General features: G+C 40.1%; 6 protein-coding genes across 9 annotated transcripts; all 6 read right to left on the bottom strand.

The window, feature by feature from the left end:
- Positions 1–10025: 10025 nt before the first annotated feature.
- prkg3 (protein kinase cGMP-dependent 3) lies at positions 10026–23910 on the bottom strand. The gene is made up of 22 exons (XM_082504409.1): positions 23455–23910; positions 21409–21498; positions 19960–20022; positions 19718–19844; positions 19468–19634; positions 19198–19311; positions 18056–18161; positions 17831–17894; positions 17613–17690; positions 17385–17473; positions 16709–16774; positions 16472–16519; positions 16285–16326; positions 16041–16152; positions 14798–14934; positions 14620–14709; positions 14332–14473; positions 14048–14211; positions 13722–13838; positions 12236–12298; positions 11450–11525; positions 10026–10807 (listed from the first exon to the last, which is right to left on the bottom strand). The coding sequence occupies exons 1-22, from the start codon at positions 23462–23464 to the stop codon at positions 10721–10723; spliced, it is 2052 nt and encodes a 683-aa protein (XP_082360535.1). The 5' UTR covers positions 23465–23910; the 3' UTR covers positions 10026–10720.
- Positions 23911–24834: 924 nt separating this feature from the next.
- LOC309688585 (phospholipase ABHD3-like) lies at positions 24835–30160 on the bottom strand. 2 transcript variants are annotated; one of them, XM_082504421.1, is made up of 9 exons: positions 29779–30160; positions 28679–28839; positions 28383–28565; positions 28200–28245; positions 27662–27774; positions 27356–27529; positions 27218–27266; positions 26960–27125; positions 24835–26165 (listed from the first exon to the last, which is right to left on the bottom strand). In XM_082504421.1, the coding sequence occupies exons 1-9, from the start codon at positions 29896–29898 to the stop codon at positions 25957–25959; spliced, it is 1221 nt and encodes a 406-aa protein (XP_082360547.1). In that variant the 5' UTR covers positions 29899–30160; the 3' UTR covers positions 24835–25956. The 2 variants fall into 2 exon arrangements, with proteins under 2 accessions (XP_082360547.1, XP_082360548.1); XM_082504422.1 differs by having other exon boundaries at positions 30011–30159.
- Positions 30161–30310: 150 nt separating this feature from the next.
- Positions 30311–36245, bottom strand: LOC309688584 (phospholipase ABHD3-like). Of its 2 annotated transcripts, XM_082504419.1 has the most exons (10): positions 36013–36245; positions 34734–34894; positions 34438–34620; positions 34255–34300; positions 32969–33081; positions 32663–32836; positions 32532–32580; positions 32274–32439; positions 31880–31978; positions 30311–31430 (listed from the first exon to the last, which is right to left on the bottom strand). In XM_082504419.1, exons 1-10 carry the CDS (start codon positions 36130–36132, stop codon positions 31282–31284), a joined length of 1260 nt encoding a protein of 419 aa, XP_082360545.1. In that variant the 5' UTR covers positions 36133–36245; the 3' UTR covers positions 30311–31281. The 2 variants fall into 2 exon arrangements, with proteins under 2 accessions (XP_082360545.1, XP_082360546.1); XM_082504420.1 differs by lacking the exon at positions 30311–31430 and having other exon boundaries at positions 31445–31978; positions 36013–36242.
- Positions 36246–40085: 3840 nt separating this feature from the next.
- ctsbb (cathepsin Bb) lies at positions 40086–44510 on the bottom strand. The gene is made up of 9 exons (XM_082506587.1): positions 43587–44510; positions 43394–43479; positions 43177–43291; positions 42940–43055; positions 42663–42748; positions 42425–42565; positions 42217–42333; positions 41872–42000; positions 40086–41747 (listed from the first exon to the last, which is right to left on the bottom strand). Exons 1-9 carry the CDS (start codon positions 43707–43709, stop codon positions 41671–41673), a joined length of 990 nt encoding a protein of 329 aa, XP_082362713.1. The 5' UTR covers positions 43710–44510; the 3' UTR covers positions 40086–41670.
- Positions 44511–44565: 55 nt separating this feature from the next.
- On the bottom strand, positions 44566–52764 carry fdft1 (farnesyl-diphosphate farnesyltransferase 1). Of its 2 annotated transcripts, XM_082506586.1 has the most exons (8): positions 52240–52764; positions 50453–50550; positions 49267–49450; positions 49048–49176; positions 48146–48337; positions 46240–46416; positions 45788–45940; positions 44566–45697 (listed from the first exon to the last, which is right to left on the bottom strand). In XM_082506586.1, exons 1-8 carry the CDS (start codon positions 52336–52338, stop codon positions 45470–45472), a joined length of 1260 nt encoding a protein of 419 aa, XP_082362712.1. In that variant the 5' UTR covers positions 52339–52764; the 3' UTR covers positions 44566–45469. The 2 variants fall into 2 exon arrangements, with proteins under 2 accessions (XP_082362712.1, XP_082362711.1); XM_082506585.1 differs by lacking the exon at positions 52240–52764 and having other exon boundaries at positions 50453–51354.
- Positions 52765–59001: 6237 nt separating this feature from the next.
- Positions 59002–67332, bottom strand: gata4 (GATA binding protein 4). Its single transcript, XM_082505497.1, has 6 exons — positions 66546–67332; positions 62035–62201; positions 61797–61922; positions 61325–61406; positions 60912–61066; positions 59002–60727 (listed from the first exon to the last, which is right to left on the bottom strand). Exons 1-6 carry the CDS (start codon positions 67066–67068, stop codon positions 60602–60604), a joined length of 1179 nt encoding a protein of 392 aa, XP_082361623.1. The 5' UTR covers positions 67069–67332; the 3' UTR covers positions 59002–60601.
- Positions 67333–69934: the final 2602 nt, after the last annotated feature.

Here is a 69934-nt window from a genome sequence, read left to right as displayed (position 1 = left end):
CTAGCAGCTCATTGCCCAGATTCTCCTGTAAGTATAAAGCAGGAGGTTTCTCTTAATTTACAGGAAATGCCCCTTTTTTTCTTAGAATGGTAATTCTATAGTAGATTATCTAATTGGCTATTCAATTATCTATTGCTTAGCTATTTTGGTGTAGTATGAATGGCAGTGAGGGAGGTCTTAATTCGTAAGATGAGCTCTAAAATAAAAAATACAGTTAAAAGACCAACATTTACGGCCTCATTCACATTTTCTGAAGATGTCCAGTAGTACATCTTTAGCACGAAAAGGGAAGGTTTAATCTGTAATGAGTTTGAAGGTTTTGGTCTGTAATTAGTTAGTATACTAGTATCAAAGTTTGATTGCTTTAGTGGTTTAACTGTGGTTGTTTTAAAAGTGGAAGTAAAAACTCCAACCTCAAGTGATGTGTTAAGATCATTGCAACAGACTCAGAGATTCAGCAAAAAATGTGTTCCAGAGAAGGAGTGAGGACTGGATCTAGTTGTGAGGTGGAGGACTTGCAAGGCCATACAAAAGGTATATTGCTTTACATCAGCAGAAACACCATCTTGAATAACTGCCAACTTGTCCAGAATGAACTCTGCTGCATTTCTTCTTGATAAACAACGTGTGTTTTCTGTGCACCTCAACAATAAAGGACACAGTAGTGCGATAATCACGTAAGTAATGACGCACACCGTCTGATAATGGACAAGTGCTGACAAACTGATCTGAGTCACAAGCTGCAAAATGCTCGTCATGGTTCACAAGCACAGCATGGACCGAGAAGCCTACTCATGAGTGACTGCACTGACACCTTCACTTACCTCGAACGTTTTGTATTGAGAACTGTTTGTGCAATAATGTACAATTCTTCTCTAGGTCGTCCTCGACTTTCTTCTGTGCTAAATACAGAAATACCGGTACATAAAGCAATTTGCAACAAAAGCACTGACGTCTCTCCGTAGCCTACTACAGTTTCCCTTAATGAAAACTGACAGGTTACTTAATGACTTTCAAGATGGAGAGTGACATTGCACATCACCTTCCAGCCTCTGAGCTGTCAACAGACAGACAGGACTATAAGCACATTCTCGAATGCTGCATTTCACCAAGAGGACACAGCTTCTGACTCTGCTCTTTTAAGAAAGGCTATGATTCACTGCTCCTTGCCTTGCTTTTTATTTTGTAGACTGATAACAAAGTAAGTATTTAAACAATCATAATCCACAGGTTTTATAACTTATTTAACAAACAGGTTGTGTATACAGGAAAACTGCTTTAGCTAGAATTCTGTGAAACCCTTTTTTCAAAGCCCTCTGATCTTGCAGCTGGCGGAAGACTTTAACTGTATATAGCTGTTGTGGACCTTTGTAGTCACTCCACTCTGAAAAGGCTGCTTGTGATGTACTTAATAGCAAAGAGGTAGACTACGGCATCCTGAAAAATGCAGCCACAGAGCCAACTTGGTTGGAAATTCGTTCATTAGTGATTCTGTCTGCAGTGACATCAGAGACAAGCTGTGACTCAGCCACCAACCACAATCGTCTGTAGTTGAAGAGGTACATGTTGAGGTTACCTCACACACTGAAAGCGAGCTGGAACTGTGTGTGGGTGCGTGGGTTGTGTGTGGAAAGACTTTGACAGGTCCTTTGTAGACTTTCAGTTCTACAGTTTTTTAGATTATAATTGGCCTCATGATGACTTTTTCTTAGATATTTCTGTTTCTTCGCACTCATTAAGCGCCGCTGAGTTGTGCAGCTGTGACAGCAAAATAAAATAGAAGGTGGAAAATTGTTTTTAAGATACACAATGTAACACACATTTACTTTTGTTGTTCCACTGTTGCGTTGAACACTGGAATACTCACCTTTTCATTTGGCCTTTAGTCTGTCAATGCTCAATATTCCCAATGCACAATATCTGTAATAGCAACGCTGTAAAGCCTTTTAAGAGCATGCAACATGTTGCATTCAAGACTTTGTTTTTTCCTCCTTTGTCATTCTTTCCATTGTGCATTACACATTGTGAAATGATCAGGACCCACACAGTGTTCAATTGTCACACTGAGCGCCTTTATTTTTTAAATACAGCGTTCCCACTGCTTCAGCGCTCGGAAGCCAGCTTTTCAGCTCCTTCCCACACCCCACGCCACTCCTTCCTGAGTCCAGGCACTAAAAAGGGGCAGATTTCATTAGTTCTAATTCCTCTCACCTGTCACCTTGGTCCTCCCGGCACAGCCCCGTGAGCTTACTGTACCACCCCTCCATTGCAGCAGAGCCAGAGACCACACCCCTGCCACAGACATCCTTTCCCCACTAAATTAAAATGCACTTTGCAGCTTTAAGAAGCTAAAGTGCAGACAACAGTAGTATTCTACTAGTAACAGTAAAGTTTGAGAACTGTATGCAGTGTGATTCCTGTGGAAATTTAGCCCAGAATTGAGAGACAATTTTCAGAAATATTTTCAAAATTAATTCTCAAAAATACTTTAATGGGTGAGCAACAATGCAGTACTCTGATATTGAATCAGTTTGAATGTTTGTTTGTATTTTATCATATTAATGTATTGCTGCTACTTAACACAACAAATGTAGCACGGTTGTATTGTACTAGCTGACTTTTCAAAAGAGTGACCTAACAAGCAGTTAACTAGTTAGCAGTAGGTGCTGCTAGCATCTGACAGAGCCATGCTAGCTATTTCCTCATCCACCTTCTCAATACACTATTGCAAGCAGCAGGAGGAAGACGGCACCCCCGTGCATTTTTCAACAGGTTGCTCTGTGCTGATTATGAAATGTAATTACATTTTACCAGATACTGGGGAAACTGACAAGGTGAGCTATTAAAAAACAAACAAAAATGTCCAGTCATAAGGTATTTAAATGAGATTACGAAGCCAATTATAAAAGTCAAGCAGGAAACAAAGAGCAGCTCTTTAAAGCCAGATTAACAATATTTAAACTCTGACCTTTCTATTTGAATCTCATTTTCCTATCATGTGCTGGCTGTTGCAGAAAGGATATCCTCCCATGCTGGGAAGATGAATAACATCCTGACCTTTACTTCAATACTTGCTGAAGAACACAAATAGATATCATTTAAAGAAGGTGTCCCTGATAAATAGAAATGACAATTATAAAGCTTTTAAAATATCTTTAAAAATTATTCTACAGTGAGCTGATACATTCTAGGATACGACAATTATTCAGTCCAAAAATAGTAAACTTCATAATTTGGATCATGAATAGCCATCAACCCACATAGCAAAATTGGTATGGCCCCGATCTGGCCCACACAATGTGCTTACACGTAGCCCACATACCGCAAAGAATGACGGCCCTTTGGTGGCCCAGATCTGGTTTGCCAGAGGTGGCCCACACATGGGCCAGCACAAGGCCAGTTGCAGACATACTGGTGGTCCTGTGCTGGCCCATGTGTGGATTACCTCTGGCAAACCTTATCTGAGCCACCAAACGGCCATCATTCTTTGCGGTATGTGGGCCATGTGTAAATTGTGTGCAGCCACGGGCCATTTGCAGACACACTGCTGGCCCTGTGCTGGCCCAGAACAGTTTCAGCTCTGGCCCCAGATGTCAGCCTAATGTGTACCTTAATTAATCCATGTAATAACAACGTGCCGGAACATAATAGTGCAAAAGCAACATGACGGAACTCTGTTCAGACATTGAATGGACTGAGTGCTCTACAGCACTTTTCTACTGTCTCAGATTGCTCAAAGTGCTCTATACAACATGCCATAATTACCCAATCACACACACTTTCGTTAAACTGAGTGCTTCCTAACGACATTTATACACATTCAAGCTCTTGAGATGCAAACTGGAGGAGCCAGGGATTGAACCAATCACCTTGCAATCAGTAGGTGACCCGCTCTACCTCCTGAGCTACAGCCACCTGCTGGCACAGATGAGTAAACCGTCACTAGGTTTTGGATAAAGTGTACACTCACAAACCTGTCAAATCTGCATTTGAAACGTTGGCTACTATAGCAGTATAGTATTGCAACGTGGCATTTGGATCTTCTAACTAAAATAGGAAAATAGGAACATAAATAGTGCCATCATTGCCAGACCTGGCCCACATCTGGTTGACATACACCCTGCCATGACACCGGTCAGTCAGAAGTGCCAGCTTGATGCCAGATCCGGGCCAGACCTGTTTGTTATGGGCCTGGGCCACATAAACCAAACCACAATCGAGCCAGATATGGCATGTCATCACATAGACAGTACCATCTATGCCAGGCCTGGCCCATATCTGGATGACATACGTCTTATCATGCCAGAAGTCAACCAGCAGAGCCGGCTTGATACCAGATCTGGGCCAGATCTGCTTGCTATGTGGGAAGGAAGCCAGGGCTTACTTTGCATTCTGTTGCAGCCTTAAAGTTACGCCTGTTTATGAGAATTTCATCATTTCTCTTCAAACTCCTACAGATGTTACTGAGAGGTTAACATACTTCTGAAAGCTCTGCAGCAGGAAGTCTTTGCCCTAGGCATTAAAACAAGATTTCACAAGGTCTGCAAAGATTTTCACTCCATTAGACAGGTTTATGATTTGATACCACAGCATAGATGTCAAGGAGCCTCAGTGACCTTGAAGGTTTTTGTAAACCTGTGTGAAAAAGGCTGAAATGATAGACACTGACAGAATGTCCAATCCCAATTTATAAAAGTGCTTTGGAAACTTTGGAGTTCATCCACCCAGTGCACATAAATACACTGATTATGCTACCAGCCAAAAAAAAGAGGAAACATTGTAGCAAACATTGTTGAACACAGAAAATGTTCTTGCACAAAACATCTGAACTATTGAATGGATAAAAAAAAGTAGTTATTCTGTACCATATTTTTATGATGAAGTGTGTGTGTGTGTGTGTGTGTGTGTCAGAGAGCTGTCAAGGCTGATGTGGAAGTCAGGTGTGGAGTCATAACAGTTGTCACGGTTCATATTTTTCAATGCTTTGTACCACCTTCCACACCAGCTAAGCTCTGCACGTTGAATGGATGGCCTTCAAAAGGTGAAAAGTGCAGTATCAATGGCTGCCTCCATCTGAGCTCCAACAGCTCTTCATGTCTATTTCTGCTCAGCAGAAAATTTCCAGCTAATGAGAAATGTATTCAATTTACATGGAAATGTCACATGATAGTTCATATTATTATTCACAGTTCCAGCTATCTTTCAGAAAAAGAAAAAGAAACTACTCAAAAGAGAGCAAAAGACTGATAATATTCTCATTATATTCTATACATTGTTATAGCAACTGTTATAGTATAAGAATGAATTTCCTCTGAAATGAACCTATTTCTCTACACATAGAGCAGTCCAGTTTCAGTTCTCTGTTAAAGCCAAAAATATGGATACTAAAAATTCTCCACAGGTGTATGTTGGCTACAGTAGGCTCCAGCTCCCATTAACGTTTCTTAATTCCAAACTGGACAACCAAAGAAAGAGTAAACTGAAGCGGATTTTTGAATTTGTGCCATGATGAGTTCTTAACAACCTCACAACAATGACAAATCTAGAGATCACTGTTCCTATCTGTTTGCCAACAAATTGTTACAATATGTAATTAAACAAATGGGATTCAACTTGTTAATTATACTGTATCTGTGGAGATAATTACAGATGTAACTGTGGGTATATGTTTCAAAAATTATCACAGTCAGGTTAAAAGACTTTCCTGGGTTTCCATTGGCTATATTCAGCAAACCTAAGCACTCCATGCACACACACATTCTTATATTTGCTGAACAGTGAGGACTTGGTAAAAATACCTACAAAGTGGGGTCACATTTAGGGTATAAGACATTCCTGCTCTTATACCCAAGTTTTTCTAGGATTGTGGGAGTGGCATGTACAAGATCATTCGTTTCTGTAATGCTGGAAGTGAGGATGATGAGTAGAGTAGGATCCCTTCTGATAAAACTCTTTTAGCCACAGTTTTCATCCTTAGCTCAGTAGATGCACGTGTCATAGCAAGTGGCTGGGCATCATCTAGTTCCTAAGGCCATTCTCTTCTACCAAGGTCAGCTCATTATGTCCATAATCTTCTCATAAGATTGTCACCTTTTTGAAATACATTAGGGCTTTTCACAGAAGATGTCTTTCCTTGCCAGAGCAGGTTACCTGTTTTTAATAATGTCCAGTACCATGTGATGACTAAAAAAAGTCCTTTATATTCTGCTTTTTGAACCGCTCTCTATCCCACCAAACACTTATGCACATACGCATGTACCACATTTACACCTACTCAGCTCCTGTATTTATAACTATAATTGGAGTGTGCTGAAGAACTGAAATGAGACATTGTAGGTACCTATAAGTACAGCTGTTTCCAAGGGCCTGAAGGGCATTCATGCATAAGAGCAACTCATCGCTGAGGCCAAATTAGGAAGGAGCGTTAAATCCATCTGCATACAGAATTCATGCACGACCACACTCAAACTGTAACTTTGATTGCTGTTTTAAAGCACTTGTCACCTGGGAAATTTAAAATAGCTCTTAAGGACAGGAACACATGAAATGTTGGTTTTACTCTGTACATATACAATAAAAAAGGCAACGCTGAAGTTTTAAATGTGCAGATACTGAGTCAGTGCACACTGTTTAGCTACTGGCAGTATACTGTATTTTCAGGTAAATTTCCCAGTCATTTAGAAAACAGGAGATAAGGGGTAAACGGATATGAAGAAAGTTGTGATATAACCTATTACACAAATTATGGTCATTACTACTCTCATTGTGAATAATCAGCATTTTCATCAGAGATAAGGACCTACCTCATAATAGCAGAGCAGGTCAAGAAATACTCAAAGAAAGGTGACTCAGTTATCGTGCTCAGTGTCTGAGGAGCAATAATTTCTTCAAAAGTCAAATAAAATCATGGACAAGACAATAACTCATACATTGACTTCCTCAATTTAAATGTTATATAACTACAGTTATATAATGGTTGCTGGCAGGAAATAAGTGCATGCTGTGGGTTTAAAATACACACAGTATGCTTCTGCATATACCATTATTTTCTGCATACACAAGCAGCTACATTTGGTAAATTAGAGCCAGTCATCACAGACAGACATTATCAGGATATAATTAAAACCATATACTCAGTCAGGAAGCAGCTGAACTATTAAAGGTGAATAACAGCAGTTAATTTAGCAGGATTGTAAAAGTTATACAACAGCAGAGCTTCGCTATTTCTGGCCTGCTGCAATAGGTGTGGAAGAGTCTGATAAACAATAGTTTTTAGCACATGTCATGTAAAAATAAAAAAGAAGGGGGCAAAAGGGAAATCTCAAAGGTAATCTCACACATGAGTTAACATGAGATGAGTCCTGCCTCTAAACAGGAAACACAGGAGAGAGGTGGACACTGAGGAAGAGCTTTCATAGTCCATCACATCAAATGTTAGCTTTCAAGTTCTATTTTTGTTTGATTTTTTTTCCTGCACACACCTACTGGCTGTACCCAGACACATGCAATCTTGTCAGAGAAGTGGAATTTCTGAGTTATTTTTTCTCTGCTTAGTGCAGCTGTACATTTATTTTTATACTGGCAGCAGATCAAGAGTAGTTGTAAACTAGAGTTACAATAGGGAAAATGAAAGAATAACCAACGGACTTAAGTTCCTAATTTTAATTTTAGCTAACTATTTAAAGGTCGTGTTTACGGTTGGTGTTTGTCCCAGCTGTCACAGGGTACATCCTGAACATGTCACCTATCTGTCACAGGGCTAACAATGAGACAGACAACCATTCATCCATCCATCCGTTTTCCTCCCTTTATTCCATTCAGGTTTGGGGGGGGAGGCTATCCCAATTGTCATAGAGCGAGAGGCAAGATTCACCCTGGTCACGTCGCCAGTTTATCACAGAGAGACAACCCTTCGCATTCCCAAGTTCACCAATTAGCCAAAAATGTGTGTGTTTTGGACTGTGAGAGGGAGCCAGATTATCCAGAACTCTGTACAGAAATATCCCAAGCTGGCAGGTGAATTAGCCCTAGGACCTTCTTGCTATGAGGCAACACTGCTCCTCCACCACATCATCGTGTGGAGAAATGGATGGATGGATATAGCTTGAAGCTTAGTATGCGGGTTTCCATTAGGAAAGCTACTACAAACCCATTTTACCTGCATTACATTGCATGCTCAACACTAAAATAAAATGAAAAATGCCCTTAGTTTTAGTCATTTCCTGAAGAAGCTGTGGGTGCATATGTATTCATTGAGACTTGTCTATATATGAGAGTTGACCATGTTCACAAATTGTTGCATGTGTACTGTTTTACCTGTTCAGAACTTCTTAAACCAGCCATACAAATATCAAAAACTAAACTAAACTAAAAATGAGGTTGAAAAAAAAAATACATAATGGAAATAATAATAAAAAAGAATTAAAATTAACAAAATTTGCGGGACCTTTCATTCAAGCATGAATGCAATGATGCAATCATTGTCCAGAATATGACTAGCCAAAGCTGTGCAACAATCATTTCAAATATTTTCCAGTTCTCAACTGGGTACAATCAATCAGAGTACATAATGTTTTACATGTTCTGGGTTTTGATGGTTCATTGGGGTATAGGAAAAAACACACACACACTAAAATCTCCAGACTGGAGTGCTTTTAATAGAGCATCAAGTAGTGGCTCCTTTATGATCCCGTTATGGGAAATATAATACCTGCATGGAGAAGTCAGATCGAGAGTGCTGATTGAAGTGGTTACATGTTTCCTGCACTTTTGTATTCTTTCTCAGGGCAGCCAATCACTCATCAGGGCTGCCTTACGCAGAAACAGATGCCCACTCAGACCTCTCAAACATAAGTGACCAAACAAAGCAGCAAGCAAAGAGAGGGGCTTAAGTAGACTCAGCACAGGTGCAAACAATAATTAATCAGCACAGGTGTTAGCACTGAGCCTAATTAACTCAAGACTGCTCAGTGGAGAAAACACAACCGGGAAGGACATTTAGTGAAAGAACACAGCGAGGCGCAAATGTTTGCTTTTCCCTGGTGTTTCTTTTTTCTTCTTTAGTGTTTCAGGTTAAACTTCAGGCTGCATGAGACAATCCTTTCACATGGAGCTCAGTCAATATTCCTCGCAAGAAAATGAGCTTGAAGACAGAGACACTCACAGACAGGAGTCAGGATAAGACCACATCAATCAACTGTGTAAATGTTCGTTTGAGTCTATCAGCCTCAATCCCCTTTCTGCTCAATCTATCGTTTATAATGAGTCTGGAGATGCATTCAGTGCAGCTGAAATCTATGGCATCATTGGAAGAAATGGGGCTTCAATACACATGAATGTTACTCGAGAGAGTGACAAGAAATCAGAAAACTGTTATGAGTTACTGGGATTGGATAAACAGAGTATATTGTGTTTGCTCTGTTAATCATACCACATGCATCACAGGTAAAACAAAGTGATCTGCAAACAGGAAGTCACGGTTTACTGCTGTGAATAGGAAATACTTGTAACTATACTGTGCATCCTCTGGGCTGCTTCTGTCATTGCTGCTGGGGTATTAGAGTCTATGCTTCAATGTGTTTTGGGTCTTCTGTAGGAAGGAAACATCTGGCAGCGGGTATTTTCCCTCTGGAAGATGTGGTTTTTATTCCTGTGAAGTTTGTGTCGTGATGTGGAAAACTGGTCTCAGCAGGCACATCGTGCGCATTAACAGGAGGGGACAGGAAGACTCCTTCCTCCAGCCCTAAAACCTGCTGCCACATCAGACAGCTGTGCCTTTCCAGACCCAAACAGTCAGCTGCAGCCATTGTCAAGAACATGAGATTAAACCCTTATTATGTCACAGGCCACTTTCCACCCTGATAACATTCTTAAAAACGCATTTCCACCATGCATTGTTATCTATCATAAATCTAATCTCTGAATACTTTGGTGTCAGCAGGAGGAAAAAAAGTAAATCAAATCGGCTCGGTATTTTATTGCAGCACAGTAACAAATTGAGCTGAATCAAGTGTATAAGGGCAATTTTTCTTTATTTTCAATCAAAAAGGTATTCTTCATCATGATGTTCAGTTATCTTTTTATCTAGAAATCAAGGCCTAACACCACAAGAAAGTAACAGTGTAACGTAAACAACTTTATCAAGAGGATAAGCACTTTTTTTTTCTTTAAAACTTTAAAGATTCAAAGGAACAATAGACACAGACATACATTACAGCTATGGCATTAGAAATGATTCTGTTTCCAGGTTTGATAAGGACAGGGTTTTTTTGTTGTTGTTGTTTGGTACAAGTTGTACCATATGACAGAAACTCTCCACTAAACACAGGGATGGGTGTTTTTATTGGAATCAGTAAAAAGTGTTATATAGATGTTGTTATTGGCACTTCTCCACCAGACACCAAATTGACTTGGACTGTATTTGGAAACAAAATGTTGTACCATGTTCTTGTAACACATTTACATATTTTGGCCCCTTATCCACCTTTATGGTTGTTTTAGAATAGCAAAAGAGGAATTTCGGCACACGTCTAAAGTGCATGATTCGATACAGTTTCACTCCAATAATCAAATTTAAATCAACTTGGTTGTTTGTTTTGTTTTTTCCAAACAGGAAATTCTTCCCACCCTCATATGACTTTAGCCCTGTTTTGGCCCCAACTCAGGCGACCTACAATTATCCTATATGGAGATCTCTTCTTGATCCTTTAACATGGCAGAATCAGAAGTCACGGTCCCAGCCAGAGAACTCCTCTTCTGCCTTCGTCTGATCAAGAGGGAAGCGATCAAAGTTGATGTAGCAGGGACCCTGAAAGAGGATGAAATGTTAATGAAGCTCATCAAACAGCCTATCCCGTAATCTATTTCTAATCAGTAATATTAAGCACTCTTAAATCCCCTCATTTTAACAAAATTCGGCTAGTGACGAAATAACACCCACATAGTCCCAATGAAGCAAATTCAACATTTTTGGGGAGTTGATCATTTATTTTAAAGAAGCATTTACTTTTGAATGAAGCATTTAGTAAAAATATTTTTAAATGTTCATTTGAAAGCATAATCCTACAGTTTTGGGGTTTTTTTTAATCTTAACACATGACTAGGAAGAGGATGAGGACAAGAAGAGCAAGAAACTGGAGCAACTACGATAGGCTAATTTCCTTTCTGGGGCCAGTAATGATATGAGGGTGAAAAACTTAGGGTTGTTTTCCATTTGGACTTTCTATTTTTTCATGTTCATGCAGTGTGTAATAACCTTTCAGACCCAGGTTTTGTTAATATAGTCTGAATACACAGTGGGTTTCATGTATCAAAACGTTCTTTAGCCACTGCGAAAACCAGTAATATTTGCTCCACACAATCCTGCCTGCGGTCCTTCTTTTGTTTCACTTTCTCTAAACATAAAAAAAGGTTCTGCTTTCCATGTAAGAGTAACACTGGTTTGACTTGCCTTGCGGATAAGCCGTGCTGTGGGAGCCTCAAGCTGACCCACACGCAGCTTGTGCCAGTTCATACTGCTGAACCACCTGAAGGTAAAAAGGGAGATTTTGTCATTACTATTACTATTATTATTATTAAACATGGTTTTATAATCATAAAATAATAACAAGGTAAAAAGGCTCAATCAGCAGTGTAGAAACATAATCTATAAAGACAAAATCACCATGCTGTTTTTCTGTACAAAGAACTTTAGACTGCTAATCACTTCCCTATTTTTCACATAGTATATATTTATTGTAGTAAATGTACTCACTCTATAGTAATACCGCTATAATAATTACGCAACATCGTATGTGCTATGCACTTGAGGTGGAAAGGTGCATAATGTTTATCATTACAGATTAGTAAATGTATAAAATTACTGTTGCCTGTTCAATATAGGCAAAAATGCCTTGTTGATGCCAAAGGTCAGAGGAGAATAGCTGACCTGCTTCAAGTTAGATAGGAACTCTACAGTAAATCAGATAACAACTGGTTACAACCGAGGTAAGCAGAAGAGCTCAGGAAACTGACATTACAATTCACACCAAAATTGGATGATGGAAGTTTGGAAAAAAGCTTTCTGTTCTCGATTTCAGATGCAACATTTGTATAGTAGATTCAGAATCTGGCATAAACAACGTGAAAGCATGGATACATCTTGGTTGTACCAGTGGTTCAGACTGGTGGTGTAGTGTAATGTACTACAGTACAGGCAGCAGTAGGTGACCAAAGAAGAGAGTTTTGCCATGGTTACCTGTGATGCCGGATATCTTTGATCCCATTTTTGGTGTTTCCTAATCTCTGACCAGGCCGAGGTCTGAAAAAATGCATCATTCAGAGAGAAGGCAGTTCAGAAACTGCTTTTGGTTTCATGAGCTTTCATTTTTCAAGAGGTGTGTTTTATTACAAATATATTTCTATATAAATACAAATGCATCTAATGATGGAATGCTTTCTTTTTCAGACATTTTTGTCATTTTTCATTATTCACACTGTACTTTGAGGCACTGTGGCATTTCCAAACAAGAAAACTCACCGACCAGATTTTGGGGGATTTTTAGTTTTTTTTGGTACACCTGCTTAAGTGCTTGTGAATTCTATTTCAAATCAGCCAACGATATGGAAGCAAACCAATGCATTTAGACGTGCAGTTCAAGCTGAGCATCAGGATGAGGAAGAAAGGTAATTTAAGTGACTTTGAACGTGGTTGTCGGTGCCAGACGGGCTGGTCTAAGTATTTCAGTAACTGACAATCTACTGGGATTTTTTCTTACACATCCATCTTTAGAGTTTACAGAGAATGGTCCAAAAAAGAGAAAATATCCAGCGAACGATAGTTTTGTAATAATTTTGTGTTTAAACCAGGTTGTCAAACATAAGGCCCGGGGACCAGAATCGGCAGACTCCAATCCAGTCCACTAAAAGGCATAAATTTAGAGACTTTTAAACTTTTAATTTCATCAGTTTTACAGCTTATGATAAAGACCTTCCCTACAGCCATCCATACTATACTTAAGTAATTAAATCCACTCTTCTATAGAAATATCAGTTTTTACATTGAATTCACAGTCAGCAAAAACAGACAAAAACACACATTGACAAACTATATTGTATACTTACGGGACAGTGTGTGCAGTGAACTACTAGATATAGTTTTCTGTAATTTTACACATTTCATTGGTCCAGCCCACTTAAGATCAAACTGTGGCCCACGATGTGGAAACTACTTTGAAATCTCTGTTTTAAATGCTAAAGCCTACCTGACTATTAATACTACCCATGTCCATCCCTTTAACACCTCAGTGTACCAATTTTCTCATGGCTGCTTCTTGCAAGCTAATATGCAATAATGTCACAAACCTCAAATCATCTCAAACTGATTACAGTGAGTTCACTGTGCTCAAACGGCCTCCACAGGTACCAGATCTTAGTGTAAAAAGCTCTTCTGGGATGTGGTGGAACAGCAGATTCACATCATGGATGTGCAGCTGACAAATCTGCAGTAACTGTGTGATGCTGTCATGCCAATATGGACCAAAATCTCTGAGGATGTTTTAAGCACCTATGCCACAAATAAGACAAAAAGGGGTCTAATCTAGTATTAGGATGGTGTAGATAATGAAGTTGCCACTGAGTGAAATTTTCATAAGGTCTAATTCCATTTTTCTTTTTTGTACAATTATCAGTGACCTATATGAAAATGTAATCTATGTGCTCTCAATAAACTCAGCTGTTCTTACCTGCACAGTTTACTGATAATGGACTTGGCTGCTTCACTCATATAAGGTGCATAATGGAGCTCCCCATCCAAAATTTTGGCATAAATCTTCTGGGGCTCTGAGCTTGAAAAGGGAGGGCTGACCATTTGAAAACAGAAAAAAAACGTGTTGTTAATAAATGTTTAATTTTTATTGAATGGTATTAAAAAGACTGAAACCTGAAATTGTGAGACACTGAGCTCTGAAAAAGCCATACAGTGCTGCTGCCATCTGCTGGTAAACATTAAGGTTATTTTATGTCTCTGTTGGTTAAAAAAAAAAAGTATTATTATTATCATTGTTATTACCTTCCCGCCAATAGTTCAAAAATCAGGATGCCAAGAGACCAAAAGTCAACTGCAAAGTCATGTCCCTGGTTCTTGATGATCTCTGGAGCCATGTACTCAGGAGTACCAACAAATGAGTAGGTTTTCTCGCCCCGAACCAGCTCCTTTGCAAAACCAAAGTCAACCTGGATGATGACAAGCACCCACACAAGAATCAAATGTGATGATAAAGTCTTCATTAACTGAAATTCACATTAAAAAAAAGTTTGTTTGCTTTAGAAACTTGTTTACAGCTAAAGACGCACCAGTTTGACGTAGCCCTTCGCATCCAGCATCAGGTTCTCAGGCTTTAGGTCTCTATACATGATGTTCTTCTTGTGGAGGTAAGCATAGGCCTCCACCACGCAGGCAGTGCAGAACACAGCGACAGGCTCGTCAAAACGACCTCTAACATTCACAAAGATGCAATAAGTTGGACAACGGTTTTCTTAAAAATTTCTGTAAACTTCCATCTGCTACAGCTTCTACAAAAAAGTATGTATTTTAAACTGGGGAACTCCAAATATAGAGCATGATTTCACTTTTCGTCTTACACTTCTTTGAGTTTGGTCCAGATTTCCCCACCACTACAGAACTCCATCACCATGTAGATGTATCGTGTGTCTTTGAAAGCTCCATGAAGTCTAGAAACAGCGAGAGCAGAAAACATTTTCAGGTGCTCTGCGCTCAACCGATGGATTTAAAACACTGCAGTCCACATATCTTTGATACCTGACAATGAATTCACACTGCACAGCTTTAAGGATCTTCTTCTCAAACAGCATGTGCTCTTCCTGTCTCTTGGCAACAATGTGCTTCTTGCTGACTCGCTTCACGGCGTAATATTTTCCATGGGGCAGGGTGGTCATCTTAGAAGAGCAAAAACAGTCATCAGTGCTAAATATTTTACAACCCCAGTTCCAAAAAGAGTCAGGACAATGTGTGAAATGTTTAAGTTCTCATGTCAGGTAACAATGTAACAAAGTAATATGGTTGGGTATAAATCGAGCATCTTCGACAGGGAGAGATTCTCAGCAGGGTAGAGGGGCAGAGGGGCAGTTCACAAGGAGGATGGGGTTCAAGCGCTATCATGGAAAGAGTAAGCCATACATGAACAACATCCAAAAACACCAGTCTTCTGCAGGACAGAGCTCATTTAAAATGGATAAAGGAAAAGTGAAAAACTGTTCTGTGGTCAGACGAATCAAAATTTAAACTTCTTTTTTGGAAAACATCCTGTACTCTGGACTAAAAAGGAAGCAAATTATCCCAACTTTTTCAAGACACATTGCAGCCATGAAATTCAAAACAAGCTAATATTTTTTTCTGAAAGTCGTACATTTCCCTATTTTTAACTTTTGATATGTTTTGCTTCTTTTATATCGTGATTAAAATACAGGTTGTGAGATTTTCAAATTATTGCATTCTGCACTGCATTTCACACAGTGTCCCCACATTTTTGGAACTGGGGGGTTTGGATTTACTGCAAATGAGAGAAATATCCATATATGTTAAAGTACATAAACGTTTAGTGGCTAATGCGACCGTAACTAAAATGAGGGGTTAGAGCTGAGCACAAGTTAGCTGAACAACAAATTATAAATTTTTTCTGACTGTGGGAGTAATTACCTTTAGCAGTTCACAGACTACCTTATACATCACATCAGTGTTTACAGTAGGCTGACAGAGCCTCTCTTTACAACAGCAACTTCCACATGCCAGTGCAGGGTAAACATGGCTATAATTATTATGTCCTTTTTCCATTTCGATAGCTCAAACGGTTGTGACACATGGGACCATAATACATCATCCATTATGACTGTGTTAACCCTGTTCTGGTGTGGTGGTGAAAACTACCTCTGTAGTTTCTACCTTTCTAATAAATGTTTAATATATATATATATATATATATATATATATATATATATATATATAGTGTGTGTGTTTTTAAACCCAGACAAGATGCACAACTGACCAGCGCCACACGGCCAAATCCTCCAACTCCAAGTGTGACAGGATCTCCTTGATAGCGACCCTCCTGATAGAAGACTGGAACCAGATCCTTCAATCTCAGAGTGGAGCTGGGGCTGAGAAAGAGTGGTGATTTTATTTTTATTTTTTAGATTTGTTTTCACTAATAACTGCTTATTGAGCTTATTCTGGTGACTGATTGTTGGTTTTGTAACATATTTTAACCTTCACCTTCAACAGCCCCTCACCTCAACTTTTCTGGAGGTTGCGCCTCCTGCATCACTTTGGAGCTGGAAGTGAAAATAAATTTGACAGGATATGAGCAGGAAACTAACTGGGGCAGTCTATTTCACCTCCACGTCACACTCTCGGTAAGGTGGAGGAAAAAACAAATTGTGGTTATGCAATCAACAGTGCTTTTTTTTCAATACATACTCATCAAAGAGTTCCAGGTGCTCTACGGGAATTGTTTCTTCAAATACCCTAAACAAAAGGCATCATTAGTCAAGCTGTGCATCTGTAAGCAAGTGGGAAAACACAACAGACAGCAAACAGACTGTAAAGCAACTGAAGAATTGTCCTCTCCAGGAGCAACAGCTGTCACTGCAGAGCCTGAGCGAACACACTATCACATTCGGTTACTGTCGGAATTGAGTGCTGGGTCAGACTCACTCCTTGTCAATGGAGAAGCAGGTAACAGGGCCGTCGGCAGTGCAGGTTGCTGTCCTCAAGACCTCGCTGCAAGACAAAAAGCATTGCCAAAATTCAAGTCTGTGGAAATGCAGTGAATACAGCTGCAGAAAGAGAACCTCATAGAGATATTTTAATTGAATAACATATATTAGCAAATACTAATATGTAGATTAAAAAATATGCAATGTGAAAAAGTACTGCATTATTTTGAGAAAAATAATTCCCAGTGAAATTGCAATGGTGCTGCATGTCCTGCAAATTAGAGGCAGACAACCCAAGCTAGATGATATTTGATATTTATTAAAAATCCAATATCCTCCTTGTATAATCAAAACAACCTCTGTTATTCCACCAGAGGATCACACACACACACACACACCCACACACACACACAGTGTTTCTGTATGCATGCACCTCTACTGACAGCCACAGCAATAAATTTGCTTCAATGGCTCATTTGCATCTTAGCAGAACTGCGCAATTTAGGGAAAAACGTGATGTTTCCGTCACCAGAGAGCATTCGGAGGATAATCTGAAGAATCTGCAAAATAAAAATGTCACAGCTGACAGCAGCTGAGGAAGGCGCGAGGAGCACATCGTGCTGCACGAGGCTCTCGCAAATGTCCTCAGGCATGTGTTGTGTCTCCATGGTTACCGTATGAGGGCCTGTTCCCCGAAATGCTCCCCTTTTCCCATCCTGCGAATCTGCTTCTGATGACCGTTCACGTTCTTAGTCACCAACACCTGAAGGGGAAACACGCACACAGGCAAACAAACGGAAAGAATAAATGTTATGCACACAAGAGAAATATGGGTTTGTGAAATAGGCTGGATAAAAACTCTGGGTGTGACTGGCCAAAGACGCACGTTAAGATATCGTTACCTCTCCTTTGAGGATGATGTAGAATGCGTTTCCTTCTGTTCCCTCTCGAACTATAACATCTTTGTCCTGGTACTTCACCTAGAAGAGACAGAATTAAAAATAATATTAAGAAAAATGTGTACTTTCAGATTCACTCCAAGAGCTGAAAGAAAACATCTTTGTGTTCAGTGTATTTGATTCTGTTGTGTCGTAGCAAAAAAAGACATCGAGGTGCACACCTCCTCCATGGAGTCAATGATTTTGGACAACTGGACATCATTCAGGTCCTTCAGAGTGTGGGCCCTGAAATGGCAAGTGGGAATTTAAGAGAAAATTAGAAATAGGGGAAGCATTTGCTGCATTAGTGCAGCGAAAAATACCAAAACTGTTATGATAGAGTTACAAAGAGAATCCGAGGAGTCGGGATGAAAGTTTTATCATGGCTGCTGAGTCTAGAAACTCACGTCTTCAGGAAGCCCATGAGCTGTTCTCGTTTCTTCTTGGACTTGTTGGTCATAATGCTTCTGTAGGTCTGTCGCTCCATGCACCACAGATGCACAGGTGTCTTTGCTGCAATATGAGCACACAATAATAAAGATAAAAATAAACAAAAATAAAAAGAGTAGTGGACTCAGTTAACTTTGAAGCATATTTTACGATTAAGACATTTGAACTCTTGAATTAATTTAACTACAACTGTAACAAAAACTGATTGAACCTTTAAAATTATTGGGGTTTGGTTTGATTGAAAATTCACAAATACTGTTCAGATGTAATAGATGAAATCTGAAATAAATGACATAAAACCATAGCCAGATGCACTCTATTACCATCGCAGAACTCATATGACAAAGTGAGATAAATGAGAGACAAGCTTGCTGCAGATGGGAGAAAACTGCCTTCCCACGGGTGGATTGCATTGTAAAGGGATGTACTTGAACACACTGTTTTTTCTACATTGAATCAGGCACCTTTGTTACAAAACTACTGTGACTAAAAAGCTATTATTTTTTTCTGTCACTGTTATGTTAGTTAAGTTATGTTATTGTTTTGGTTTTGTCACATTTTACATTTCATTGTCCGAAAAAGCTGCTACCTTTCATAGCACAAGGCATGTTCATTATATCAAAATGCGACTCCAAGCGTTTGTGATAAGCAGCAACATCCTCCTTCACATGTTTTCTGCATCCATTTTGGGGATTTTGGACAACCAGTCCCAAAACCACACTAAACCAGTTTCAATCAGGATACTGTTTGGGTCCTTTCAAAATAAGAGTTTCTTCTTTTTCAGAAGTGTTATTGTTAGTCAGTTTGTTCTCCCCTCAGTGACTATAATGTGTCCAAATACCAAAGCAAACTATGATATTCTCCCCACCATGCTCTAGAGTTAGGTTGATGTTTTGTTGTTAACATGCTGGGCAGTTTTCCTCCAATGCACTGCTATGTATTTCTGTCAAAAAGTTCATCCATTATCTCATATGTAGAACATATGTGGTCATATATTATACATACATACATGTCTCCACATAAATTACATTATACTATATAATACAATCACTACAACCCTCTGCAAAACCCTCCAGGAGGCATCATTATACAGGCTGACCTTTGACTGTTGCTGTCCTTTTGCAGTTGTACAGAATCGCCAGCTCTCCAAAAACATCACCACTAGTAAGAGTTCGGAGGTCACGGCCAGACTGGCTCACAGAAAGCTCACCAGCTATAAAGAAAGGGCAAAAAAAAATTGATATTAAAATTTGCTTATTTGTGAAATGATGCTGTAAGAAGTTAATAACCCAGTTTTAAAAATCTTCCGTATATACATGGAGCAATCGCAGATAAAAAGACAGACATTCATACTAAGGTGTGTGCCTACCTGCCACAATGTACATGCTGTCTCCTTCAGAGCCTTCCTGAATGACTTCATCTCCAGGATTGAAGTGAGATACCTTTAACAGGTCCACCATCATGGCTATTTGCTCATCATCTAACCGGCTCAGGAAGTCATTCTTCTGGATAGCTTTGACAATTAGGCTCGTCTCACTGCCGATAGAAAGTTCAAAGAAGTCATCTACAACATACAAACTGGGTATTATATAAGTTGTTGGAAAGGTGCTGATGCTGACCTGACATTTTTCTTCACCCTCGCCCGTTTAATCTCCAGGTTCTCCGGGATTGGTTCTGAAGCTATGACAGCTGCACGGCTCTTCCTGACCTCAGGTTCAATCTCATTACCGGTCTGAGAGGGAAAGTCTGTAACAGAAACAAATGGATGGTTACAGATCGCCATTAGAAATCGCATCAATCATGTGTGTAAGTAGATAAGTAGATGTGTCCCTGTTCTGTGTTCCCGTGAAGAGCTGCTTACCGAGATCATGATACTGAGTCTGCAGTTGTTGCAGGAGTTTCTCTTTCTCGGTGAGTCGTTTTTCTGTGAATGTGAAGAAAAAAAACACATATTAAATGTGCAAAACACATTAAAAGTGACGATTTCTGTGCTTTGTATATAAAAGATGGATATGGGTCTGAAACATAAGCCAAAGTAAATTCTCTCTAATGGCCTGCAGGGATCCACTCCTCTGAATGCAAACGTAATGAATCACCCTAGAATGACCCTAGTTGTCTCTTGATTTATGACTTCACTAAATACCTTAATAGTGAGTTTATTTTATGAATCACCCGTTTCGAGTCTTTGAGTCACATACTGATGTCACTTTTGTCAATTAAGATCACAATCAAAGACAAATAACATAAAGCATACATTGGGCATGGATACATTTATGACTGACAAGTCATAAATGTATGTAATGTCATCCATTCATGAGTATATAATGTCATCCACTTATCAGCCTGATCCATCTCTCATTGTGGTTTAAGCCCATAAACCAATGAGTAACTGCATGGTTTTCTACATGTGTACTCCGTGTTTTATGTACAGTGGGGCCATGCTAATAACTGATCCATGCTATTAACTGATCTCTGGCCATGATCAGAAAAAAAAAGTCTAAAATTTTAGTTGCATCCCTCCAACATTTTACACTCATCAGTCACATAATTAGGTACATGTTGCTAGTACTGGGTTGGATCAGAGCTGTCTTAATTCTTCATTACATAGATTCATCATGGTGCTGGAAACAATCCTCAGAGACTTTATTCCATATTGACCTGACAGCATCACATGATTTTGTCACATGTCATCCATGGCATGATTTTCCCATTCCATCACACCCCAAAGGTGACCATGCGAGACATTTCAGTACAGTGAAACTCTCATGTTCAAGTAACCAGTTTGAGATGACATGAGCTTTATGACATGCCACATTAGCCACCAGAGGATGGACATGTGGTCATAATAGGATGATAAGATCTAATACTAAGGCACCCAAAGTGTGCCAAGAAAATATCTCCCATGCCATTACACCATCATCACCAGATCATGGATCCATGGTTTGATGTTGATGTGAAATGTTGACCATCTACCATCCAAAACAAGCAGCACAAGTGGAGACTTATCAGACCAGGGAATCTTCTCTAATCCAGTTTCTGTGAGCACATGAAGCTTCCTGTTCAAACTGCTTCAGCCGTTTGTCTTGACCATGTCTACCTGTCTAAGTTCCACTGATTCCACATCTTAAGTAAAAGTCCTGTGAAGGCCTCATTCTGGTTCTCTAAATTTGAACTCAACCTTCAGAACTTTAAGAGCTCCACCTTTAATTCATGTGTTCGTATATATCCCAATATTCACCTCAATGAACCTGCTATTGCACAATGAAGTCTCTACAATATTTAAAGCTTATATAGTTATTGTTGTACTCACCTAGGTCCTTATTTTGCCTCTGCAGCTCCTTGTTGATCAGACATTGCTTTTCTAGCTGCTGCTTCAGCTCCTCTATTTGCTTCTCCATAGCTACAGCGGGAATAAGATTTTTTTTAAAAGGAAGATTTATGGGAGAATTTCATATAACAGGAAAACGAGAAGTTGTATAAATTATGCACCTGAACACAGACATAAAATGTAGCCCCAGTTGTTGTGATATTTGTGGAAACTCCTACACACAAAGCCATAAAGGGTGATATTTAAACTGTAACTGTGTTGATACCTTTTTCTCAAAGCACTGAACCCTACTTCACTGGCAGCACACAGCAAGAGCCCTGCTGAATAATGCAGACTAATGATGGACAGTCAACGGGGTGCTTTCTGAGTGCTGTCACACCCTGCCAGCATTTGCTGAAGATCTGTTACAGTTTCTGTGACTGATAATGACACAAAACCTGTCAAAGCTGTATAAAAACCCCTTTAAATGATAGATCGCTTTTTCCAGGCTTTGCGTTTATATGCAGATTATTTATATTTGCTGGTTGTGGGTTGTTACACTAATGTGAGACATAAAAAACCCTGTGACTATGCATAAGCAGGTCATATTAACTGACAGATTCATTAGCACTGCTGCATGAGATTAACAATGAAGTTAACCACAAGCCAGATCCAATACCTCTCTTAATCAAGGTGACCTGTTTAAAGAACCTCTGCAAACAAGATTCCTTTTCTGTTTTCTTTTTTTAAACACTCCAATCAATACAAACACACTTGGATATGTGTCCATTTTACTAAACACACAGTAAAAACCCTGGAGAGGCTGTTTGCCTGTGTTCACGGCACACATCGTATGACCCCAGGTTACTGCTGCCTCACCCTGAACATTGGACAGGCCTAAGATTAAACTAAACTCATAAAGTCATTTAGTAAAACACCAGCAGAATGTGACAGGGAAATATAAACAGCTCCTGTTCTGCGAGGGAGCATGGGCACTTAAAAAAGACATGTACAGCGGCCTAAACTAGATATTTTTCCAGGGATTTCAGTACAGAAAGCGACGTGACTGCAGTGCACATAGCTCATAAATGTGTTACAGAAAAGAAAAAGACCTTAATGGTCAGTTTACACAGATCATAAAAATATGTCCCTACATGCTTACTTGAATATCAGATTTGCCTCAGGATGGTTCGTTAAATTGTCACCAAAGCACACACTAAGACAGAGCCGTGCACAAACACAATTTGTAAACTTTCTAGGAACTTGTAGCTGTTGAGAAAGACAATCTGAGCTGATTGAGATGATAACCTTTAGTGCCTGCAGGCTGACACTCAATGGGGGAAATTGCTCAGTTATTCTTCAGCCCTGGGGCAACTGATAGGTAGGTGGCTGTATTTCTGTTTGAATATTTGCTGTTTCATTGGTCCATGTTTGTTATTTTTGTTACAATGGTAAAAAAAAAAACAATCAAAAACAAAACAGGTTATTATTTAAATACTGAATGAACTTTAAAAGTGAGCAACATTCATTTAACATGCGTATATTCATATATTCTGTAAATGATCCTGGAGGATCCCAGGAAACATGATATTAAAGCAGACAACGCCAAAAAAAGGAGAGAGAAAAAGAAAGAAAAACAGATATTTGTGTCTGCTTTTCAGCTGCACGCCAGGAACATGATGCCAGCTACCATTATACTGACACAGCCAGCATACAGTCCACTTCATACTGCTTCATTATTAATTCATGGCCATGTGTAACTACAGCTGAATTCTCATAAGATACTCTGTAATAGAAACCTGGAAGGAAGTCATGTGCTTTGTCTTTATTAGGCAGCCTTTTCTCAGATATGACGTTTTGTTAATCGCTGTAGTAAATCAAAAACCAATAAAACTTAAGCTGAACCAATGCTGATCTGTACTTTAAACACAGCGGTAATATATTTAAAGAACCGATAAACGCCTGAAGGTGGCCTGTCTGACCTAATCTACAACTCTGAGACACTATTTGCACGTAATCTGTGGACGAATAGACTGAAGCCACACTCACCTGCAGGCATGGTGTGATCAGCAGACAAGGTGATCTAATGTCCTGCCTATGAAGGCCGCATGGATCACAGGAGCCAAATAATCACCTTGAGCTGCTCAACGATATCCACTTTTCCACTGCAGAGAAGTTTTTTGCTTTCTGTGCAGTTTTTCTGACCTGCTTGAACCCCAGATGAGCTACAGACTGGACACACCTGAGCAGACACACCGCATGCAGCCTGCAAACTCTCTATCAATACTCCTTCTTCTACTTTTCTTGCCACTGCATACTTTCTCAGCTTACATTTCCCCGTCTACAGCTTTACTATTTTTACTTCTCTCCAGCTCTCTCTCTCTCTCTCTCTCTCTCACTAAATCTTTCCTTCTTTTTCTGTATCTATCAATCTCCACGGCTCTGGTGTTGAATCATTAACCATAACCTGAGGCTCCTCCTATCACACCAGGTAGAGGAATACAGGCAGCAGGAGTACGAGAAGGAGAAGAAGAGGAGGAGGAGGGAGGAGGAGGATGAGCTGGAGAGAAAGCTGGGCTGTAAAAATTATGCTCAGTTGAGAAAACACACAGCTAAAGTGTGATGTTGCAGCACGTTATTCATCCCGAAAGAACACATCGGGCAAGTAGAAGAAAAGCGTACCAGGGTGCTTCTTTTATACCTCATTCACATTATTTTGTTACCTTAAAAAAAAACAGGAACTGATTTGTGATTACTGTGACGTTTATTAGCAATAATTGTTTCTCACTGACGCAGATGACAGAGAAGTGAGGAAATTAAAGTGGGAGCACAAGCAAACAAGTCACTGCAAAAGCTGCCACAAAGCTGAAGTAGAAGCATAAAAGCTGCACAAGTCCTCACTCTTCTACCTTCATATTTTTGTCTTTAGAAAGAAAAAATGTGTTCGCAACAAGCACCTTTCTTCCAAATGGCTGCATTCACATAAGAGCTGGGGTAGTGTGGAACTATTTTAGGGTAGATTTTATCTGCCAGATTCGGAAAGTGGCTACTCCTTCAGGTTCCTGTTTTTCCACAGAGTAAATGCCACTGAATGTTTTCTAGGCCACAAATGACTCTAAATGAGGTTAGAGGGTTAGCATTGTGACAAAGGGCGTGGGCCTTTATTGTTCACAGTTAATTATTGATATCTTCCTGGTTAATCTGCGACATTAATGACTCGAGCGCTCAGAGATTAAAGGCCTCGGATTTCAGCGGTGCAAGTGAAGGGTAACTCAGTGACAGGCAGCATATGGGTTATAACATTTTTCCACTACAGGTCAAACCTGGTGATACGTGCTATAACAAAATAAACCTGCTGCGACTTGCTATCGATCACAGTGAACGGCCACTTGAAGCTTCCAGACAAACTCAAGATGTAAAAATCACCAGTCGATCTTTATCACCCTTTAATTGTAGTGTAATTACAAGATACACCATCGAACATACAATGCCCAAATATTGCACCATTACATGATATTGCAATAACACCGTGATTGTCTTTACAGCCCATACATAAAGTTTATAAATAAGGCGTGAGTTTAAAAAAAAAAGATATTAAAAGGCAGGTGAATGTGGTAAACATGCAAATAGCTGATGGATTCATGACATTCATGAAAAGCCTCTTTTACTTCTGAAAAAGCAAAATTAAATTCTCATCCACCCTCACGCTGACAATTAAAAGCCACCAATTAGCACCATTATCACCTATTTTCTTCATGCCGATGATTGAAAACACTTCCTTTTATAGCCAGCAGTGGCATCATTTAAAAATGGCATGAATCCTACACTAATACCACCTAGCACAGTAAAGCTACATATTAATCAGTGCACTGTTGGTAATACAAAAACAAAGCTGATGTACTGTCTACTGATAATAAAAATACATTCAGTACATGTACATGCTGATCTGGTCCTTGTGTGATGCTTACGATACTTAATTACACTTTATAGCAGCAGATACTGAAGCACCACACAGGGCGTTAATGGTCTTTACCCAGTGTCGGCTCATTTACCACTGGTGTCGTTTACTGTACAACATGCAGCGTATAAACACAGGAAAGTTTCATCCTTTAAGGCATGCCACAAACCCCGAGGAAAACACTTCTTGAAGGCTCAAAACTAAATAAGCATTTGATGCAAAAGGGAAAAAAACATAATTAGCAAGAAGAAAACAACAATAATGCTGTTTTTAATTTTAATAACCAACTCTTCACTTTTTTTAAATAGCAACAAGCAGAGCACTTGAACTCTACAGTGCAGTCTACATACTACAGGTGTGCGGTGCACAGACGGCCTTTGTGACTGAAAGTAGGTAGCAATCAATTGATCAGCAATATTTTCAAATTGACTAAAATGTATTAAATACTTCAAAATAGCTTTACTGATTTTACTTCACTGTCATTTTTTTATTTCTACATGACTTGAACATGAACCTGAGGTCATGAGGTAGATGAGCAGAGTTGCAGCTGCAAATGTTGTATTACTTCAGTGTAAGTGCCTTCATATTGCTCGTTAGTCCTTCATTTGCTCCTCTCTGATACCACAGGCTTGCTTCATTTCCTCCCGGTGTTCAAAGACTGCGTGCAGAAACTGGCCAAACAAGCGCTCCATATAGCTCTCGCCTAGAGGAAAAAAACCCTGCAAGAAGGCAATGTGTCCCCCGTGTGCTGTCAATACCAGGGCGACGTTAGGAAGATCCTGAACTACGGACACCGGGAAGGCTGTGAGAGCAGGAAAGAAAAAGCCCAAATGAATATAAACAGACAGCAAAGTAGACACAAAGCAGACACGTGAATCGGAAACCTTTTGTAACCCGGAGACTTCAACGTCCATGATTACATATAAAAAAGGAATTGTGCTAAAAAGAATGAGACATTTCCTAATATAATAGAGATAAATTCAATCATCTGTTTTGACGTCGCTTCAGTCCATCTTAAATGAGCTCACACACAAAGATGAAAGTGTTTGAGAGAGTGTTATCTTGCATGTGTGGATGCAGTATTGAACTGTATTCGCTTACATATGTTTTCAGTAGTGTTCCTGAGTCTGTGGCAATGAACCCACTGGCACCTAAGGGCCTTAAGATATCAGCCTTGGTTTTTAGCTTTGTCACTTGCATACAGAGAGTTTGCTTGATTCTCTAAAATTCCAAGATCATTTGCAGCTTTATTTTGAGAAACTTTACTGTCAACTATTTTTTCGTGTAGTCTTTAACAGAGTAGTAAACGCTGCCCCCACCTTTACTTCTGAGAAACCTAGACACTCTTGGATGCTCTATTTATACCCAACCGTGTTACTAATGTTCCACCAGGTGTTTTCTTTAGCAGTACACTTTTAATATGATGTCTTGTACAACTTTCAGTAAAGCATTCAATTTTACACAATGTTCCCAACTTGTTTTTTTCGAATAGGACCATAAAATCTGAAAAACGTCACATTTATGAGTAAACCATTACAGCTGTTATTTCCCCTTTGCAGTGCTTATACTGACACACCTCTCCTGTTGTGTACTCACCAGTTTGTGGAGAGAAAGGGTCATCAGCAGCATTGAGACACAGGATGGGTACGGCTGTATTGGGGAGCTTTTTGCCTGGGCTGGCATCGCGGTAATAATCCATACATGAGCTATAACCAAACATCAGAGACGTATAGCGTTCGTCAAACTCACGGATGGACCGAGCCTACAAAAGGGTGTGAAAACAAGATGACGATGAATGGAAAGTCAATTATACATCTAAGAAACTGACAAACTGTGAGTAATATTGTATCATACCTTCAGGACATAGTCAACATCCACCACTTTCTCTAAAATCTTCCTGTGCCTGTGAGAAACAGATTTTGGGGTTTTATTTAACTGGATTTACAAACGCAAAACTGTTAGACAAAATTTATGAACCCAAATGTATCCAACCTGGTGACAGCGCGGTGCAAGCATCTCGTGATGTGCCTGTTGAAGAGCAGCCAGTTGAGCGGTTCCTCCATCGAGTCAGAGGACTTACGTGCATCCCAGGGTACGGAGATGGTGATACCGGCAACCAATCCTGACTCGGTGTGCTTACGGGCCAGGTAGTTTAACAACACCATGCTGCAGCAGGGTGAAAAGAAAGGAATCATGCAATTGTTAAAAATCAATAAATAAAAGAAATGGAGGAAAGACACAGACGACAAATCTAGGTCCAGAAATGGAGGCCAGCAGAAACACTATGCACCAACTCACCCTCCCAAAGACACACCAGCCCCAAGCACAGGAGCACTGGGGTAGAGCCCTTTGACATGCTGCACCACACACTCAAGATCTGAAGTATTGGCAGCACAGTAGGTGACTGGTGTCTGAAGCAAGCAGAGGGATACAGGAGGGCAGTTACATGCAGTGCTTAAGCCTCAGATCTTCTGTTAGTGTTATTATTGGTCTGAAATGGTGTATCAGTGGAAAAACTTAAATTACTACTTAAACACACAGAAAATACTTTCAATTCACTTTTTTTGTTTGTTTGGTTTTTTTTTTAAATCTGAAACTGTTTTAAATTGGGATTAAATACATTGGCAACCCATCTACCAAAGGCTAGAATCCTTGCAGGGGGGATCAGAGTTCAAGACCACCACAGTTTCCTACTTCTCATTTCTGTCCTCCCGCTCTAAAATCCTCACTTTCCTCACTCAACTGGGGTCCTTCAGAGTGTATTGACATGTTACTTACAGATTTTTAAAAACTAATTTGATATTATTCTAATTTATTAGGTATTCATTGTACTTACCAGCAGCTCCTCCCCTCCAAGACCTCTGTTGTTGAAGACCACACATCTAGGAAGGAAAGTATTTATGAAAACTGCTTCAGGCAAATACCGGGCACAAGCTACAATAAGCTTCCTGCTTAATGTAAACTTTCCTGTTAGCGCTGCTTCAAGATCACTTCATTTTGTGTGAGGAGTGCAGCTGACCTGTAACCGTGGCGTGTGGCCTGGCTAACGGCGTGAAGCACATAGGACTGCTGGCTGTTTCCTGTAATCCCTGGGAGGATGAGCACTGTGGGACGCGTGGAGGATTCTGGGTAGGTCACACTGGCCTGATTGTCCAACCAGTCAAGAGAGATCTGACCACCATCCACTGTACGGATCAGCTCACTGGGAGATGAAGGGACGAGACAAGATATTCATTATTTAATTAAATGTTTAGATTAAGATTTTTAACCCTCTTGTAAATAGTGGTGAACTGAAAAAAGAGGGTTTCTTCCTACTTGCGATAACTGACAGGGGGTCTGGATTTGAGGGCAGCACAGACCAGCGTTTGAAGTCGGCCTCCCCAGCACCACGGAGTGGGACTGAAGCGCTCAGCTACCACAGGACAGTGCTTGTAGAGGAATGCACTGAAAGCCTCACTGCAAACCAGAGCTGGTCTCTGAAAGGACACAAGACCAGATGAAGGCGTTATAAAAGCACAGCTGCTAATACAGTCACACCTGTGAGAGACAAGAAAACATCCAAAACACACCAGGCGAGCAGAACAAGGTACAAAGAAAATAATGGCAGTATCAGTGGTATGTAGATGTGATGTGACCAGCTCTGCAAGAAATACATCACTTGGAAACTTTGATGTGATGTTACACAATAGCATTTGATTAGCAAGTAGCTAACAATGAGAAAATAACTCTTACCAACGTTTTAGATATTTGAAAATAGTATTCAAATATAATCAATTCAAAATTCATATTGTCTTGTTTACAGTCTGTGAAGATATTTTAGATATTTATTTTTTCTGCATTTTCTACATAAACAAATTCTACTATTGACCATACTTTGAAATTATCCTCACTTTAGCTGCTTAAACTTGAGTAAAACACTTATTATGAATAAAGCTGATATACTGCTTATTACCAAATGATCACTCATAACCATGATCTTCTTCCAGTTTTATTTATGGAATCAATAAAAGAGAGGCTTTAATTTTGTAGAATAAAAGATCATATCTCATACACAGATGATACACATATTACAATATTATAACCTACAGATTTAATTTTATACAAAATAAAGTTAATTTTTTTTAAAAAAAAGGTTCAGAGCTTTGAGTACAAACCTCTGAACCCAAACACTAAAAACTGTAAAATTATGGACCAAGAAATGTTAAATAAGCTTAAAAATGTAAATAAATAAAACGGAAAAACAGTTTTTTAATTAATTAGAAAAACAAAATACCACAGATAAAGTCGAATAGGAGTTAATAGGATATAGTGATCTTCATTTTAAAGGAAATAAAACGCTTAAAAATCCAACTAAACTGTAAGTCAAAGCGGGTATGGCGGAGTCTTTGCCGCTAACTTCGACCGCAGAGACTGACCTGACACTCGCGGCCCCACAGATAGTACATTGTGGCTGTGAGGGAGCAGATGATCACCGTGTATGGCCTGGAAACACACTCCCAGTATGTTCTCCATACCTCCGCATGAGTCAGAAACATGACAACGGTCTAAGTGCGGTTGACAGCTGAGCTGCTAGCCGACGACGTCGTTAACCGACACAACGGAATAACAGGACAGAAAGAATATGATATTTAATGCCCGACAACCTGCCTTCATCAGAAACATCTAACGTTCAATATGTTGTACTTCGACTCTTCCCAGCAGCCTTGGCGATATTACGTTAGACGCCGGTAGCCATCAGGTAATAAGTCTGGTGTTTTCTCCGGGAGCAGCTGCTTCCTAGTTCTCACAGGCGAAGCTCCTGATTGGACAAAAGCTCCAACTTCAACGTCATGGCTACGATCCATGTAAACTACAAATATGGAGATATAGTTTTTCCTTTTACTTTCTATGGGGTTATTGAAAATGAGTATATATACGTGTGTATATATATATATATATATGGATAGATAGAAAGATAGATATACATTTTTTTTAAATACACGTAAAATATAATGTAGTTGTAAGGAGGATTTCTGTAGTCTGTTGATTTCCAAGATAGTGGAAAAGGGGGTGGGATTAAATAAGCTTATGTTTCTTCCTGCTCCTTTTTGAGCATGAAAGTTATTTGTAGTTGTGGTTGCTCGTTTTCCTTTTGTTTTTCTTTGTTTGTTTGTCTCGTTTTAATTCTATGTTGTTATACTGTTTCAACAAGTTCAAAATAAAGATTCAATCAAAAACAATCAATAAATGATTGCATTACCGCCACGAGCTGGTGTGGAGCTTGGATCGAAACTTGTTTATTTACGGCTTTAAAAACAAAAATAATTATTTTTATCAGCTAAGTTGGCATTTTTAAAATATTTATTAGATCTATTTTTCGTCTGAGGACTTGAATGAAATTGAATTGCCTTATTTCTGCCTCATATTTCTAACAGTGTATCCTGTGCTGATCAGTTCAGTATGTACAAATGTATCTCCTTTTCCCTCCTCACCTCATTTCTCCTTTTGTACACTTCAACTTACTCTTGTTTATCCCACCTTTCCCTCAGGTTGATTTATTATCACCATAAACGTTTGTTGTGGCCTTTGCTCCATTCTCCTCCTTCATGTCTTTTGACACCAAATATACAAGTACCCATAAAAATATTGCCACTAGCCCTATTACGTGAATTAACATTCACTAAAAATACTGGTGGTTGGCAGTGCTAATCCTCAGCCTCATATTAGACATCTACGATATCAATTTCAAAACCCTATGTTAGCTTGTTCTCAACTAGTGAAATATTTAGCAAATTATTAGATTAATTAGCAACAGGTCAGGAATATTTCTGCATCTTAGGGAGGCAGAGTTTCTCCGAAGTAAAGATGGGCTGAAGTTCACCAATGTGCAAAAAATTGTGAAACAATTTCAGAATAACATAAAATCGCTGAATATCTCATCATAGTATATCATCAAAATATTCAGAGAATCTAGAGGAATCTCTGTGCACAGAGAACAAGTGCAAAAAGTCAGTATTAAATGGCCGTGACCTCCAGGCCATCGCGCGGCACTGCATTGAAAACAGGTATGGTTCTGTCATGGAAATCACTGCAAACAAACAAAACTGATGTTCAGTTTACTGCTAATAAAAATACATTCAGCACACATACATAGTGATCTGGTCCTCATGATACGCTTACGATTCATTATTACACTTTATGGCAGCAGATACAATTATCTGAAACCCCACACAGGGTGTTACTGGTCTTTACACAGTGTCAGCTCATTAACCACTGGTGTCCCATCCACACTCTACAGCATGCAAAAGTGTAATCATAGGAAAATTTGACTGTCTACAGAACATGAACCTGAGGTCATGAGGTAGATGAGCAGAGTTGCAGCTGCAAATGTTGTATTACTTCAGTGTAAGTGCCTTCATATTGCTCGTTAGTCCTTCATCTGCTCCTCTCTGATACCACAGGCTTGCTTCATTTCCTCCTGGTGTTCAAAGACTGCGTGCACAAACTGGCCAAACAAGCGCTCCATGTAGTTCTCACCTCGAGGAAAAAAACCCTGCAAGAAGGCAATGTGTCCCCCGTGTGCCGTCAATACCAGGGCGACGTTAGGAAGATCCTGGACTATAGACACTGGGAAGGCTGTGAGAGCAGGACGGAAAAAGTCCAAATGAATATAAACAGACAGCAGAGTAGACACAAAGCAGACACATGAATCGGAAACCTTTCATGTGACTTCAACATCCTTGATTACATTTTAAAAAAAGGAATTGTGTTAAGAAGAATATAAATTCTCAACAATTACAAAACTTGATTTATCTTTTGTGCGCCAAATCTGACAAGGCCTACTGAATCAGCATTTATGAGTAAACCATTACAGCTGTTATTTCCCCTTTGCAGTGCTTATACTGACACACCTCTCCTGTTGTGTACTCACCAGTCTGTGGAGAGAAAGGGTCATCAGCGGCATTGAGACACAGGATGGGTACGGCTGTATTGGGGAGCTTTTTGCCTGGGCTGGCATCGCGGTAATAATCCATACATGAGCTATAACCAAACATCAGAGACGTGAAGCGTTCGTCAAACTCCCGGATGGACCGAGCCTACAAGGGGGTGTGAAAACAAGATGACGATGAATGTAGAGTCAATTATACATCTAAGAAACTGACAAACTGTGAGTAATATTGTATCATACCTTCAGGACATAGTCAACATCCACCACTTTCTCTAAAATCTTCCTGTGCCTGTGAGAAACAGATTTTTGTTTTTTTATTTAACTGGATTTACAAACGCAAATGTAGATTTAGCAACCGTAACTTATCCGACCTGTTGAGAATTTGGTGCAAGGATTTCGTGATGTGCCTGTTGAAGAGCAGCCAGTTGAGCGGTTCCTCCATCGAGCTGGAGAACTTCAATGCATCCCAGGGTACGGAAATGGTGATACCAGCAACCAATCCTGACTCTGTGTGCTTACGGGCCAGGTAGTTTAACAACACCATGCTGCAGCAGGGTGAAAAGAAAGGAATCATGCAATTGTTAAAAATCAATAAATAAAAGAAATGGAGGAAAGACACAGACGACAAATCTAGGTCCAGAAATGGAGGCCAGCAGAAACACTATGCACCAACTCACCCTCCCAAAGACACACCAGCCCCAAGCACAGGAGCACTGGGGTAGAGCCCTTTGACATGCTGCACCACACACTCAAGATCTGAAGTATTGGCAGCACAGTAGGTGACTGGTGTCTGAAGCAAGCAGAGGGATACAGGAGGGCAGTTACATGCAGTGCTTAAGCCTCAGATCTTCTGTTAGTGCTATTACTGCTGTGAAATGGTGCACTGAGGATGACGTTCTCCATATTTATATTAAGAAAAACACTGAAACTAACTATGCCTGAAGAAATTAATCTTAGAAAACTGGTCACAAATGCATTGTTTTGTTGGGTCAAAAGCTTGAACTTTTTGGCCTCAATGTCAAGCTTTATGTCTGGAGGAAACCAGGCAGCCAATACCATGACATCAAATTTAGCGCGGTGGTGGCAGCATCATATTGTGCGGATGTTTTTGTGAGATTAGTCAGGGTCAAGGGCAAGATAAACGCAGTAATATATCAAAACATCCTGCCCCAGAGTGCTCTGGAACTCATACTGGGGTAAAGGTTCATCTTCCAACAAGGCACACAAAGCACACAACCAAACAAACAAAAGAGTGGTTTCCACTCTGCAAATGTCATTGACTGGACCAGCCAGAACCCAGACTTGAACCAATTGAATGTCTCTGGAAAAAAATCAGAAAATCGGTGTATGCCAACCTTCCCCCTCCAACTGGATAGAAGAATGGGAGAAACTGCCTAAAGGTTAGCGTGCCAAGTTTGTAACATCATACTCTAAAAGACCTGAGCTGTAATTGCTGCCAAAGCTGCTTCTGCAAAGTATTGAGCAAAGGCTGCAAATTCCTATGTACATATTATGTTTTTATTATTAAACTCGCAAGTACTTGGGTGTTCTACTTTGCAAAATTTTGTGGTGAAAAATAAAAATTTTGGAATAAGGCTGTAACATGAAAAAAGTGGAACAAATGAAGCACTCTGAGTACTCTCTGGATACACTAGAATCATTCCATCCACATTGTTTAATGTGCCCGCACCACTGGCAGGAAAACAACCCCAGACAGTGTTTTCATATTTGAAATCCTCACTTTTACTCCTCCAAACACACCTCTTGTCATTATGGCCAAAAAGCTAATATTTGTCTCATCTGACCATAAAGTTTTCTCCAGAAGGCATTTAGCTTCTCCACGAGGGCAAATTTCAGTCAAGCTTGAATGTGTTCATTCTGGAACATGAGCTTCTTTCTTAAACAGTGTTTTGAGAATTAGATTTTACTTAACTATAAATTATTAGGTATTCATTGTACTTACCAGCAGCTCCTCCCCTCCAAGACCTCTGTTGTTGAAGACCACACATCTAGGAAGGAAAGTATTTATGAAAACTGCTTCAGGCAAATACCGGGCACAAGCTACATTAAGCTTCCTGCTTAATGTAAACTTTCCTGTTAGCGCTGCTTCAAGATCACTTCATTTTGTGTGAGGAGTGCAGCTGACCTGTAACCGTGGCGTGTGGCCTGGCTAACGGCGTGAAGCACATAGGACTGCTGGCTGTTTCCTGTAATCCCTGGGAGGATGAGCACTGTGGGACGCGTGGAGGATTCTGGGTAGGTCACACTGGCCTGATTGTCCAACCAGTCAAGAGAGATCTGACCACCATCCACTGTACGGATCAGCTCACTGGGAGATGAAGGGACGAGACAAGATATTCATTATTTAATTAAATGTTTAGATTAAGATTTTTAACCCTCTTGTAAATAGTGGTGAACTGAAAAAAGAGGGTTTCTTCCTACTTGCGATAACTGACAGGGGGTCTGGATTTGAGGACAGCACAGACCAGCGTTTGAAGTCGGCCTCCCCAGCACCACGGAGTGGGACTGAAGCGCTCAGCTACCACAGGACAGTGCTTGTAGAGGAATGCACTGAAAGCCTCACTGCAAACCAGAGCTGGTCTCTGAAAGGACACAAGACCAGATGAAGGCGTTATAAAAGCACAGCTGCTAATACATTCACACCTGTGAGAGACAAGAAAACATCCAAAACACACCAGGCGAGCAGAACAAGGTACAAAGAAAATAATGGCAGTATCAGTGGTATGTAGATGCAGTGTCAGTGTGTTGAATAATACCAGCTCTGCACTTTAATGTGATGTCACACAATAGCATGTAATCAGTGAGTGGCTGACATACAGAAAATAAGTCTAAGATCAAAACTCCCCTTTTCCCTTTGATACAGTCTGTGCAGAGATTTGTTATATTTGCTTATTTTTTGGCATTTTTAACATAAAATTCTTAATTCTTAAATTCTTCAGCTGCCAATACTTAAACTTAAAGTGCTTAAACTTTAGCACAATGCTTAATATGAATATGAACAGGTCACACAACAAAGTCAATGATAAATAAGCTCACAGAAAAAGCACCCAGTTATAGAAGTGCAAACATGTCCGTCTAATTGCAAAGAAACAGGAGAGACATTAGGTGCAAAGGGTGATCGAAAAACTCTTCACAAACACATTTCCTTTTGTTTGGCAATTTTCGAGTGGAGTCATTGCTTTTAAACATTACAGATTACAGGAAGTATGAAAGCCATGAAGCTCCTGGTACGCATTTTTTGTGATGGCACAGTCAGTCTGCAGCTTTCGACTTTTACGCGACCCCGATCTCTAATACCTGGACGGTAACTTCTTGGCTGCGTTGTTGTGGTTCCCAAACACTCCCACTTTGTGTGAAACCCACCGATTGTTGATTGTGGAATATATAGGAGGAAGGAAACGGCGAGATCCCATTTCATCACTACGCTTGAGTTCACGAAATCTTCAGAACGACCCATACAGGTGCTTTATTTTATACACCTGTGATGACTAATTTGAGCTTTAGTTGTGGTCGGTGGTGTGATCGGTTTAATTTTTTTTCCCTTTACCAAACAGACTTAATTCTACATCTCGCAAAAGCGTACAAGACTCAGCTGAGGGGTAAAGTAGAACTTTTTTGAAGTAAACATATAAATTTTTGTAACTAATTGGAAAGTAGCATAGTGAAAAGGAAACAGAATAAAGTAACCACGGAATCTGACCTGACACTTGCGGCCCCACAGATAGTACAGTGCGGCTGTGAGGGAGCAGATGATCACCGTGAACGGCGTGAAAACGCACTCCCAGTATGTCCCCCATACCTCCGCATGAGTCAGAAACATGACAGGACAGAATGAAGTGCACTAATGTTTAATGCCTTCATCGCCAGCATTCAGCGTTGAGCTCTAGAGCGCGCAGGCGTTCTTCTTTTATTTTTGGTGAACAATAAATTATTGCATTACCGCCACCAGCTGGTGTGGAGCTTGGACCGAGACATTTTACTGTTTCATGAAAAAATGTGGCTCATTTTTTATTTAATAGACGTTTCAAAAAAGAAAATGAGAAGGCGAAACTAAAAAGAAACAGCTGGAGAAACACTTTACAGCTAATTAGGTTAATTAGCAACAGGTCAATAACATGATTTGGTATAAAATGAACATCTTAGAGAGGCAGAGCTTCTCAGAATTAACCGTGGTCCGAGGTTCACCAATCTGCAAAAAACTGTTTCAGAATTATCATCAATATAAAACTGTAAATATTTAGAACATCTCACGGTCTACAGTACATGATATCATTAAGAGAATCTGGAGAAATCTTTGTATGCAAAGGATAATTCTGATGTCTATTGGATGTCTATGATCTTCAGGCCCTCAGACAGCACCACATTAAAAGGCAGGCATGATTCCGTCATGGAGATCACTGCATGCACTCAGGAAACTTCCAGAAATGATTATCTGTGTTCACCATGTCATCCACAAATGGAGATTAAAGCTTGTACCATGTAACCATGTAAAGAAGAAGCCAGACGTGAACATTATGGGACGCTGCCATCTACTATGAACACAGTTCTTTTAAATTGGACTGAAGCAAAGTAAAAAACTGCTGTGTGGTTAAATGTCTGGTGGCATGAAGACTCCAGCGACACTTGAAGCACTATGGAAAAACTTTATTAGCTGACCAAAGCGTTTCAGCTTGTGGCCTTCATCGGGGTCATTGCAAAATAAACGTTTGAGTTTAGATAAAGGAAGAAATCTTGGTAAAATTACTTCAAATATTTGAAAAGATATAGACGCTGGACTAAAGAGGGGAGGGACCATCCAACTTGCTGGCTTTACTCAATGCTTAAATCCTGCTTCTCTGTTGGTAAGAAAGTGAATTAGGGCCGATGGAACTGGCAGCTTGCACATATAGACAGGGTCAATCAGTGTTGACATGTATGTACAGATTTTAAAGCAACACACGTTCCATCCAGATAACATCTTTTTTCAGAGAAGGCCTTGTATGTTTCAGCAATACAATGTTAAACTACATTCTGCAGCTATTATAACAGCCTGGGTTTGTAGCAGACAAGTTTTGGTGGTGAGGTTAACCGCCTGCAGTCCAGATCTTTCACCAGCTGAAAACATTTGGTGCATCAAAGAAGACCGAGGATTTTTTGTTCCGCTAGAATCCTTCATCAACATTCCAGAGGTGGTCTCCTCAATTCCCAGATATTCTATCTTTTATATCTTTTATATCTTTTATTAAAAGAAAAGGGTATGCTATAGTGGTAAACATGACGGTGCCCCAACTCGTTTACTGTCATCAAATTCAAATGACCTTGTTTTCTCTTAAAAGGATATTTTAAGTGTTTTTTTCTTGTGCATAGTCATAAACACTGCTCCTTACTTTGAGATGAAACTTCAGAATACTAAATGCTACTGCAATTCTATTCTTTTATACCTCTGCACACATCAGTATGTGAATTATAAAGATAAGTGAAATCTACGGTGTTGTCATAAAGTATCCAAGGTTGTATTGCTGGCAGTAGTACAGCTGGACTAAAGTTTAACTGAATAATTTAAGTAGTTGTTGCGTTCTGTGTCACTAGCCGCCCACAGCTTTTTATTTCTCTCCGCTCCCTCTGCCAACAAGTGCCTTATGTTGTGTAATCCTAACTTTACCCCTGTAGACATACCCAGGGTTAGCTGCATCTTATTGTATCCCTTTTTTTTTTTCTTTTAATGCTACTCTTTTAAATGCACTTGTTCCTTATTCCTGTTTCTTAGCACCTTTCTGCATCTTTTTACATATAGGTCCATACTTTGTTGGGCAGACACAGTGTACACCCCCACAGTGGATTTTAAATCAGTCATGTGATTGAAGTGCACAAAGGAATGATTGTAGACTTTGATATTTATGCCTCGTCAACAGTTTTCTTGACTATGCGAGTTCTTGTGAAGGTGTTTTCATTTCCATGGAAATAATTCTGTGATCATCCACTTTGGTGGTATTTTGTGCTCTTTCATGCTTTTTTGATGTTGTTAAGCTTTCCAGTAAACTCCTTCTTTTAAACAATGAACCATATTGTTGATTCGACCACTCCGAAGTTCTTGCTTTTTCTCTGATTGGTTTAGTTGAATTTTGATTGGGTTTCTTCAGCCTTATAACGGTGCCCCTCACTTCCACTCGCATCTGTCTGATTGTTTGATTTAAAATCTTCCGTAGTAGTGTGCAGAGGCAAAATTACACACACACGGTCCGAACTGTATGTGCATTACCACCACCCTCTGCTGGGCCCTGCTAGAAACATGTCTTGACATCAGTGGCGGAGCGGGGGGTGGCTTACTGGGCTTAACCCCGGGTTGTTTTTTCAGAAGCCCGGGGTCTTTTGGAGTGTAATTTTTTCATAGCTAGATGCCTGTCTGACAACTGTATAAAACAAAAACTACACACAATATTCAAAGCACATAGTGCACACTGTGGGAATTTACGACTGTGCGTAAATCCTCCCTAATATTGGTATGATCCGAGCTCAGACACTGAGGGAGGGGGCGGGGGGAGCTGCTGCTTGCAAGTGCGCTGTTGGAGAAGTGCAGCCAGGCAGACAGAGGGGAGAACTGAAGTTCGACCAGGTACCAAAGAAAATCATTCGTACTGTACAAATAATGTAAATATGACGGTGTATCACGAAAGATTGATATCAAACTGATCACTTGACCCATATTACGTTACTTGCTCTTCAAGTGAATCAACAAATGGCGAAATGAAAAGCCGAACAACAACAATGCTGTTTCTTTAGAGAGTCTTAGCTTACATGTATGTTTATTTCATATTTTCAGTTGTTTCCCTCCACGTCTAAATAAATCGGTTTCAGTAATGTACTGATATACAAGAATGGACATAAGGGGCTTCTTTTAAAGAAAAAACTCTGGTAGATGTTATTTTATATATTATGCTTTGTATGTTGTTCAGTATATTCCTATTCAAAACAAGAGGAATTTCAATACACAGCAGTATATTCACAGTTGAAACCAGATATTTACATACACTTTATGGAAAACCCAAGAACATTTTTTTACTGTACAACATCAATTTAGAGTAAACTTGTTTTGTTTTGGATAAATAAATATTGAAATATCTTTTGAATTAGTTAAATGTCAGAATAAAGACAGACAGAGCTGTCTCTTTTTATCTCTTTCATCAAATTTAGGAGTACATGTACACTAAGTTTATTGTTAATTAATAAGAAAACTCCAGACGATTCCATTCTGAGCTGAAGAAGCTTCTGATAGGTTAGTAGAGTCCATGTCCATACAATTTGGTGCCATTTAAAATTATGAAATACAGATAGTTTCTCTCTTTACTCTTAAAATTAACAAATATGTTTTTTATATTTATCAATCTAAAAAAATAAACATTTAGTCTGATTTGATGTTACAATTAAAAAAGTGTTTGTGTTTTTATCTGAAGAGTGTGTAAATATCTGGTTTCAACTGTATATTTGATGATGTTGGTGTTTGGTTTGATTGTCAGCAAGTTATGCAGGCTTGTTTGCACAACAAGGCTAAATAATTATATAAACTTTTCTCAATCTAAATAGTGGACTTTGGTAGAATTAAAAAATAAGTGTAGTGCAGGTCTATGATGATTTTTAGTGCTACTATCATCTAGTTCTGATTCTGGTTCTGTCTTGGTTAAATCCTAAGTAGTCCTGATTTGAACTGTTGTAGTCCTGTTTTAATTCCGGATCAGTTCTGGGTCTGGTTGAATTGGGGTTTAGTCCTCGAGTCTTGATACAGCCCAGACTTTGTTCTGCCTTGCTGCTTAATTAAAAAACTAGTTTAAGGTGTCCTGCACATGTGATATATATTTTTCCCTATATGAAGTCATTCTTTTTTGAACAAAACTCAAAACAGAGCCTATTAATCTTTCAGTCATTTCTAACCCCCCCACCCCCCACCTCCCACCCCAATCCCACATGCATACTACCCTTTAGGGCTAAGCCCCGGGTGTATCAAATGTCTGCCTCCGCCTCTGCTTGACATTGTCCTGTAAGTCACAGTTCATTTAAAAGTTTGTGTTGTAACCTTTTCAGCTTTTTTCCTTTAGTGTACAAAAGGAATTGCCATTGGATGGATCTACCACAAATTGTGAAAGAAGGGCATCCAGTAAAATTTAAAACATCTTAAATCTTGTCAGGCACATGCTTTTTAAAACACTGTTAAGACTGTAGCAAATCACATTTCTCACCACAGTCAAAAATAAGCTGCAACACCAAAGGAGGACTAATTTACAGTGGCCCCTAAAGAGGACTATTTGGATATGTGATTTTTGATTTTCGTTTGCTGTAGTATCCTGTAATTTAAGGAGTCATGGTATTATATTGGTATTATCATTATTATAAATTACTGATTCAGTACATAGTATATGAAATCAGCAATGTCATCATCCCAACTAAAGCTAGAATGCTAGATAATATGTATATATCTCTAAATATAATTATCTAAATTTTGAATGCTAAAACATATAATCTCATCTACCTTCCCAATGAAGCTTATGCGCAACTTCAATTAGGCAGATCCGCAGTCACTCATCTGCCTGCTTTCCTGGGTTGTTTGGCTGCTACTAGTCTCTTCTTGACTCCACTACTTTTTCCCACGTTGTCAAACTCAGTACTGACATCATTACTCTAATCCAATCACCTTCTTGCCCACATTCTTTGAGCCAATTAGCCTCCACTCTACGTGGTTTAAATCTCTACTCTTCGTCTTGATGCATGCTCGATCATCCAGGTAAGTAAATCCCCAAAGTTGGATTATGTTCATGTGCTAGTTTCAGTCATTGTGCGATGTACTGTTTATAAGATTGGGGAAACCTGCAGTCAGCTGAGAGTGAAGAAGTCACTTGGATGAGTGACGAAACGTTTCTCCCACTGAAAATGCTACGTCCAGATGAATAGATTCAAACTTTCGGGATCTACTCTCTGTCATTCTCGCTTTCAGACTCGCATTCATGCAACCCACCTCCTCCCCATCCTCACCTCATAGACATATCAACTGGAGCTTCATCCAAACCTCACTCATCTTCACCACCACCACCATCTAGATTCTGCTCTGCCATGATAGGTCATCAGAGATTAATCGCCAAATACATTCATTTCTCTATGTCAATGAATAATGCTCAATTCTCTCCGTAATGAAATGAAGCTGTAAAAAAAATTTGTAGCTCACTTGTGGGAAAACAAACCTGCAAATCATGGTAAAGAAATGCAAATGAAGACCAAGACACAACAATTTATTCCCTCTTTATTGCATGAAATCTGTCAAAATCTGCCCCAGAATGAGGTCTGTCTTTTCTTCGATTTATTTCTTGATTGTCTGCTGTGATGATTATTTCATCTAGTTAAGCGGGATTCCTGTAACCACCTCTGACTCAATACCACACTCGTCATTTCCACGCTTGATTTTGAAGAAACCTGAAATAAGAAGACAACAGAGGACGACACAGTTTTAGGCCAGCATTCCCACTCATCTTCAGCACTTTGTGTGACGTAGGCCTGTATGTGACACCGGCTATGTGCCTTACACTTTCATCCATACCTTCATCTCCCCAGTCAGTATTCCAGGAGTTTGCAGCCAGCCAATAGGGCGTCCCGTTCTCATCACCCCAGCCCAAGATCTTAATGGCGTGACCGCCCAGCATATCCCCTGTCACATGCTGATACACACCTACAGCAAAAAAAAAAGCTCATTAAAGCAGAAGAAGGTTGTTCCTCTTTTGAATAATACCCATTTTCTGACAGGCGTTCTAAAGTGTCTGTGGAGTTTTTTCAGATTAGTGGTCGACTTGCTTGCTCTCAAACAGTTGCCCAATATTAAACTGAGACAAAGAAGTACGTTACTCATATAGAGTGACATTACTAGAATTAAATACATAAACCTCACCACTCTTATACAGCAGAAAATCTTCATAAACAGTGAAAGATGCCTCCACAGGCCCGTTCTTGTACAACTCCGTCATGATCTGATCCAGGTCCGACGGGACGCCGTATGTGCGTCTACCTGAAGAGGGACATACAGGAAACTTCAAGGACTGCAACGACAAAGTAAACCAATGCTAGGAGGGTGCAGAGTTTATTTTAATTCTCTGTACCAAAGTGTTTGTCCTTCTCATATGATAGTGAGTATCCATCAGTGCACTGCTGCACACACTTAGGAGTCTCTGAACTCCCACACGGAGGACGACTTCCATTCACATGATGCTCACAGGGGGCGATGGTGTAGGGTAGACAGCCTGTAATAAACAGTCACGGTCAGTCCATTTAAGTCAAGTCTTTTGCTCCTCCCCAAAACTACTTAAACTGAATTCAGCAAGTGGATAATGGACTTACCAACTTTAGAGTCATACAAGCCTCCTGTGACAAGCCCTTTCTTTGCCCAGAATTCCCAAGCAGCAGAAGGATAGCCACCATAACAGCTACATCAAACACAAAAAGACATAATGTGCACCATGAGTTATGTTATAGCTGTTTTACTTCATTTGATTTTTGAAGACTGTAATTATAAACCATCACGGTTTCTCCAAAAAAACTTTTCCATGAAAACTTCATGAGTAGAATTAATGAACAGCCCATTTACTTATATACACGAGCCATTACTAATGCTCACCCCATGCCGCATTCATCACAGCAGGCCAGCAGATCTTCAGCGGAGATCTCCACAGAGATCTTACCACCACTTTGGATACATAACCTGTCAGATATTGCCTCAGCTGCCCCAAAGGCCTGTGTAAAAATCAAACCGGGAACACTGAGAACATGGAAGTTGGTAATGATTTTTTTTAATGTCCCACCCTATCTCCTCTATTTGGTGGTGGTGTATTTTTAATTTCTTGGTGTGTCATACCCAACAGGACCCACAGGAGCCTTGATCTCTGATCTGTTGGATTGTGGCACAGTTGGGCCACTCTTTGCGTGCGTCAAAGCTGTCAGGAAGTTTAATGCCTTCAATATTATGAAGCCTAAACAAGAGAGAAAACAGAATCACTGCAGATTAGCTCAACCTGCTGACTGTCACATGTCATCTCATGTGACCAGCTGTCCAAACCACCTGATAAACTTACACCTCTGGTAGCTTGGGTCCATTCAGTATGGTGCCACACAGCTGTTTAACATAGGTGGCATCGATATTCTGGAAATTCCTTGTGGCCTGGAGCAAATAAAAAGGAAATTGGAGCAGAGAAATCATCGCTTACGGGTTGTTAACAGCTTCCTAAGATGTGGAAATATCCATAAAAACTGATTGCATGGTCTCACCGTCCAGGTGGTGTTAGCCTTGTTAATAAAATCAACCATCTCAGAGGAGAGAAGGGAGTGGTGAGGGTGTGCCCAAGTGGTGGACACCATCACCACTACAGAGAGGAGGAACAGTGGACTCATCCTGCAAAACAGACATCAGTGATCATAGGAGGTGACCAGGAAACTGTTTACATGCACACAAAAGCACATCTCAGTGGAGCGTTACAAGGAAAGGGAATAAGGAAAGAGGCCATTTCCTTTATTTATAACCAACATGTGTTTTGCAGTAATGTTGCAAATACATTTCTGTACATAGGAACTGGGTCATGTATGAATGCAATGAACTTGGTTATTAGAAACATTCTTTCTGAAATATATCTAACACTGACTTTAAGAATTAGATCCACAATTAATGATAAATGATACTTTTATTCCAATTTATAAAGAAAAAAAAAGTTTAAAAGAACATTCATATTATCAGATGAATCAGAACTGCAGCTAGATTTAACATATATGTACATTGATTCAAGCTAAAAACAAAAAATGAAAACTTCAGCTTAAGACAATCATAAAGTATTAATCCACATGCATATTGAACTCATATGTGCAAAAAAAAAAAAAAAAAATCAGCATATTTGCCAAATGTCTTAATTTTTTACCTGGGTTGCTGTTTTAGTAGATCTTTTTCGTCGTTCTTCTTCTCTCTGACTCAACAAACCTTACAGTTACCCTTCTTATAAGACTACAGTTGTTGATCACATGCCTGTGTAATAAATGCACCTGCATGTCTCATGTGACTAGAAGCCTGCCATTCCAAAGGTTGACCAAGCTCTTAAAATTATTAGACGTCAATAACGAGATGCAGCTTTGTTTCCTTTATTTAACCATCAACCTTCTGATTCTTAATTTTTTGTTTAATATGTATGAACTTCTCCCACACACACACACACACACACACACTTAAACTCTGCATCAAAACATGAAATCACTCAAAATACAGGATTAATTGTTATTTATTTCTTCAAATATGTACAAATCAAAATGTCACATTACATAGCAATGTTTTTAGCTCTCCTTTGGTTCTGTACAAAGTTACTCTGTGCTAGCCTTTCAACGCACCAAAGCAGTGTTAAGGACACTTAGCTAGCAGTCTCAGTATGCCTTTTTCTTCCCTCTTTTGCTGATGCTATAAAGGACCTGAAAATACATCCATTTTCCCCTTTTCATCTGTAATAAAAACTACCCTGATATTGCACATAATTGTTTTTCCTTAATTTTAAAAAAAACACAACGATGAAACAGATTAACACACAGAGAAGGACCGAAAAGGTTCAACTGTGATTGGAAGCCGTCGAACATACAGCGGAAGCGCTGCAGAGTGCACCAATGTAACTTTTTAGTGTTTCTGCTAGAGAAACAAGTGGAATATGGAGCTAGGTTTGATGTGATATGAGAAAAGAAAGAAAAACAAGTGGTGGTGGTGGTTGTTGGTAACCCCCCCCCCCCAAAAAAAAAAAAATCCTAGTATGTGCAGGATTAAACTGTGAACGTTTGTTTTCAATTATTCAAATACGATGAATAATTACAATTCAAACAATGTTTCAAACAAACTATTTTTAAAAAAAAAAAAAACCAACACCCTGAACTGTGGAAGTGTACCATTTATGGCAAATATACCCACACACACCAATGTGTGTATATAATTTATCTAGACACAGGATGGACTGCTACAGATCAAATCATTTAATGACACCAGCCTGCTAACAGAGTCATACTTTAGAGTGTCCATCATCCTGTAACAGCCACAGTGAATCTGTAAATTCCTCTAGAAACAGACCTTCAGAGGGGGCACAGGGGCTTCTTTTGTATAGAGGCTCAGGAAAGGAGGGGGTTAAATTAGTTCAAGGTCTCTGCATGTCACTGGTGCCTTGGGCCTGTGCCGCTGTAGTGCTAAGGTATTGCCAGCTGAGGGCAGCGAGCACCATAGCAGCAGAAAGGTACATGGGCGACAGGTGGTGGGTCCTGGAGCGGAGGCTGGACTGCGACAGGGCGGACTTTTCACGGATTACAGCCAAGATGTGGAGCGTCTTTTCCCGAGACGGGTCGGTGGGGGACACCTTGTGTAATATCTGGAGAGAGAGAGCACATTCAGTACACCAATATGGTGGAAGCAGTAGAGAGAGACTGAGTTTAAAAATAAATAAATAAAAATAACCCACCTCCTGGCTGTACTGGGCGATAATTGTCTGCACAGCACTCATATTGGTGGCTTCCATCATGAGAGTGACTGCCTGCCCCTTTCGGATCTTCACCACTCCCTGAAACACCATGGGGTTGTTGTAGCACGTTGACAGTGTAGCTATTGCCATCACCTGGTCAAGAGAGAAATGACAACATGTGAAGTGGAAGTGTTTGATCATTTCTCATGAGTCAGTATTCATTGGTCTCTCTATTTAAGCGCAACATTTTCCATCGTTTATCAGTTACAGAAAAAGTTATTATTAAAACAAAATATTAAAATGTTTCGCAAACTTTAAATGCAAATCAAAACATGTTCCAGTAAGACCGTAGGACATGGACAGAATGGTTTGTTTTCTGAGCTTGAAAAATAAATAAAAAATGAACAGGTTTAAATGTTATGGTTTGGAGGAGATTGTGACGCAGCGCATACCTGTGGAATGGCACAGAAATTAAAGACGCTCTGGTTGCGCAGGCGGGACAGGTAGGCAATAACATCCGGGACGTGACGCAGAGCATCAGTGACCAGCAGGTTGAGACAGGACAGCGCCGACTCCAGCTTCTCAGGCTGGGCCAAATCCTCAAGACGGCCTGCAAACTGGCTCCAAGCCTGCACACAGCATGTAACAAGGATTTTATTTATCTGTACTGGCACCAGCCTTGGCTGGATTCTGTTCGTTATGTACTTCTTAGAAGCCTTGAGCAAATTTCTTCAAATTTAGTACAAACACTTATCCCACAGACCCGAGAATAAGTTGATTAGAGATTGGAGGCCAGGGTGAAAGCATGGCCACATGACTGTCCTTTTATTGTAAAACTGCAGGCTTCCTGAGGGACATCTGAAACTCTTCTTTGGAACGTTGACCGCATTTGGTCCATTTTCTGTCAAGACAACCCAACACTACTATCATAATGTTGAGCTCCTGGCTCTGGAGAGGTCACTATCCATGGCTGATAGTGTCCTCTCTGCGTTTTTCTATGCAGGTAGGTTTTCAATCTGATGGAATTATGAATGCAGAAAAGTACCATCGATTTAGACAATTTCTCCAACACCGCTGGCTGAAGTTCAGCCCAAATCTTGGGGGCATGACTTTCATATACCGTTCACCTGCTGTAGATAATTTTTGGAGACCTGCTTCCTCTTCTGCCCTCCACTTGTCCAGTTTCCAGTTTTAAGGACACGCCGCTAAAGATATGCCAAGTTTTCAGCTAATACCTCTTAAAGAATCACTTTGTTGGTACAAAAATACCATTTAAAAAGCTGTTAAACTCTGGCATAGACTCAACTAAATAAATGGGAACAAATGATGTGCTTTTGCAACAGGCTAGTTACCAAATGCCCAAAGATACCATTTAAAATGGGTTATTTGCCAAGTTAACCGTTATTTGCAGACATCCCACGAATTAGGTGGGTTTGTTTTGGGGTTGTTGTTTTTTTTTTTCTTTTCTCTCCATAGGTCAGTGTTAAGTGGCTTAACAACAATAACAACAACAGTCAAGGGCTGAGGCAAAATGAGTGAAAAAGCAGCCAATGTCCAAAGACAAACTCTGAAATACCTACAGAAACCCTGGAGAACTCTTGCTTCTGACCACTTTAAAAGGAAAGAAAGTCTGGGTCCTTGGAAGCAAAATATAAAAGAATGATAGGTGCATCAAGATTTTTTTCATAGTACCACATTTTCTAGTGTCACAGTGATCTTAACCTTTGACCGGCAACATAGATTTTCCTAGAGCCCAAGTAAAGGTTTGCACCACATTCTCAGAAATGTCAGAAAGGCCTTCTGTAGCCAACACAAACAGACGTTTGTACAACATGAAAACACTACAAATAGGACCACAGCCGTCACTAGTGTTAAGCATAAATAAATTAAAAAATAAATAAATAAATAAAAAAAAGACATTACACAGTATAAAGCCCCTCCTGCATAGAAACAAATGTTACAAAGCACATTTTGTATTATGAATATGGCAGGTGTCTGTGAAGGTTCTCAGTCATCCAGGTCATTGTAGTCTAAGGAGCTTGGAAAGAAAAGCGTCTGGACTTTAAGTTGCTTGAAATATGGCAGATATTGCTAAGTATTTATGACTGCACCAATGAGTTCAGTAGGAAATAGCATAATTCCTGGAAAATTGCCCCATTCATGTGAACATGGTCACAGCTAGATTAGAAACCCCTGGGCTGACGTATCGAGTTGATAACCTCCTTCGTGCGACTGCTTGGCCCGATTCGGGTAAGCAAACCCAGATAAGTGAAAGATATCTTGGGTATTCTAAACTTGCTTCATAGTACCGGACCCTGGTCAGGCACACTGGTATTAGACAAGAGATTTTGTTTCTACCTCTTGTGGCCAGAAGGCACGTCCCTCTTGTGTGTCCTCTAGATAGTCTCGGATGATGTTAGTCTTTTGGAGAAACAGGCCCATGGAGTTCGCAAGTTCAGTGTCCTGCCCAACTTCAGGGTCCTCCAGCTGAGACGCAGAGAACAGCCGGGACAGGCCAATGCCGACTAAACCGGCAACATAGTGACAATACTGCACAAAAACAGAAAAACAAATCACAGTGCAGGACTTAAGAGAAACAAAATCCTGGCTTATGATTAAACATTCATATTATGTAATATTCAGAGCTGAATCATATAGCTACATGACAAGATTCTTTAGATTAAAAATCTCTTCTACAGGAGTGTCCTGGCCAAGAAAGACAGCAGTACAATCAGAGGAGTTTTATAAAACAGTAGCACGCACACGCACGCACGCACCCATAAAGCAATTAAGTACAGGCAATAAAAAAAGAAATATATAAAACCTCTGTCTCAATAAATAATGAATAAATTAGTCAAAGCAAAATTGTCTACTGCCATAATTAAAGGAAACATTTAAAATCACCTTCCTTAAGTTCTGGTTGATTCTGCAGCTGATTTAAGAAGTAAGGAGCTACAAATCTGAACGCTACTGTAGCTAATTCAATAAAATTGTAAGCTTACTATCTGCTCCTGAGCTGTACCAGTGAGTCAACAGCTAGTTTGTAGCTTACAAATCTCTGATAACATCCATTCAGTTTTTAATCAGAGTGATGACATTTTATTCAAAATAAAAGGCTTTTATTTTGCAATGTAATAATTATTTTGGGTCGTTACTCCAGTAATTTTAGAACTTACTCTTTATGTCCCCCCCCCAACTCAAAGCAGTCATTTATGTAGTCATTATGGTGCTAGAACAACTAACAGAAGCATAACATTTACCTGGTCCCACTCCTTCATAGATCCCACTTTCTTCTCCAGGAATTCAGCCATTCCCACTCCCATACGGTGGCAGATATCCGAGATGACGTCTCTGTATTCCTGAGCGAGGTTTCTGAATTCCAGCGATATCTGGTTTTAGAGGACAAAGGTTATAGTTACCAATTAGTCACTGCCTTAATTTGCCCAAACTTGGTAAATAACCCTTGACAACCCACTGACCGTTGGGAAGTCTTCCAGGACCTGACGATCTTTCTCCTGGCTCTCCATGAAGCACCACTCATCCTGGTACAGGAAGGTGTGGAAGTCATTGAGCATGGGAACCTTCTTGTCCAGAGGAATGGTCATGTCATCCTCCACTGTGTCCAGTGCACGCAGAACCAGGTAGAAAATGCAAACTGCATGTCTGGATCATAGACACAAGGAGGATTTACACAATGATAAAGGTAGCAGGTATGTCAAGTGTCTATATGTGAAAAACTCCTGCATGGCTGCATCAAAGATATTTTTTATATTCCTATTAATACTACTCAACAATAAACTTTAAATGCAGAAAAAGAAAAGGTACATGGCAGCCTTCACCTCTGCAACCCTGAAAAGCCTGCAATGGAAACGTTAATTAACACCCATTTTATTTATGGAGAGTCTTTCAAGTACATAGAAATGTAGTTTGATATCAAAATTTTATTTAAGATTCGCGTTTAATATCTGGCTCAAAATGAAAGAATTAAACTAGGGTTCATAAAAGGAATGAATGCCTGTCAGTCTGTCTTAGATTACAGGGATATTTCATCCCAAATAATGAATTGGGAAGGTCCTGGTCCAGGTCCCTCTCACAGACCAAAGATATGCATGTTAGATTAATTTGTGATTCCTTTACCCGCCATGGTATTTTGCTTCACATGATGCTGGTAACAACATCACACAGCCAGGACAAAAAAAGTCTGTCATACAAAAACCTAACATGTACTTTTTGAATGTATATCTTTAGTTTGAGTACTTGTTTATAAAGTTTGTCATCACAACTTGCCTGATGACGCTTTGGTGCTGTACTGTGGGTCAACTGCTCTCAGCGTTTCTATTATTTTTGTAATACTCATCCTAAATGTTGCCTCCAGCATATGCCCTCCATACAACTATAGTTAAAGACTAAAACTGGCACTGAAACGAATCCCAACTAAAGTAAGACATTCTGGAAATAAACACTAAACGGAATTAATAATACTAAAAAAAATGTCAAAAGTCGACAAAAAATAGAAACTTATGAGATAAGTTGAGGGATTTTTTTTTTTTTTTTAAAGGGGGAGTGTTTCGGCCAAGACCCTTTGTTTTGCTCTAAAGAAAACAAACCGTGTGCACGCACACACGTGTCCTCACCTGGAGCCAGCTCCAGTAAAGTTTTACTCACCTCAACTCACCGTCCAGCGCCTGAATCACAGCTGCAAAGCTGCGACTGGTTTGGTTCAGGTACAGGTAGCAGGTCCGCAGACTCTCAGTCATGGACTCCTGACAGGAGAGACAGAGAAAAGCTGTTTGTCGGTAGAAGCCTGCAGGTCTGAGGGCGCTGGAGGGTCGGGCGGCCTCTTGCAGGCCCCTCTCCCCGAGCCTCCACCCGTGCAGGAGAGAGCGTGGAGCGGAGCCGCAGCCACGCGGAGCCACCGAGAGAGAGCGCTTGAACACGGACAGAGACAGCGGACACTTGCAGCAAGCTCCGGCCATACGAAAAACCGACAGCGAGAACGACTCTGCAGCTATGAAACCACACTATCCATGTTGACGCCACGCCTGTTGAGGAAGCGTGAAACATGAAGTCCATGTAGAGGACAAGAGAGGTGAACAACGCTGTGTGGACGACGCTGCGTGGAGTTAAATAAGCGCCCCGCGGATCTTTAAGCACTTTAACCTTGAACCGTGGCTGAGCGTGGCCAGTGCGCAGCGTTTGTAGATCTGCTGTTATGAGCAGGCACACTCCTCCCACCCCTGCCCCCAAAACAACGCCAGCTGAAGTTCACTTTCATAACCTACTTCCCGCATGCTAAAAATGGGGGGGGGGTCCGATTTGGGGTTTTTGCTGCACTAAAGCCTTTTTTCGCTAAAGGTGAGCAGTGTTTTCTTTTTAAAGAAAGCACGCATTAGCTGCTATTTAGTTGTATCTCCATGCACGCATGCAGCTAGATAATGTTGGCTGTGCGCGATAAGCAAACAGTCAGCTGTGGGGTGTCGACTGCGACTTTGTGCAATATAAAGCCTTCATTGCAATAGAAAAACAAACCTTAGCAAGTTTGAACACCCCTCCCCCTGAAAAAAGCAGAACTCATGAAAACTGTATTTTGCTGACATCTGGTGGGAGACAGCGTGAAGGACGGGAAAATTCGTGACCTGCAAGTCTGTGATACTCCAGGAAAAAGATTTTTAAAACAAATATATGAGACGTATACTAAAACAAACGGACAACTCATTATAACCTTTATTTCTCTTTTTAATGTTTACATCGATTGTGCTCAGACATTACTGCACTTGTGTTGCTTTTGCACAACAATTTGGCTTTTAATACAATCAGATGACAGACTTGAGCTCTAACGTTTGACATCCTGTGCAGGTTTGTTCCTCGGGTGCTTTAATCCAAATCTTAAATGAAGAATATTTTTACTGTGTGTGTGTTTTGTTTAAGTAATGCTGCCAATCCGAGCACGAAGCCTCGTTGGCATGGTGCAGTCTGCAGGCTCTCCGGGTCCTGCCTCTGGGTCACATTGGCGTTAAAACAGTGGGATTATCCGTCAAACACGCGCACAGCATCTCTCCCCACCGGTGCGCCCTCCAAGCTCATTATGTAAGGTAAATCCCAAGTCAATGGTCATCTCTGCCTGTGTGAGTAGACTGTGTGAGCGCAGATCTAATTTGACAAAGTCCAATTAGCTGTCTCTGTTTTCACCCGGATCGTTTGGAGCAAAACTAAGGACCGTGTTGCTCAGTTAGGTTTGAGGTGTAAAGTGCCAGATATGGCTATGTGCTTTTTGTTTTGGTTTGTTTTTTTTCCTCTGCGCAGACTCACTGTGATGATGCTCTGAAAAGAGGAACGGCTATCTGCTTTTTAATCCGCGCAACATCCTTTCTTTGCGTGTGGCTGATGTGTTAGTATTCAAACGAATCTATAAATATGAGCTCAGACTGCGTTTTCGAGTAGATTTTACTCACATAATCCAACTTTGGCATGACGGCTCTGCATCCACCCATCTTAAATTTAAACAGGTTGAATATCTCCTCCGGGTGACCCAGCGACTTCAGGATGTCCATGTTGCTTCAGGTGTTCAGCGGTTACTCTGGCAGACTGACAAGATGTAGCCCCATCAGATATTCGTGTCTCTGAGATGCGGCAGCACCACAAACATGAGCGAGGACACGGTTTGCGGCCGGGAGCCTCGTCAGATCAACGGAGCGTCTGATTGGCTGGCGAGTCATGGGCTTAGAGGTTAACGTCCAATGAGCGGCCAGAGTGACTGGTGTGATGCCCCGCCCCGCCCTGGGCTGTCAGTGGAGCCCAGCTGCTGATTGGTCCGTTAGTTAATCAAGAAAGAAACTGTCTGCTCAATGAAATCGTGGTAATCCCGGCCAGGTCTGATACCTGTTGACTGTTTATACACAGCAGCACCTTGTATGTTATAAAAACAAAGGCACTGGTGAGTCTTTTTAACCAGGAAGGAAGTGTTGTAGCTCCAGTTAAGGTTCTCGGGTACTTCTAAAGCTGGAGATCATTCTCACAGCTGCTCATCCAATGTGCAGGTTGGTTGGGAGTTTCCATCCCTCCTGAAATCCACAATCATCTCCTTCTGTTTTCTTGACACTGATGCAGAGATTGTTATCCCATGCATCAAAGCATCAATCGCTTTACCCCCATCCTGCAGTCAGACTCATCATTGCTCGTGATGCATCCCACCACTGTGAAGTTGGAGCATACTGAAACTACTGCGAATACAAAAATTGGACAAGGAAGCTGTCCTATGATAAAAAAAAAATCAAAATCCGACATTGCATTCGTGTTGAAAATATATTTCCCTGTCAATTAAACGACGTGCTTGTAAGGTCATTTGCTCATTTGCAGCTAAGGAAGGCCGCAAAATCCGTGATAATCTGAACCGATTCATTGCCAAGTAGATCATCAACAGTTCAATAGAGGACACCTAATGGCCAAAGTCAAAACACGGTGAGCACACAGCCAAGTGTTTCTCTGCTCCTTTTTAAATTTAATATTTTTACATTTTCCCCTCATTTATAGCCTTTGTCTACAAACTAGACATATACAATGTATGTATATAATATATATTGTTGTGCATATTTACAGCCAGCTGCCGACTGGCCTTCGGGCTAACCAAAATTTATTTTAAGCCAAAATGAAACCAAAGAGAATCATGCCCCCTCCTCCCAAAAAAATCATGTGGCTAGACGGTATTAACAGGTATTAGTCAGTGTCCACAACAACACCATCTAACCTCACTTAGCTTGTTTGTGTATGTGTGAGAAGTTGTTTCCTGATGCTTTAAAATACCCGGTTCACTCTGTAACACATGCTTATATGTTAGTGCGTCCCTCTGCATCAGTGTGAGCTGTAACTGGTGTATTCCAAGTTTTCAATGTTGCACTTGCACATTTTACATGCTTTGAAAACTAAGGCTCAGACAAGCTTGTCTGTCAGTCCCACACTTAACCTTTAACTGATTTCCTCTGTATCATTAAATGTTTATAATTATTAGGACAAAAACCTATTGCTGTTATTATTTTCAGTAATTATATTGTGCAAAGTTTCAAATAAATCCTTTACATTTGATATCTGTGTATGAACACTTTTAAAGTTTACTCTATATTAGATCTAAACCCTCCACGCTGGAAGGCCAGTTTCACTGCTAGCACCTGGCACCCTCGGAGGGGTTTTATAAATATCGGAAAATAGTTTGAAGTGATTTGACTGAAAACACTAATGCGATGCTGGACCGTGCAGAGGAAGGTGAGAAATCGACACATCAGTCTGCAGTTTGGGGAACTCAATGAGCAGAAGAAAAATTAGAGGGCTGTGCGCTGTGTAGACCACAAGAGGAACACACAAACTTCTCAATGTTGCACTGCTCACACAAGGGCCAGAGTCTCTTTGTCTATGACAGGATAATTCAGGCGGTATGAATTAAATCCCCTACATGACCAGAATGATGTAGAAAGGTGTCAGCTGAGCTAATTGTAGACTCGACTAAATACCGACTTATCCAAAATGTACCATGTACGGAGGAGCGAAATCTCCAGGCAAGCCAAAAATGTCTGAATGTTATTACCAATATTAATCCCACCTGCCCTAGCTCTGCTGTGTTCCAGAGTGTAAAGAGATGCAGCAACCGCTGATGTTCATGGTTACTTCCTCTTTGCAAAACTGGAAAACTGCTGGAGTGTGACACAAAATAAGTAGGTTTAACACTTTCTAAGGGAGATGTCACCTGTATGGGTGAACACTGGGGCCTATATATGGACTGGAGCCATAGTTTCTCTTGCTTTCTTAAAATTTCTTAAGATGACAATCAATTCATTACATCTATTACAAGACAAGATATGCAGTCAGTGTGAGAGGAATTCAATTTAATGTGAAAAATATACAACAAGACAAACAGCTTTTGTAGCCATATTACCAAGTTACCTGTAATTTGAGTTTTTGTATGTCATACTTGCACTGTTCTTGTCTTGTTCTACTTGCATAATGTGTATGTTTAAGCTGTGGACCCTAAGCTTCACAATTTCATCTCTCTGTATACTTATATACAACTGGGATGACAATAAAGTTTCCTTTGACAGTTTGAAATGTGTCAGATCTTAAACGTTACGTCTCAAATGAAGATACACAGATTTCTTGAATGAGAACGCTGCAGTCTGGCACCTCTGGCTGTGGCAACATGCACCATATGAGTTTACTGACCTTGATGATCTAAGACAGAACCAGGAAAGGACTTTTTACTTTACTTACTCTCTTCCTCGATTTTTTTTAAGCTTTGGATTTTGCAAAAAATACTTTCTTCCATTAAACTCGGAAGCTTTAAAACTAACAAGTTGTATGAGCGGCCTGATAGCTGAGTACTAAGAGTGAAGGCCAAAATCTATCAGCAAAAAAAGAAAGAAAAAATCCCCCCAAAATTAAATGAATAATCTTGACAGGCGCTCAACATGAGCATATTTCCCCAGTCTTGGCTCATTTACACTGGCTTCCAATACGTTGTAGAATTGATTTTAAGATTTTATTGCTTGTTTTTTGAATCTCTAAATGGATTAGCTCCGTCATACCTCTATGATCTGTTAACTAAAAATACTCCTAATAGAACTCATGTCAGCTGATAAGTTGCTTCTAGTTGTCCCTAGAAGCAGGCTAAAAAACAGAGGAGACCAGGCCTTTGCGATTGCTGCATCCAAACTTTGGAACAGTCTGCCTCTTGAAATTAGGGTCTCTCCAACACTTGACATTTTTAAAACCCGTTTGAAAACACATTTTTACTCTGTAGCTTTTAATTTTGACAGAGTTTTGTTTTGTTCTTTATGTGTGTTTGATCTACTTTTTCCTTTTTTACTATGTCCAGCACTTTGGTCAACCTGTGTTGTTTTTGAAAGTGCGTATAAATAAATTAATTGATTGACTGATTGATTGAATATTTTAAAAAATGTCTTCTGAAACACAGTTAGAAAAGCACCACACATAAAAGAGCACATATGCAAATTAGTTCTAAAAAAAATCAAGTTGCCAAGACAAGTTGCCTCTACTCGCTTACCTCCGTCAACTGAAACCACAGGAAGGAAAACACCTAGAAGACAGATTAAAAATACAAATACAAAATATGTCAGCGTTGTTTAAAATTACACAGTGAAAAGCACCACACAGCTGTTTTAACTGAAATATATCATAGATGGGAGCAGACTTCATAAATAACTCTGTCCTTTTATGAGGAAAGACTCCTGAGGGCTGATGTTTAATAAAAGAAGCAGCTCTTCAGCAATGTTTAGGTCATAGCCACAAAGGCCTGAGTATTACTGGAAGGAGGAGCTACGTACTGACAAATGACAGCCTGGCTGAAAAAATGTAGTGCAACAGATCAGGTTATGAGGCTTTTTCTGTCTGGAGATCCTAAATTAAGACAGAGCCTGGCAAAGAAGGGTTATAAGTTTGGCTGAGGTGAGAAGACTGGATGGATTTTCCAATGTGAAATAGTTTCCAGGTGTTGTAACAAGACGATCACAAATTCTTGTGTGTATTTGTTTTGTTTTAGGCAATAGTGAACCAAATGTAGTCACACAAGTAGTTCAATAATATGTTACCTGCGGGAAATGAAGAGTTATTGAGTCAAGTAGTGTCTGTTTAGTTAACTACTAAATCTATATATAAAAAAGAAGAAATGTGACCACATAATACAGGTCGGTTCATCCAACAATATCAGCTATAGCTGGTACAGTTTGATAAAAACGTATCCAGTGTGTTATCCTGCTGCAAGCAGCCATCACAAGATCAGTACACTGTGGGCTTAAAGGGATGGTAATGGTCAACAACAAAATTCAGGCAGTCTGTGGCTTTTAAATGTTGCTAAATTGGTACAAAGGGGCCCAAACTGTGTCAGTAAAATATTTGCCCGCAGCATCAGCACCACCCTGAACCATTGATACAAGGTGCGAGTGATCCATGCGTCCGTGTAGTCCGGAATTCTTATCCTACTATCTGAATGTTGCAGCAGAAACGGAGAGTCCGCAAACCAGGCAACATGTTTCAAATCTTCTGTTGTGCAGTTTCGGTGAGCAGGTGTGAAATGTGGACTCGGTTTCTTGTTCTTAGCTGACAGGAGTGGAACCTGGTGTGGTCTTCTGCTGCTGATGAAGCCCATCTGTTTCAAGGTGCTGTGCATTCAAGGATGCACTTCTGCATATGCTGGTTGTAGCAATCACTTATATGATTTACTGTTGCCTTCCTATCAACTCAGCGCAGTCTGGCCGTTCTCCTCTGACCTCTGACATCAACAAGACTTTTTCACACAACTATTTTCTCTTTTTCTGACTGTTCACTGTAAACATTGGAGATTTTTGTGTGGGAAAATCCCAGCAGCAGTTTCTGAAATATTCGGCTGAGCTCTTTTGGCATCAACAACCATCTCATGTCCCTGAACCAGGTCACTTAAATCACTTTTCTTTGCCATTCACACAGCAAGTGTCCAACAAGTTTTAGCTCTTCATCAGTACCAGACACAGTTCCCATAAAACTACAGATGTCCTTAAAAGAACCGAGGTTTAACATCGTCATTGTCCGGCTCCATCCATCCATCCATTCGCTTATCCTTTTCAGGGTCGCGGGGGTCGCTGGAGCCTATCCCAGCTGTCATAGGGCGAGAGGCGGGGTACACCCTGGACAGGTCGCCAGTCTGTCGCAGGGCTAACACACAGGGACAGACAACCATTCGCACTCACATTCATTCGCACATTCACACCTAGTGACAATTTGGATTATCCAATTAACCTATTCCCACAAGCTGCATGTCTTTGGACGGTGGGAGGAAGCCGGAGTACCCGGAGGGAACCCACGCAAACACGGGGAGAACATGCAAACTCCACACAGAAAGACCCCGGCCTGATGGTGGAATTGAACTCAGGACCTTCTTGCTGTGCGGCAACAGTACTAACCACCGTACCACCGTGCTCATTGTCCGGCTTTTGTGTGAAATTCATTAATAATGGATATATTTGCATCACAGGACAAGCTGTGGTCACCCCTGGACACGTGAAGCCTGTGCAACTAGAAGGACCAATCTCCTCTTGGAGCTGACATCATCCTGGGCTAACGCACAGCAATCTGGGATGAAAGTTTTGGAGTATCTAAAATTTAATCAAGCCACAAATCATTTTTTCCTCAATGACTCAGTGAACAGTAATTTTTTAGTTTCACCACGACATCACTGATGAATGCTGTGAAGACAACAAACAGCATTCTTGGGCAGTGATTGAAAGACAGGAGGAGATTATCGTGTACGGGCCTTATTATCCTAACTATAGAGAACATAGTGAGGACCTCGTTATCAGCCAAACCCAGGAACTTCTGGAGTCAGAGAGTTTCTCTGAAGACATAAAGGGCTACATCTTCACTGTGAACAGCCCAAGTTTGGCAAGATATGCCAACCCGTGCATGCTGAACTTGGTTCATAAGGCTCTGGAGAGGTGGAATGCACTTGGAGTGAAGACTCATATTGGCCATATGAAGTGCTTGGGCTTTAGAGGAACCAGAGAAAATCTGTTTCAGGGTGTTAACTACAAACAGGTGGAGTGCCTAAATCAAACTGTGGACTATGAGAGTTATGTTAAAGCAGCTGAAATGAGCACCGATCTTAATCTTTTGTGTGAAACTGTGTTTTCTCTTCTTAAGCGCTTGCTGGGGCCTCAACAAGAAAACATCCACTTTGCAGCCACCATGCAGAAGCAGGACAGGAAGACTTATTTTAAAAGCATGCGTTCTATATTTGAAAGCAAACCAGCGCATGAGAAGAAAAAAAATCCTGACGCAGAGGGTGAAGGCACTGATCGACTCTGCAGAAGTTCTGCTTTCGATGAGTACTGAAAGTCTCCAGGAATATTTAGAAAGAGGGCGTGTTTTTGCACTTGGTTACACATTTAGCTCACAAGCATGTGATGCTGGCCTCGAGGATATAATGAGACTTGCGTTTCAGCAGTGTTGGAGGGACTTGGTACAGGACAAGTGTGCAGAGGTCATCAGAGAAAAGTTGACTGAGGACTTTAACCACTGTGCCCTTCAGCTTTTTACCAAAAACACCGTGAACATCACAGAGCAATTTTTACAAATTGGGAAATTAAGAGGACTCAAAGGCTCCACGTGCTTTTGAGAAGAAGATGAAGTTATTGTAAGACACTGTCATTAGAAACAGAATGAATTCCACCACCTTTGCATACTGTTTGCATTATGTCAAAATGCTGTGTCTTTATTAGTGTCTTTGTCTACAATATGTCACAGATCATACTGGAGTGGAGTTTTTACATAGAAGCAGTAGCAATATCCTACATTTACAATGGTTGCCTCCATGCTTTTAGAAAGCAAATTGAAGTAATGCTAACATACTGTACAGTTAATCCTTTATACAGCTTATTGGTCAGTCCTTATATAGTAGATGGTAATCCGATGATGACGGTGATGATAATGATGTGGTTTGGCGCTAAACCTTTTAATTAAAGTCCAGTGGTTGCATGCCTGTGCATCTGTCAGCAGGGGGAGCTATGTGGCCTCCACATCACAATCATCACGTGCACTCTTCCTGCGCAGGTAGTTTATCATGTGTTGTAAGAGATGCCAATACTGACGTGTATTTTTCATACTTTGAATGGAAGAAAGTGATAAGGAGCTGTTATTATTGCACTGAGTAGTAGATCGTGTAGCGATCGGATAACTGGCACTGGGGAGTGGTGGATCCCATAAAGTAAGTTTAGGGGGGAATAGTCATTCAAAGGTTAGATGGGCTAATTACACAGTTGCCTTTTAACTGCAGATTCTTGTCAGCAGAAATACCGATCTGCCAATGACAAAACATACTGTTGTGCAGGATGGCCCACTGCCGTGGATCCCTGGGACACTCTATATAACCTGTTTTATATTTGCTTTACCTTCTATTGCAGTTTGAAAAGAGTATAACAGATCGCTCATTGTTTCAGTTTGCTGAATTTAACCTGCATAGAAACACTTAATAGTTTGCGTCTGCTGCAATCTTATTACATTACAACTAAACTACAAAAAAGTACTCGTTTAATTAAACCTGCAAACCCTAAAAGGCACTGTACTTTCCCCTAAACAGCGTGCCAGTTTCTTTGGATGAATCCAAGGGAAGATTTTATCCCACACAGTTAAAAAAAAAAAAAAATCAAAGCTTTAAGCACCATGAAGAAAAATGTGTGGAAAGTCTATTGTTGAATTGCCTTGATACAACCAGTGGAAAGTGATCAACTCTACTATATTTCTGGTTCTTTTATATACATGTATCTGAGCTGGCCTTTAAATACACTTTCTGTAAACCTGGTGGTGCAACTTTTTACATTAAGTTTAAAAATTGTGATTTTCTTTTTAAACATTTTTTGTGTATTTTAATGTTTTTCCTTTTTGGCAAAATATCCACAATCATATGCAAATCAAAAAAAAAAGTTAATTTAAAAAAAATGACTATAACTATTATTGTCATGTATTATGTTACAGTATTTATCTGTCGAGGAGGGTGACGAAAAGTTTTCTGTCGTGTTACTGAGTGAATCTAGTCACTGCTCTTCTTTCAGATTTCTATAACAAAGTCCATTCAAGTCCTTGTTTGCTCTGAGTTCACACACAGTGTGTGCAGCACTGTAAGGCCTCGTTTCTTCTGTAGTAGCTCCCAGATTTCTGTTCCTGCACTGACAACGCTGCACAGCGGGCAGGAAACAGATGGTCTGAACCCAGAGTCTGTCAGGAGACTTTAATAGGTATTCTGTGGTTAGGTAGGTTTTTGAGATGTTGGGTTGTAGGTTTTTTCTAAGCCAGGATTAGGCTGTTCCAGGGTTCAGCTTTGGAGCCAGAGGACCCGTTGTGCCCCCCAGGGGACATCTTCAGGGGAATGGGGCCTCCTTGAGTTGCCATGTAGGCTGGCAAAGCAGAAATCTGGAGAGATAATGGAGAAGGTGATGAGAAGTGGAATTTTTGCCATCTTTCTGTTCACTTCCCACTACCTCTGAGTGACACGTGGTTAGGGAGGCATTGATTTTTACACTAATGTCTACCAAAAATCTGAGTTTATCGTAAATTTCTTAATGTCCTTTGAGATTTCGCCATTGAGGTGTCTCACCTGTGCATGTGAGCTGTGATGTGTGTACAAGCTGTGATTTTCTGGCTCCGTCTTTATCTGGCGAGTCTCCTCTGCAGTGGTGGTAGTGGTGGAGGTGGTGGAGGCGCGGGGAGTGCTGCTGGGTGTAATCGGAGCCCCCTCATTGCCTGGTGTCCCTGCAGGGTACAGCACAGGTGAGGTTACAGGTGTTGTACACATGTGATCCATCCTTGATACGTAAACCTGTATCACATTTGCACTGATAAATCTAAAAACGTTTATTTCTTCGGTTTGAAAGTACAAAGGACAACAGGTGACAGCAGAAAATTATCACTCTAATGTAGAACACAGGGGAGAAACGACATTTACGGCTCTGCTCCTGCTTGCTCTTAAATAGAAACACAAATATAATCAAGTGTGTTTTTGAAGCCCACCAGTTTGGGATTTATTGAGGTTCTTAGGTTTGCGTTTGCGGGTCTGGATCCCCTCTTTCTTCATAGCCAAAGGTCGAGGGACCTGTCGAGACACAAAGACAAAGAAAGAACCTTAAAGAAAACGCAGGTTGTATTAATATACATTAAACAATCAAAAAGGCTGGAAAACAGTTTTTAAGGAAAAGTTGATCACTGACTTGATGCAGTTTCTTAATGTCTTTTCATTTAGATGTTCTGCATTAATTTTTATTTTGCAAACCATCATATGTGCAAGTTTAAGACAAAGTTAGAGAGGCAAGGCTGAGATGGTTTGGACATGTGTAGAGGAGGGATAGTGGAGCTGCCAGGAAGACCACGGAAGAAGTGTGACAGAAGAAGATACAGGGATAGGTTGAGATGGATGCGACCCCTAAAGGGAGCACCCGAAAGAAGAAGAAGAGTGCAAGAGTTCTCCCATTGTTCTCTCTCTTACCCCGTGGAGTTTCATGTAGAGCCCACAGGCGTTGCAGACCGGCTCTCCCTCTGCGTTTCGTCGCCACAGGGTGGTGGTGGTGGTGTGACAGTTGGTGCAGGACAGGCCCACCCTCCTCGAGGCAGACTGCCACAGATAAAACATGTCGGTCGTCAGTGGAGTGACATTTAGCAAAGAGATGAAAGCATCTGTTTTACAGGACTTGCTAAAGGAGAAGATGAAATCGTGGGTGACCAACCAGCCGTCTCTGGGGTTTGATAAGAGGTCTGTTGATGCCGTTCATCTTATGGTACAGCCCGCAGGCGTTACACAGGTAGTGACCGGTACCGTCTCGCCTCCAGAGGGGGGTTGACATCGCTCCGCAGTTCACGCACTCTCGGCCCTCAGCGAAGTCATCAAACAAATCTGATAAGAGATGACAAATATAAGCCAAAAAGTTCTTTTTCTTGAGATGGGGCCACTGGTCATTTCTAACCTTTTGTAAGTAAAATACAAAATATGATCTGAAGTAACACTCAAATATTACTGGAACAGTTATGCTACAATACTTCTTAGAGAAATTAACCTCCAGCCGCTCTGATACCGCAAATATAAATCCATTGCTTTCCTTTTTTTTTTTTTTTTTTTTTTTTTTGGCTGATAAAAAAAAAAAAAAAAAAAAAAATCCATTGCTTTCCTGTACATTCAGACCCTGACAGTGATCAAGCAGTACAGTGGCATTCATGCACCAGCAGGAGGTGCAGGCTGGATCCACTCAGGGGCCCACACAACCGCAACCTGGAGTCCTTCCTTAGCTCGCAACCCCCCGACCCCCACCCCCATGAGATAAAGGGTGGCTGGAAATAAAGATGGAATAGAGCTCAGTCCTACTGAAATGTCTATCATACCTCTTTCTCTTTTTCTTTTTCACTTAGCGGGACATCTGATAAATGTGATAAATGTAATCTTCACTCTCTCATCTGGCACATAACAAAGTGTCTCCCAAGAACCTCTTAACTATTTGGGATAGGAGACATCAATCTTTGGAATAGAGGTGAGAACACTACTAGTCCTTCTTCATATTTCAGCAATGCCACCACCAGCACGAGCTGTAATCTAAAATACGTGTCAGGTCTGAGAGCACCTTGATAAACAGCAGAAAACAGCAACGTATTAACTGTGGACGTCCCGTTCAAATCCTAATGTGTTTTAATCACACACACTTCGCTGTGCATAATTGCTCTTCTTCAGATAGCGTAAATCTGGCCCACATGTGTTCCTCCCTCGCCGCGCTGTGCAACCGGACAGGCAGTTGCACACATGCAGGCCTCCTCAAGGCTGAGAGCCAAACAGACACGACAGGGCGAGCTAACCTTGAGCGAGGCAGCAATTGTAGCCAACACAACGCAGCAACATGAGACAATACACAAAAGAAATATCTAAATGGAAGTTTTCATGCCCACTGTTTATATGTCAGCGTTTATCATAGTGCGGTTAAAAAACCCAGACACAAATGCTTTAGGAGGCCAGGAGTGAAAATAGAAATACAGAGTGTACATGGTGTCAGCTGTTACAAGGAAAAGGCTAAAGTCAGCAAGATAATGATTGTATCTGTAAACTTATTTTTAACATTAAAAGATTTAACTTTAATAGAATGAGTATTTTCTGAGTATTTTCTTGGGATTTTACACTTTTGCATTTTGGGAAACATAACCAGATTAATTAATCAGATTATCATTTAAGTCATAAATCTTTCTGAAATTTCAATGAAACTTCAATTAAGAAAAGTGATTTAACTCAACATGCTGGCCAACACAGCGTGATTAGCTACTATAAGAAACAATAATAATTATAATAATGTACTGCTGTAAATTAACAGTTCAATTTTCAGCAATGGCAAAATTTTAGGGTACATACTGTACTAAGTATTCCACTCAAGTTTTCTGATTTAAATTCTGATTTTAAAGTTTTTTTAAAAAGATTTTTTTTAAATGTAAAAAAGGGGGGCCAGCATGCGAAATAGGACACATTGTTACACATTATCCAACAACACTGTTTAATTGGCCCCATGAGTGAAAGAATGAAAAGACTAAACATGCCTGAATGCATAATAATAAAATATTTGTATTAAAATATCACCTCTTTCAGGGTTTATTTTTGATACCTTATTTAAGCCTTCAATTTGTTCTTTTTTTTACCTTGCTGTTCTTGCTTTACCTAGTAAAATACATTTTATTATATTAATATTTTATTAACGCATATTAATTATTACAATTTAACCTGATTTTAGGGGTACTTTGTTAGATTTTACTTTAATAGAATTTTTGTATTTTTTTCCATGTTGTTCATACAAATTCCACCTAAACTGCTTTCATGACTTCCAGGAATTTATCAGAGTCATAACATAGATATTAGAATCTGAAATATCGATGAATTATGCTGTCCTTTAGTTGAAAAGTTATCCCCCCCCCCCCCCCCTCAATCTAATTAAACTTGAGCAAAGGATTGTTCAATTTAAGCATAAATAAATCCATGCATTGTATCCCACACTTAATAAATGCCAATATTGTTGTTTTCTACAATCAATATATTTATGGTTTGCAATTTTAACACGACCATGATAGCTTTGCTCAAAAGACAAAACTAAAGTGAATTTAGTTGTTCCATTTGAAGATCAAAACTGATTTTAGTTTAGTGCCCTCACATCCATTCAAGCTAAATGTCACTGAGCATTTCTGTGCGTTGATTAATGAATGAATTCTGATTAGATTTTATTTCCTCTTTTCCATCTTTACGGAACAAATGAGGGAGTTTCCCTTTCCCCAGAACAATGTGCTTTCGGCACCCGGCTGAAAGCCTCTTAATTAAACACAGAGACTTGATTGAATTTATTGAGATTGCACAACAGTGAGGTGTTACTGTTACGCTTGTAAACCAAATCAGAGTGAACACAGGGGTCTTTGTGACGAGTGTGATTGTAATAAGATGAAGAGCTCCGTTTGGATCAATGCTGTTATCTCTCTTTTTTAGAGATAATTTGAGAGATGCTTTTTTTTTTCTCCATGAAACTGTTGAGGGTCGGGGGGTGGGGAGGGGGGATGTGGCAGATGGAAACTGTACATGATATTTAGAAATGAGGAAGTAATGAGCTGTTAATCAGCTGTGAATAATAACTGATGTGGTGAAGAATGAGCGATAACGACTGGTTACTTCTGAGGATACTGAACTGGAAAAGTGGCCAGTTGTGCACGTTTGAATTAAAAGATGTTGCCCACCATCGTTCTGCATAAGTTCAGAAACTTTAGATGTAGGGGGGGAAGACAGTTTAAACAAACACAGTGCTTATTGGTGATGCAGACTATGCAAAACGTGAGCCACACAAAATCTGACAGCCTAAGCAAAATGAATGTGTTGTGAAATCTCCGTCATCCATGGTTCAGAGTACACTGCAGGCTGCAGCTACAGGCCAAAATCACATCCAGTACATAAAGGTCAGATATTAGATTAATCTGTTCACCTTAAAGTGACTTCTAACATGTCTTTTTAAATAATAATTAAATTATATATATATGTATATATATATATATATATATATATATATATATATATATATATATATATATATATGAATCGTGAAAGACTTCTTTAATAAATGATTGATAATATGTGACGCATGGATGAGATTCCCAGCAAGTAAAATCTGTCCTGATCCAAAAGGCCACAGTCAAACACAGCTCATAAACCGCAAATGGTGTTATCAACTCCACTTGTGTTAAATACTAATTTCAATCTTACCAATAATATTGCTCAGATTCATTCATAACTAATAGATAGCATGTTTCCTGTATGTTGTTTACGTTTAACTATTGTAAGTCTAACTTTGGGTGTTTGGATTGAGCCTGATGAGTGTTCATATATATATATATATATATATATATATATATATATATATATATATATATATATATATATATATATATATATATATAGATATATATATATATATAGATATAGATATAGATATATATAGATATATATAGATATAGATAGATAGATATATATATGTGTGTGTGTGTGTGTGTGTGTGTGTATAGATAGATAGATAGATAGATAGATAGATAGATAGATAGATACATACATACATACATACATACATACATACATACATACATACATACATATATAGTTAGGTATAGATATATATAGGGATTTAGAGATGTGTGCCACACATTTAAAACGGCTTATAAAACGTATTATTAATTTTGTTGAATTATTATAGATATAAAACTGTGTGGATTTGCACTCAAATGCATCTCAATTTAGGTTGTGTGAAAATGTTCATTTGTGATCAGCATAAATGTAAAAACGTGAACTTTTAGAAGATTTTCCCGAAGTCTATATAATTTTATATCTTTATAAACTATCAGAAATTGTACGTTAAATGTGTAAATATGAGTAAAAACATATATTCTTGTTCATGGTGTTAATGTTTTAAAATTCAGTTACCCTTTCTTTAAAATCACAATCTGCCTCTTTACAACCGCGTAAAAGTAACAAAATGGAGCCAAAATTGATATTGACCATTAATAATTAATGCACGTTTTTATATTTTTTAGTTTCGCCGATTAACTCTTATTAATTCCAACTTTTAATCTCTAAATTAAACAAATAATTGTGTTCTCCCTTTTGTAATCCATTTCATTTGTGCGTTTTTCCTTCTTAAAATACTGAAACACTGTATTTGTGTAAAGGTGTATTTTATTTCCTCACCTATGTTGGGGTGTCTTGTTGTCCCAGGAGGAGCGCCAGTTTGGAGACCGTGGAGAACCGGACTGTCAAAGGGGGACGCCGGCCACGTTCCGCCCACGTTAGGGCTCATGTAGGCCGAATAAGGGCTGTGATACGACCCGCTCAGACCGCGAGCGCTGTAGTGATCCCTACCGTTAGCGGAGATGTTCAGCGGACTTGTGTAAGAAACTGCCGTCTCCCGGGCCGTGGCCACCCCGGAGGACAGAGGCGGGCTGGTGGAGAAAGTGAAGCGCGGAGACACCGGGGAGTGGTTGTATGAGGGCACCGAGTCTGCCCCCGGCTGTGCCCACGCAGAGTGGCTCGACGCCGGGCTGCTCTGCTGCGACGCACCGGGCGCCTGAAGGTAAGGAAGCGCAGGAATCATGGGTGTGACGACCCGGGTGGTGGGGACATAAACCGGAGAGGTGCCCGCCGAGCCGTTATGAAGAAATCCGGCCTCGTATGAAGAGGGTCCGTGGTTGCTTGTCATTATGCCCTGGTACATATCCTCACCTTGAAGCTGGACATCCGCGTCGGTAGAAGGTATGAAGGCTGTGTGGATGCGGTTACGCACGGAACTACTGCGTGTTACCGCAAAACATCTGGTTTAAAGCAGCTCGCGAAGCTGGCTTAAGTCAGGCTACTTGTTCAGATCTGATCAAGTCAAGCAAAACAGCGCAACACTCAGAGAAGTGAAAATAAACGCATTAGTGAACACACAAGAGAGGAGGAGGAGTGACAGACCCTGTGATCAAGATCCAGCTGTCATTATCTCTCTCTCTCTCTCTCTCTCTCTCTCTCTCTCTCTCTCTCTCTCTCTTTTTTTTTTTTTTTTTGCCAAAAACAAATCCAAACATTTTTTCTAATGACGTTTCCAAAACTGCACAGTATTTATTTCATGGATTCCAGATAGGCCTATCACATGGATTTGGCGAAGGCCGAGCACTTTTTGGGGGGGTCTATTTTCTTTCTGACCTATTATCTTTTGTTTAGAGGTGATTTTTTTTAAAATGTTGCTGTTTTTAAATGTTGCATTTTAATGTAATAAAAACATAAATATAAATAAAGACTTTCAAGTCTCCAAGGGAATTGGAGACTCGCTGCTTCACGTGGATCTTATTGGAGTCTAGCGGTTTCTTTTTCTGTCCTTATCGATTTTAAAACATCGCTATAAAATCATTTTTAGCGCTAGCACAAAATATCCAAATACTTTTTTTTATTAAATTAAAACCTGGCTGAACTCATTGAACGCCGATTTTTTAATTGCTGTTTTATTATTTATTTTTCGCTTATCTGAAATGAAGAATCGGGAATCTAAAGATCTAAACTTTGTGTTTCTTTTTTTTAATGTTTTTTAAATCTATCAGATTTCAATTCTCGATTTTAGTCTTCTTTTTTGTTCTGTAATTATTCTGTGTGCTTTGACTTATATATTTTATAGGCTATTATTAAATATTTTTTACATCTGATAATTTCTCTCTCTCGCTCTCTATACAATAAAATAAAATAAAATAAAATAAAATAAAACTGGAGGCAGAGATATTGGTGTTATTGTTCTAATAATGTGTTATAATTACGATTAGCAACTTTCTTTCTGGTAATTCGAAGCGTCTTTTTTTTAAGGTTAATATCCGTTATTTACGACAGTTAAAAGTGCACATGCATCAGGCTATAACCTGTTGGAGGACGCATAGATGTACTTAGATGCGGAGGGATATTGCCTGTAAATAAATGAGCTGTGACCTGCAGGGGTCCCACGGGCCATTTATTCATTCGTGTTTTCGTCACAGCACTTCTCCACAGCCAGAAATGATTTTTCTTTTGTTGTGTGTTTTCATATTATTATTATTTTTGTTTTGACAAAATGAAGAATTGCGCTACTTTAGTCGGAAGTGTCCGGCGGCTGTTGTCCTCTCCAGGACAGATTTATACCTGTCATCAACACCAGTAAACCTAAACACACGAGGCCATTTCATTGTGCAGCCACTTCCCACTGACATCCCCTCACTGAATTATGTACTTCTACAGTGTGTGTGTGTGTGTGTGTGTGTGTGTGTGTGTGTGTGTGTGTGTGTGTGTGTTTGAAGAGACCAGGGATTCTGCTGTATGATGTGTAGTTTAAGCAATTATTAACTGTGGTTATTCATAATAATTCATGATGAATGAACCAATAAAACTATCTGTTTGGTATGCAAATCAGTGCTTATTCTTAGAATTAATTGGCCCCGCTGTAATGAATTGAAAATACCCTATTAATATTCATGAGAACACAATCGATCTATCAGTCTGTGCATAAAGCATGAATAATAACCTCTAACCTTCGTACTTTAGTATCGATTCCCCCCCCCCCCCCCCTTTTTCTTGAACAAAGTCAAGGCAAACAGTGCAATATTGCCTGAGTGGAAACGGGCAACTGTCATCAATGTGTAACCATAGGCTGATAACAGAGCCACCAATTGCTGGCTAATAATATCTGGGCGTGGGTCTGTTAACCTGAGAAAGCATAAAGTAGCGGCAAAGTCGATTCATGAAAGAGACGCTTCGAGTTTTACAGCTCCAGTCACAGCGTGGAAGTTCGTTTTGTGATGCGAAATTTCTCCGTTCGCGTGTTTCGAGCAGGAGAAGAAGAAAGTGGAAAATTTCTGACGGTTGGTTGGCGGGAAAAAAAAACCCCAAAAAATATGTTGGTGTCGTTCTTCTTTAAAGCTGCTTCCAGCCGCAGCATAATCAGGCAAAATGTGAGGTAAAAAGTTTAGAAAAATACCGAAAAAGTGGCGTTCATTCTTTTTCTGCTGTTATTGGAGAGTACAGTGTGTGTTTTGATTGGTGTGTTTGCATATGCCAAGCTGAAGCACTGACAGTGACAGAGGCCAGAGCTCGTGTAAACTGTGCGTGTGTGTGTTTATAACAATGATTCTGTGCAACCGTGTGTTTCCCAGTGTGTGTTCGCTGTCAGTGTGTATGAATGAAGAGGTGTTGGGTGAGGGACTAGATAGAGATGCTGGTATGTGTTGGACAGCAGCAGACTGTTGCTGAGGAAGGTGTGTGTGTGTGTGTGTGTGTGTGTGTGTGTGTGTGTGTGTGTGTGTGTGTGTGTGTGTGTGTGTCTGAACCAGGCACCAGGAAAAGTGTCCCCGTCTTGGCTGGGGCCACGACTCAATCATTCGGGGGTCGGTGACTTATTTTGGCCCTTCTTCCTCACACACACAAACACGCACACACACACACACAGACACACACACCGAGGGTATGGTAGACTTCTGGCTCCAGGAAGAACACTTCAAATGGAAAGGCAGGAAAACACAGGAGGAGGAACGATATGAGGCCAGTGAAACGCACACAGAGACGTCACTCAGCTCAAATTCTCGGTA

This window comes from Aulonocara stuartgranti (assembly GCF_965226115.1).
Source record: "Aulonocara stuartgranti genome assembly, chromosome: 15".
Lineage (NCBI taxonomy): Eukaryota > Metazoa > Chordata > Actinopteri > Cichliformes > Cichlidae > Aulonocara > Aulonocara stuartgranti.
Note: the sequence above shows the minus strand (reverse complement) of the source record. Positions and strands in the feature narration are given on the sequence as shown.

What these genes read in the sequence shown, in the direction of transcription:
- prkg3 (XM_082504409.1), bottom strand. An exon ending in AGGGTGAAGAAAAATGTCAG is followed by an intron (nt 19,635 to 19,717) that starts GTCAGCATCAGC and finishes TTCTATCGGCAG; the next exon opens with TGAGACGAGCCTAATTGTCA. An exon ending in CAGCATGTACATTGTGGCAG is followed by an intron (nt 19,312 to 19,467) that starts GTAGGCACACAC and finishes CTTTCTTTATAG; the next exon opens with CTGGTGAGCTTTCTGTGAGC.
- gata4 (XM_082505497.1), bottom strand. Translation starts at nt 67,068, where the DNA reads ATGTACCAGGGCATAATGACAAGCAACCACGGACCCTCTTCATACGAG. An exon ending in AACAAGACACCCCAACATAG is followed by an intron (nt 62,202 to 66,545) that starts GTGAGGAAATAA and finishes ATCTCTTATCAG; the next exon opens with ATTTGTTTGATGACTTCGCT. An exon ending in ATCACAGCTCACATGCACAG is followed by an intron (nt 60,728 to 60,911) that starts GTGAGACACCTC and finishes TTATCTCTCCAG; the next exon opens with ATTTCTGCTTTGCCAGCCTA.
- LOC309688584 (XM_082504419.1), bottom strand. Translation starts at nt 36,132, where the DNA reads ATGTTTCTGACTCATGCGGAGGTATGGGGGACATACTGGGAGTGCGTT. An exon ending in TTGGAGGGGAGGAGCTGCTG is followed by an intron (nt 33,082 to 34,254) that starts GTAAGTACAATG and finishes TGCTTGCTTCAG; the next exon opens with ACACCAGTCACCTACTGTGC. An exon ending in ATGTTGACTATGTCCTGAAG is followed by an intron (nt 32,440 to 32,531) that starts GTATGATACAAT and finishes ACCCCCTTGTAG; the next exon opens with GCTCGGTCCATCCGGGAGTT.
- ctsbb (XM_082506587.1), bottom strand. Translation starts at nt 43,709, where the DNA reads ATGAGTCCACTGTTCCTCCTCTCTGTAGTGGTGATGGTGTCCACCACT. An exon ending in GCTCCTGTGGGTCCTGTTGG is followed by an intron (nt 43,056 to 43,176) that starts GTATGACACACC and finishes ATTTTTACACAG; the next exon opens with GCCTTTGGGGCAGCTGAGGC. An exon ending in TACTGACTGGGGAGATGAAG is followed by an intron (nt 41,748 to 41,871) that starts GTATGGATGAAA and finishes TTCTTATTTCAG; the next exon opens with GTTTCTTCAAAATCAAGCGT.
- LOC309688585 (XM_082504421.1), bottom strand. Translation starts at nt 29,898, where the DNA reads ATGTTTCTGACTCATGCGGAGGTATGGAGAACATACTGGGAGTGTGTT. An exon ending in CCCCCTGTCAGTTATCGCAA is followed by an intron (nt 28,566 to 28,678) that starts GTAGGAAGAAAC and finishes TTCATCTCCCAG; the next exon opens with TGAGCTGATCCGTACAGTGG. An exon ending in TTGCACCGCGCTGTCACCAG is followed by an intron (nt 27,267 to 27,355) that starts GTTGGATACATT and finishes TGTTTCTCACAG; the next exon opens with GCACAGGAAGATTTTAGAGA.
- fdft1 (XM_082506585.1), bottom strand. Translation starts at nt 50,763, where the DNA reads ATGGCCGGAGCTTGCTGCAAGTGTCCGCTGTCTCTGTCCGTGTTCAAG. An exon ending in TCCTGGAAGACTTCCCAACG is followed by an intron (nt 49,177 to 49,266) that starts GTCAGTGGGTTG and finishes CTCTAAAACCAG; the next exon opens with ATATCGCTGGAATTCAGAAA. An exon ending in ATTTCTGTGCCATTCCACAG is followed by an intron (nt 45,941 to 46,239) that starts GTATGCGCTGCG and finishes TCTCTTGACCAG; the next exon opens with GTGATGGCAATAGCTACACT.